General features: G+C 29.4%; 1 long non-coding RNA gene across 1 annotated transcript; it reads left to right on the plus strand.

Annotated features, from left to right (window-relative positions):
• The first annotated feature begins 18,262 nt into the window (after positions 1-18,262).
• On the plus strand, positions 18,263-36,100 carry LOC147814112 (uncharacterized). Its single transcript, XR_015432292.1, has 3 exons — positions 18,263-18,419; positions 22,913-23,048; positions 35,978-36,100. It is a non-coding gene; the product is annotated as an uncharacterized LOC147814112 (long non-coding RNA).
• Positions 36,101-60,948: the final 24,848 nt, after the last annotated feature.

Consider the following 60,948-nt stretch of genomic DNA (forward strand, 5'->3'; position numbering starts at 1 on the left):
TTAGAATTTCAATTTCGGGAGTTCTCCTTGCAAGTTGATCACAAATCATAACCAGAACTACAGACATCCAGATCTGTTTGTATGTAGATGACAGCAGAGCATCTCATCATATAGATAGACTGTCAGGGCGCTTTACATGATGAATGATGCCAAATGTTGAGTAATGAGTACTTTATTTCTAACACCCGAAGCATCTTCTATTCCCTGAGAGATAGTTTGGCATCCCCATTTTGGCGAAATTTCTTCACAAATTATCGTGTGGCGATTTTAGATGAGAAATCATCTGCGGAATCTACGTTACTCGGAATTTTGCTTCAAGGAATAAATTGCGATATGAGAAACTGTTTCTGTTTTACAGTAGAAAGCATTTGGAGTATTTTTATCACGATTTTTCTGATAGAAAATACATCCTAACTCTTGCATGCATAAACCTCACCAGGTACAAGCTCGACGCACTTTCTTTTATTGATGAGGATAAAGAAATGTTAAACTGTATCTTTATCATACGCAGTTTTTGAATATTTTACATTTATCATCCACTTAATAAAAACGTGCATTCCAAACTGCTATCAAGTTCTTACCATAAGAACATGAAACTTGATTTTTCAAAAGTCACATAAAAAATAAAAAGGAAAAAAGGAGACAAAATGGAGTTAAAAGTTTTAAGTTATGTTTTATTCAATATGTTCTCCAGACCTAAAAGCCTTAATGATTATTACTTCTTTAAACAATTGACTCGGAGTTGAGGTCTAATTTCGGCTGACATGTTAATTATGATAAGATGAGGGTTTTTTGATTGTTTCCCTTTTTCTCCTTTTTTTTTATTTATTAAATAAAATGTAAGGTATAATTACTTGCCTCGATACTTCATATAGCTGAGGAAAAATAAATAAAAAAAAGTAGTGCGTGGAGTCCCTCCGCGGGGAAGAAGTTAAACTTCGTAACCTGCGACGTTAATTTTAGAAGAATTAGCAGTTGTAGAAGGATCACTAGTTCTATTCAACGACTCTTATTCCTGCTCCGCTCGCTTCCGTGCTCTGTAATAACGGTAATATCAAATCAAACTAAAAAAATATTTATAGAAAAACAATACTTTTTTTTATTTTTATGCTAGTGAGAACCAAAACAACATGGAAATGAATGAGGGAAAACTGGATCCTGCCACGCGATTTCCCGGCCAATAAAAATGTAGCGTTAAGCGTTTAACGCAACCTTGTTGGAAGTCGCATAAGAAGTATAACTTCAATAAATGATTTATTCTATATGTTAGAGTATGCCTTATTCGACTATTGGTAGAAAAGTAAGTCTGCTCACGAGAACTCAAGTATGGCAGAAAACTCTAAACTTTTACCTTCGTTCAAAATGGGATAACGCTACTTTGATTATTGTTTCGCGGAGTATAATAGTTAACTTGATTTTTCAATATAAAAATTTTGTTTTAATTTATGCTTAAACTTCCGTTCATTAATTGATCAAATACTCATTACTTGGTAAAAACGATGATTTACTATTCACGAATCTGTGAAAAAAAATTAAAACATATTTGAGACTGGCTTTCGTCTAGAATCTTTAGCTTTTTATAATGGTTGGTTGATATTTTCGCTCTGAGTGTCTCTTGAGTAGAACGTGAATTGATTCAGTAATATTAACAAATGGGATTCATCGGTTCAGGGGTAAAATAATCGCCAAATAATTTAATGCATTTTTTGCATGCCATGGTCATACTAGTTCCCTGCCATGTCCTTGAGAAAGCATTGAAACTCTTTTTCTTTCATTGCCGGAGCAAAATTGTTCTAAAATCAGAGTAGTTCGACATATGCCTGTTGTAACAATTATATAATATAATGTGAAACACTGATAAACGACATTTCAGAACAGGAGAAAATGAATGTTTGAGCACAAATACTCATGTTGTCCAACAAATTGTCGTTTTCCTGTCTCAATTCAAAATCATGTAACTCTCGTTTGACTAAACACGAACATTTGGTTGGTAGATGATTCAGCTCTTTGATAACGTCATTGATTAGATTAAACGTTTTCTCAAGGGCAAAGCAGGGAGCTGCTGTGGTAAGGGTGTACGAAAGCTGTGAAAGCGTTTACGAAAGTTCACCCACTAATTTGAATATTATATAAAGAAACGGTATAGAAATTATCGATAAAAATCGATTTTTTCCGATTCTGAAAAATTGCTGTACCTACTTTTGGTATTGCTCTCGTAATGATTAAAAAGAAAAAGATTTTTATTACTGGAGAAACGAAGAATTGATTTCATTATCCGGAATTCAAATACTTAATATTAGAAGAATAATTCGTGTGCCACGTATATCTTGTTTAGCAAATAATTAATTGGATTATTAAACAATGATTTAAAAATTCGGTAATATTAAATATATTTTTTTCCTAAGCTCTGCTTTAAATTTTTAACTCTATCCACCTGAAGTATAGATATGGGTTGTTATCGCTAAAGAGCAAATATTATATAGATAATGTGCAAAATAACTAGACTGATCCGTTAAATTATCAGGATAATTTACAAATTATCAGGATAATTTACAAATTTCCTACTAGGAAGTCGTTTATCCACATATTTCCTATTAGTTTTAAAGAAAAAGTCCACGCCTATGTACTTTTAAGTCAACATGATGATAGTTATTTATTCTTTTGATATATGAAGAATCAATTCAATCAAACAAACAATAAATTGTTGAAAATCAACTATCAATCAATTAAAAACTGTTATACAAAGAATCAAATGGTGTAAATAAGTATTACAACTATGGGTAATAATTTAATAATATTTATTTATTATCTGAAATCTAAAATATCACGTTAATACAATCAAACAATCAACATTAATCAATTATCAATCAATCAAAAATTATAATACAAGGAATCAAAAGGTTTAAAATAAAATTGCATTATGGGTATCAATATAATGTTACTTTTTTTGATATTTAAGGAATCAGTTAAATAACAAATCAAAAAATTAGTTGATGGAATCAAGCACCAATCAAATAAAAACTCTAATACAACAAAATAACCATTTAAACCAATATGACAACTAAGGAACTTTAACGATGCAACGGCCGTTAATGATCAGATTATAAATAAGTAAAATGTAGAAAAGGTTTGGTTCCACAATTACGTCAAATTGGCCTAGTATCCATTGGTGACATCAGTGGATATCTATTAATGACAAGCACTGTTGCGTAATCGTTCGATAACTTAAGGGCATTTAGGGTGTGTTTAGAGCCTTGTCTTGTCAAAATATGTAAAAATGAACAAATAAAAATAAAAAAAACGGAAGAAAATTATAGTCAATGTCGGTCATGCATTTTTTATTTATACTTTTTGAAATATCTACTCTTATTGCATTTTTATTCTTCCAATTCGCGAAAATAATCGGAATTCAATATTCATTGCGAAAATCATTCAATTAAATCGAAAGGTTTACTTATTTCCCTCACTCTTCATTATAAATTTATATACTTCCTTTTACAAAAACGTGCCCATAGTAAAACGTGCCTATTTAATTTCCTTTGACTACTTGTCGTTCCTGCGTGTTAAGAATTTTACACATTCGAAACGAGTTTCTTTCATTGTGCTTTACGAAACCAGCCAATTCTCTCCGGATTGTAAATTCAAAGTAGTAGGGGTTAAAATTATAGCCCAAACCCCCCTTTTCCCCATTGCTAACAATTTCATTACCCAGCATGCATTAGTGAATGCAAAACAGTTCGAAGTCATTTGGAATTTTGCATTTTTCGCGCCAACACTCCTCGCAATTATTGTTCTATTTTAAGTACGGATGTTATTTTTCGAAGTTCAGTAATTTAAATATTTAAAGCTTTTGCAGCCGTGAGATTTCTCCTTTAGTATGCCTTTAAATGAATTTATTGGCCTTGCAGCACGGTCTGTGCATGGATATTTTATAGCACATAAAATCTTCTTAATCTTTATCAAGTACACATTCTGGTTTTGAGAGAAGCTATTTCGAGGTATTTTGGCAATTATAATGGCGAAATCAATGCTAAAAATTATATCAGTAGCCATTTTCTAGAGATTAAATCATTTTTTTTTTTATGTTGGTGTCAATGTATTTGGTTTCCTTTCCCAGATATTATGGAAACATCAAAAAATGGCGAGCAAGTATTTAATGAAAGTTAAAAATAAACTAGTTCAACTAAGTTGGTATTACAGCAATTATATCAGCATTTTGAAAACCATACCGTTTCCAGTAGTATGAGTCTTTTTCAAAATTTGGTGTCATTTGAAAAAAAAAAAATGTTGTATGATAATATGTAGATTTTAAATTTGATCAAGCACGTATAGCTCTCAGTTCTTTTTTTTTCTTTCTAGTCTCTTTTTTGAGCCGTTTCCTTAAAAAAATTGCTTTTAGTTGATACTTTTTCTTTTGTCCAGACTTGATCAATACTGCTACGATAATCTCTATAACTTTAAAACAAAAATTGAAAAAAAGTTCAACTTAGTTTGTATAAATATTATAACAGCTTTTTGAAGTTTTTACTGCTTTTTGTTGTATGGGTTCCAAAATTCCATTTCCAAAATTTTGTGCCATTTGGAAGAAAAAAAATTGTTGCCTGATAATATATAGCTATTAAAAAAATGAAACACGTAATTTACTTCTTTTTTCCAGTTCAAGTTCAAGTTTTTCAAGTTCTTTTTTCCAGTCTAATCTTTTAAAATCCTTCTTTTTAAAAATTATTTTTAGTTGACACTTTTTTTTAACCAGATTTGACGAAAATTTTCGCTTTCCACAATTCTTATTATTTTTACACATTCTGGATGAAATACCTTTATCTTAACTTTAATATTATTATTAATATTATTATTAATATATACTTTTAAATTTTTAAACGAAAACCTTGTGAATGATATTATGACTGTTTGTCATGTAAGATTTACAAAATAAATAAATAAAAAAAACGTAAATAATGTATTATGGTAACAAATGAAGTAAAAAGAAATGAAGAAAACGTTCTTGGTTAATTAACCAAACATAAAAAATTCAAAATTTTGCTGCTTGTTATTCTTTTCTAATCTATTCTTCCTAACAAACAAGCACTGTCAACTGTAGGAATTGCTAGTACGTAATTTAAAAAATGCAAATAAACGTCTTAGTAGACAATTGCATATACATATTAAAAAACTCGTAATTTCATTACTAGTTTAATCTAAACTTTATTGAAGGATATTCAGAATATTTGACACAAGTATCTGAGTATTTGACAGCGGTATTTACTGATGCAAAAACACATAATTTATTAAAAGTTTTATCTTACCCTTATGGAATGTAATTCAGAGAATTTGCCAGAGGTATTTAGTACTTTGTATGTTTGAGTATATGAATATATATATATTTGAGTACAAATATTTGAGCCTCTTAAATTTAAGCAAAAATGTGTCAAAATAGCTCCGAAACAAATATAACCGATTTTGAAAACCCCATGTACTCATTATTGAGTATAGTAACATGCTCAAAATAGCATAAACTCATTTTTGAGATTCTGCCTACTCTCGTTTAAATGACAAATTACTAAAAATGAGTACATGATGTGTCATTTTTGAGGTTATGCATTTTACTTAAACATGAGTATATGCTGTTTTTAAGATGAGTGACTATATACTCAATAATAAGTACATGGGGTTTTAAATTTTGACGATATTTTGGAGCTATTTTGACACATTTACTGTATGAATAATTAAAATTTACTCATACAATTAATGGATTTATTTACTTTTTATTGAATGTAATTTAGAGTATTTAACGCAAGTATTTGACTAATTGACAATGGTATTTAATTATTCAAAACCCATATTTTTATTCCTAGTTTTATCTAACCTTTATAGAATAATATTTAGAGCATGTTTTATTTAATTTTTTTTACAACCGTCGTTGAACAGCAGTTGCAATTTTGAGTTTCCGACTGCCAATGTTCAATTTCGTAGCCTTGTACTTTTGAACCCAATCCAGAAGACTAGGTATGTCCTGGATTAAGTATTGGGAGAAATTTGGTTTCATAGAAGAACTTTTTTTTTGATGGAACTAAACCTCATTTGCGTTACACGAAGAAGAAACCCACGAAAACATCCCTCTGTTAGTCTCGTGGCAAAGAGACTCAAACCCATGATCCACATATTACTGAGGATATTTTATGCCAGCACTATGGTCGGTGTGAGCCGGGTTCGGAATTCGTATCGACTGGTCATCAATGAGATTCGAATCCGGTTCACTGGGAATATTGAAATTTGAAGGGAGTGACATTGAAATCAGTAATTCAAAAAATCAAGCTTGAAGCGTTTAAAAATGGGGTTCTTTTTTCTCATGCAAAATTTGCATCAACCGAAATGAGCGGAGGAAGAAAGTTAAAAGCTCAATTTTTTTTCCTTTTTCAAGACTGCTGTAATTAAAACAAAAAGGATTCTAATAGAAATATTGCAATCTTATTTAAGGATTTCAAAATGGATTGTATTAAAACTAAAAATAAATTATTAATCTCCTCACCGCATTTTTGTCCGTACGAACTTTACATGAGTAAAAATGACACCATTTCTAAAATCTTCAATCAGACTCTTTTAAATTTTGCCCACAGTTTTGCCTTGTAAAAATCTTCCAAAAATTTGCCACTAAAAAAGGTTATTTGCAGAGAGTAAGTATAGAAGTATTTTATTTTTATACAATCTTTGCATCTGCACAATTTTTTTTAATGTGATAAGTTAACGTTTAACGTTCTTTTAAATAGTAAGGAATATTTTCAAGATAAAGTTTCATGTGATACAAACCAACACCTCCTAGAAGAAGGAAGGCCTCAGCACGGATCAATTTAGTAGTCCAATGTAACGTAGTTAATATGTGCAGTAGATGAAAAATAAGGAAGATGTCATTACGTTCGGGGTACAAAGCTGCGCAGTGGTGAAAAATACAAAAAATATCATTACGTTTGGACTACTAAAGGATCAAATTTCTTATTTATGGTAACCCGTGCTGAGGCCTGTTCTCTTCTAGGAGGTGTTGTACAAACCCACCACCTTGGTTTAATAGACAAACCCACCAAATTAGATTTATTTATTAAAGTATAAACTTTAATACAAACAAATACGCATTTCTCAAATCAAATATTAGAAATCAAAACAAATTTCGAATCAGAATTTCTAAGAAATTAAAACAAATTCCAAAATTGAATTTTTTCGAATGAAAATTTTTGAACATACTTTTCAATATTCATTTACTCATGAATGCTAAATGGAAAAAATTATTGAACGCAGGAAAGAATGAACTAATTTTACTTACTTTAAAGATAAGAAGAAGATATTTAATAAATATTTAACAAATATATTTTCAATGTGTTTAATCAATTTTGAAACAGTCGCTTCTTCGATAAAACGCGTGCATTTAAAATTCAATTTGTGTAAAAATATAGAATTTCATGGTTTTATAGATGGTTTTAATGATTTATACCTCGATATTCACGAACTCTTAGATATCATTAATTTCATAATTTTTGTAAGTAAACATCGGATTTAAATTTAGTTTTCATATTTTATGAAAAAGGATACAAAATGGCGCCTCCATGTTTGTCCTGCAAGATCTGCGTGGGTATTAGGATTGTTGCGAAAGAATTATCTTAACTCAAACAGCGAGAGGAATTTTGTGGGAATAGCGCAAATTCGCAAGACCCCCCCCCCTTTCAGGAAAGTGGAATCAATTTTGTTTACTGTCATTTCTCTCATAGAAAATGAATATGACAGAGAGAGAAAGTTAACAAAAGCCTCGCCATTTCGAAAGCTGCATTTGAATTTCGGGGGCCCCACCGGCGAAATATTAATGAAATTGCTAATAATGCCTCGGATCTGAATTCAATGAAGCAATACTAATAATTGATACTCTCTGTACATCGGAATCGTCGAAGTTTTATGATTCTGTGTATTGGACAATAACAATAGCGGAAATTAAACTGGAAACGCAAACAACACGTACCGATTAAATTTGGTTTAGAAATTCATCATAGAAATATAGTTTGTCGTTTTTGAGATTATATTTATGATTTCATTAAAGGCGAGGAGAGTTCCTGGAAATAAACTGATTAGTTAGGGAATTGTTTAAAGGCATAGGAAGAGTAAATACAGTTTAAACTGAACACATGGAAAAAAATAATTGTTTCATGAGTTTATTGCATAAGTTTCCTGTGTATATTAAAGAAACGGTTATAAGAAATTAAAATTTAGATCAGTGATTCTCAACCTTTTTTTTTTGGTGCGGCACACTTTTAACGATTTCGAAATTTGTCGGCACACAATGAAAAAAATTAGATTAAAAGTTGTTTAATTACCAATTTGACACTGTGTTAAATAGCTTGTGATAATAATTTTGAATGCGAAATAAAATAATATGTACTACAAAAACACATTCATTAAGGGATTAATTATTTCTTTCGACCAATTTTTTATTAGTTTGTAACAGTTATTTATTTTTTTGCTAGTTATTAATTGTTAGCTTGTTTTCTATAGTTATTAACTGTTATTTTTTTGTGATTTCCTGTTAACTAGTTTTTTTACTAATTATTAATTGTTAGCTTAATTTTTGTTAGTTATCCTTTGTTAATTTGTTTCTTATATATTTGTTTTTTTAGTTAACCTTTGTTAATTTGTTTATTAATTGCATAGCTTTCTTTAATGATTAGCTCTTGCAACATTTTTTAAAATTGTGCGTCATATACACTTTAAACACTTCCATCTTATTTTAAGATTGTCAGAGACAATTCAATCGCCGACAAAGATATTCACGCCGTTAAAGCATGAAAAAATATAAAAAGTATATATATATATATATATATATATATATATATATATATATATATATATATATATATATATATATATATATATATATATATATATATATATATATATATATATATATATATATATATATATATATATATATATATATATATATATATATATATATATATATATATATATATATATATGTATATATATATATATATATATATATATATATATGAAATAACGGTGTATCCACACCGATATTTTTTAGTTAATTAGAAGTCAAAACAGCATGATTAATGAGTCCAGTTTCGGCATAATCTTTTATTTTACGAAACGATGGTGAAATAGCAGTTTCACCCCTCTCCAGCCGGAGAGGGAGAGTTTCAGTCAGATCTGACTGAGTTTAATTTGTAAGCATGAAATACCAAAAAGCCACGCAAAAACATTGCTCCTGCATTTTATAGGATGATTAAAAGTTGTGAAGAGGCCAGTCATTATTGCCTTTTTTGTATTCTTACGCCTCATCAAATTTATTTATTACTCATAGCAAATCGTTTAATCTTTCCTTATATGGAAGTGAAAGATCTTAAAATAACTTCTCCTTTGAAATATAAATCTAATTATTATTCATTGGCATGTTTTTAGCCTTGAAGTCCCAAAATAGAATTTCTACCCTTATCCTTTACCAAAGATATTTTATGAAAACGAATGAAATTTTAATGCTTTTATTAATACAAAAGTATTTAATTTTTGTATTACACACACATATATATATATGTACACACACTTTTCTTTAATTTAAACTTTAAACTTTACTCATAATAAAAAAAAGCATTATAATTTTTATTGTATCATTTCTAATATTTGGCGGCACATTTTAAGAATTTGACGGCACACAAAAGTGCCGCGGAACAGTGGTTGAGAATCACTGATTTAGATGTTCGTAATGCAGAGTATTATGTAATTTTAGTAGCAAATTCATTAATAATGTAATCAAGACCATGCAATGAAAAATTAAGACTTTTCCCCAATATTTATTGAAAATTAAAGTTTTCTTTATCTTTTAATTTATTATTTAAAAAAAATTAAAATTACATACGCTGAAATTGCTAATAATATCACCGATCTTTTTGAAGGAAGCGATACTAATAATTGATACTCTCTCTGCTCATCGTCGAAATTTTATGATTCTTTGCATTGGACAATATCAATGTTAGGATGAATTAAACTAGAAAAGCAAACACGTACCGAATAATTTTAGTTTAAAAATTCTTCATAAATATATAATTTATAGTTACATTTTTGATAGTTATGTAGATTATATAGTTACATTTATGATTTAATTTAAGACGAGATTTCATCGAAATTACTGATTCGGCGTCGGATAAATAAATGCAGTTTATTAAACTGAATGCAAGTCAATAATTGTGTACCATGGATTCATTGTAAAAATGTCTTCTGTATTTCTAAGAAATAGTTATTAGAGATTGCTTCGTTTATAAAATTGAGATTTATGTAATGTAGTATGGATATTATTAAGTTTTCGAAGTAAAATTTAATAATACATTGAAAATTGAATGAAAATTATGGATTTCTAGAAAATCTTTGCCCTATTTTCATTTTAACTTGTTATTTAAAAATTATTTAAAATACATTTTCAGACAAATATAATGAAATATAGAACAGAGGGGAGCTATTGTAGACATTTTTTAACGAATCTGTCAGAAAGTCATATTAAATATAATTAACTCAATAAGTATTTTTTAAAAATATTTTTTCAACGTTTTGGTGCATTCTGGTTTATATCTGGAATTACAGAGTTGTAATGGTTTTCCATATTAATTTTTAATTTTTTTTTCTTTTGTCCTCACGAGTTCTATGCGGCTAGTATGGACTAGCTTGATAACTTGTTCAGTAGTCACTCGGTACAATTTAGAAAGATATATCCAAAGCCAAAATGACCTAAGCCTTAATTTGAATCTAAGCCTTATTGGTGCCTTAATGTCTGAATTAAAAATGTGTATTAAGATGCATTCCTGACAGTTTAACCAGTTACAGCTAACAGAAGTTTGGTGACTGCTTCTTCTCTTGAGATTTGGGGACAATTTTTTCTGGGAAGAAGGAAGATTCCTGATTCGAAAAACTATGCCCATCTTTTTTTAAGAATTTAAGACCATGATCTTCAAATCCATAAAATATGTTCCACTCTTCCTACCAACCTAATGCACAACACTGTTTCTTCCTTTAAAAAGAAAGAAATCTTGTCTATATAGCAAATAGTTGTTAACTTCTATTGACTCAGAGTTGTCAAGAAATTGTTCATATCGATCTGATATCATTGCGATTTATAAAAAAAAAAAAAACAGACTAAAAATGCCAACTTATAAATGAAAAATTCAGATTAAAACATGCTCACATTAGACCCACGAAGACGCATGTTTGCTTATACCCTAATGCTGATTAATTTAAACTATACAGAGCAAAGGTTTATATTAAAATAGGTAAAAAATAGTATCATTATTAATATATCATTTTTACAGTTGAAATTCTGAAAATAAAATATGTCAATAAATAAGTAAAGAGAAACTTTGAAAGATATTTTTTACATTAAAAACCTTTTTTTTTACAAATTTCTACTAAGTATTCCAAGTGTGATTATGCAACTGTACAGGTAAGTGTATGTATACCCATGTTGTCAATTTACGAACTGAAACCCTTATTAAAAATGACCCCTAAATAAAAATGCTGTTCAAGATGTCCTATTAGTCTCATGTCCTGACTAGCCCCCTCTTTACTAAGTAATTTTTCATGCAATAAACAGTAAAAAAATCAAAATACAATTATTGAAAAAATCCATACTCTTTAATAAAAAAACAGAATAGTAAATTTATAAGGTAAATAAAAAATAAAAAATCAGAGTACATTGATCAAGTATAAAAAAATCTTTAATAAAATACCCTTATAAAAAAATCAAAATACATGCTAAAAATATAAAAACACATTCCTAAAAAAATAACAGGGATACTTTATTTTTAAATTCTTTCTGATACTATTCTGTTGGCGTCGTTAATTACTGTTTAAAGATGTTTTTTGAAACTCTTTCGCCAAGGGAAATAAAAAAAGCCACAGTATAAGTTACTTAAATTCGAAACAATGTTATTTCTTTAAGGGATATGCACCATCTTGTCGCAATAAACTATCTGAGTTCTGGAACGAAAAAATAGCTGAAGTATTTTTGAAAGAAAAAAATTCACTTTCTAAAATAAATACCGATTTGGTGAGATTTCTCGATCTCGAGGAAAATCATTGAAATCAATTAATAATTTTAAATATTTGCAGATTCGATGAGTCCAGGCAATTTAGTTTTTGAATGACTTTTTAAGTATTCGAAAATTACACCACAAATGCTTTTAGTTTTCAAAAAACTTTTGCTTTTCTTCATTTTGACGTTTCGCGCCATTTCATATCTAGTTAACTCTTTTAAATCCCGTTAATCTAACCCAGTTTCATTCCTCTAAATAGCGCTTGAATAACTAACGCACAAATTTCATAAGCGTTTTATTCGTATCTGCTCCGACTGTAAATTACGTTTCATTTGATTAATTTCCTCTAATCCGGTTTCATTCTTTTAAATAACGCTTTTATGACTAACGTAAAAATTTCATAAACGTTTTATTCCTATCTAAGCTACGCTTGATCTAATTAATTTCATATAATCTAGTTTCATTCCTCGAAATAGCGCTTGAATGACTAGCGTGCAAATTTCTATTACGTTTCATTTGTATCTGCTGTGACTGTAAATTACGTTTCATCTGATTAATTTCATCTAATACGGTTTCATTCTTTTAAATAACGCTTTAATGACTAACGTAAAAATTTTATAAACGTTTTATTCCTATCTAAGCTACGCTTGATCTAATTAATTTCATATGATCTAGTTTCATTCCTCGAAATAGCGCTTGAATGACTAGCGTGCAAATTTCTATTACGTTTCATTTGTATCTGCTGTGACTGTAAATTACGTTTCATCTGATTAATTTCATCTAATGCGGTTTCATTCTTTTAAATAACGCTTTAATGACTAACGTAAAAATTTCATAAACGTTTTATTCCTATCTAAGCTACGCTTGATCTAATTAATTTCATATGATCTAGTTTCATTCCTCGAAATAGCGCTTGAATGACTAGCGTGCAAATTTCTATTACGTTTCATTTGTATCTGCTGTGACTGTAAATTACGTTTCATCTGATTAATTTCATCTAATCCGGTTTCATTCTTTTAAATAACGCTTTAATGACTAACGTAAAATTTTTATAAACGTTTTATTCCTATCTAAGCTACGCTTGATCTAATTAATTTCATATGATCTAGTTTCATTCCTCGAAATAGCGCTTGAATGACTAGCGTGCAAATTTCTATTGCGTTTCATTTGTATCTGCTGTGACTGTAAATTACGTTTCATCTGATTAATTTCATCTAATCCGGTTTCATTCTTTTAAATAACGCTTTAATGACTAACGTAAAAATTTCATAAACGTTTTATTCCTATCTAAGCTAAGCTTGATCTAATTAATTTCATATAATCTAGTTTCATTCCTCGAAATAGCGCTTGAATGGCTAGCGTGCAAATTTCTATTACGTTTCATTTGTATCTGCTGTGACTGTAAATTACGTTTCATCTGAATAATTTCATCTAATCCGGTTTCATTCTTTTAAATAACGCTTTAATGACTAACGTAAAAATTTCATAAACGTTTTATTCCTATCTGAACTACGCTTGATCTAATTAATTTCATATGATCTAGTTTCATTCCTCGAAATAGCGCTTGAATGACTAGCGTGCAAATTTCTATTACGTTTCATTTGTATCTGCTGTGACTGTAAATTAAGTTTCATCTGATTAATTTCATCTAATCCGGTTTCATTCTTTTGAATAACGCTTTAATGACTAACGTAAAAATTTCATAAACGCTTTATTCCTATCTAAGCTACTCTTCATCTAATTAATTTCATCTAATCCGGCTTCATTCTTCTTAATAACGCTTGAATGACTAACGTGCAAATTTCTATAACGTTTCATTTGTATCTGCTGTGACTGTAAGTTGCGTTTCATCTGATTAATTTCATCTAATTCAGTTTCATTCTTTTAAATAACGCTTTAATGACTAACTCACAAATTTCATAAACGTTTTATTTCAGTCTAATCTGCGTTTCCTCTAATTAATTTAATCTAATCCAGTTTCATTCCTCTAAATAGTGCTTGAATGATTAACGCACAAATTTCATAAACGTTTAATTTCTATCTAATCAGCGTTTCATCTAATTAATTTCTTCTAATCCAGTTTCATTCCTCTAAATAAAACTTGAATGACTAACGAACAAATTTCATTAACTAATATGTTTCTCGAATGTTAAATTTTAATAACGTGAGAAGATAAACTTCCAAATTTATGTTCTTAGCGTATACCAGCTTTATTATATACCCAGATTATGTCATTGCAACAAAATGATATTTGACCATTTTTTCACTTGCTTAGAAACGTGCTTTATCTCTTTCGATATCAGAAATTAATTTATATTTTTTCGTTATACAACAGAATTAATTAATAATGGATTTAAAGAGACTGGAAATTAATTCTTTTTACCTAAAAATGCATCAATGCAATATGGATTTTCGTTTCTCTTAAATTTATAACGCATTTTCTTTCAAAAAACATGAGACGATTTATTTAATCGTGTTGGGGGAGGCGTTGACAAGTTATTCATCAGAATGATTTATTTAGCGTCAAAATGTTTAGAATTGTTTCTTATGTGGTTAAAACATACCAATTGCTGGTTTTCTAGAATATTTTAATCATGATTTTTCACTTAAAGGAGAACTATAGTTTTACTGCTTTTTTAATATCCTGCTCTTAGGGAAAACATAATTAAAGATGAGATGTAAACGCTGGATACTAGAATAATTTATTTCGCCTTTCGCGAACATAATTTTTTTTAATGAATAATTTATTCTCTATAACAGATAGTAAAAAAATGTTATCGTTGCAAACATTAGTTATGCATCACTATTTTCAATTTTTCGCAAAACCGTCCTTATTTTTATTAAATACTAAAACAGAGGAAGATCATTTATATAAAGTTGGGAAGTATACATTTGTAACCAAACTTTACTTTTTTACTTGAAATCATCGATCTTATTCTTTAAGTTGAAAATGACATTATTTTTGCTTAAAAGAATTAGTTTTAGTTTGTTAGTTTTTATTAGTATAGTTTAAAGTTATACGTGGAAATGTAATAGGTAAGAATGCTTAGCTAACCATTCCTTTTTGCAAAAAAAGTCTACCTAATATCGGATCTGTAAATAATGTTTGAGACCCACCACCAGTCCATGGACCAGCTGTTGAAAAGCAATGATCTAGTAGAAGATTCAAAAATTTGTCAAGAAACTATCAGGGAAATAATACTAAGGAACAGGTTGCTGTAAAAATAGAGCTTTTGAAAAGGCGTGGTTTATCACTGTATTACCTCAAACCATTTATATTTACTGCGTTACACTACTTTTCAATGGTTTAAAAAAATTAAAATATACTTTTCTTTTTTTACAATTTTTTGTGTTTGGAACTTCTTAAATTAAAAGAAAAATTCCTTTAAATTATCTTGTATAGTAATTAAGAACATACGTGAAAAAGTTTAAAAAAATAGTTTTAAATTAATAATTTTAGGAAAACCTTTTATCACACATTAAATGTTTCAAAAGCGCTTGCTGTTCTTTTGGTAAAAAAAAAATAATTTCTATCTTCAAGTTTCTTACGAAAATTTCGAATACACAACAATTTGAATTATTTGTAGGTTAAAATAAGAAAAATAGTTGTTTTGTCGCACGAGATATATTTATTTTCCTTCACTTTTTTTGGTTTAATGGAGTTCTAAGTAAAGGAAAATTAAGGGTGTTTATAATATACATATAAGGGTGGTTATACACCGAAGAGCCATTATATTATGACCAGCCTCCATCTATAACAGGGGTTTCCAACTTACATGAGGCCGGGGGCCGCAATTAAAAACAAAAATCAAATGGCGGGCCGCAACTTTATCAAAATTTTATGTAGGACTCTTTTATGTTTGAAGGAACATTAAATATTACTGTCAGATTTTTACCAAGTTGTACAAAACAAAAGTATTGAATTACAAATTAAAATAAGTAGATTTTTAAAAATATTTAATTGTTATAAATAAGATTTTCAAAAATATTAAATAAATAATAAAAATTCGGACTACAATAACTTTGATGTGCACCTATGTATTAAACAACTAATGTGCAACAGATATCTAATTGTTAAGATACCAAACTTTGAAAAGGTTGGTATTAAAACTTACAAAGTAGCACACACAATATTCAATGAGAAAATTGAGGTTTGTCTGCTGCAACCAAAAGAGAATAGTTATTTAAATTAAAAGTTTACAAATGTGTGTGTAAATACTTTCATCCAAAATTAGTGGTTTCAATAAGTTAAATCGGAGAATTTTTTCGAGAAAATTTCTGATACGCACATGCTACATTATATTCACAAAATACGAAAAAAAATAAAACAAAAAAGAGCAACATACGCGATTATTGAATAAATATTTTCTTGGATGCAAAACCTAAGAAATCAATTTATTTGCACCGTTAGTATGTTAAATTTCACAGAAACGAAGAAATTAGGTTTTTATTAACGAGAAAAGTATTGTAAACCCACATAGATTTTTTACGAAGATTGTCCGCAAAAAAGTGACAACTAATATATTTTAGTTTGCGGGCCACAAAAAAAGGCTTCGTGGGTCGGATGCGGCCCCCGGGCTGCCAGTTGGAAACCCATGATCTATAACAATGAGCTCGCCCAGGATTTCATGGTTTCTAGCCCAGGAACAATGTTTTCATGGGGCACATTAGGACCCATAATTCTCATAGAACAATCCCTGACGTCTGTAAGCTGCTTGAACGTAGTTGCAGACCAGGTTCACTCTTTCATGGCAACAGTTTTTCCTGCGGGGGATTGTGTTTACCAACAGGATAATGCATCATGTCATAAGGGATGAATCGTCATGGATTGGTTCGAGGAACATTCCAGTGACTTTCAAGTCATGTCTTGGCTCCCAAATTCACCTGACCTTTATCCAATAGAGCATTTGTGGTCCTACTTGGAAAACCAAATTCGTGCTGTCACGTTACCACCTCGCAATGTGAGGGAATTGCAGGACCAGTTGGTGAGTGCTTGGTACCAGATACCTCAGACTACCTATCAGCACCTTGTGAAATCAATGCCACGGCGGGTGTTAGCAGTTTTGAGGGCTTAAGGTGGTCCTACATGTTATTAGCAGGGTGGTCATAATGTAATGGCTCTTCGGTGTATATAATATATTTATATATAATTAATGTACTTTTTTTTTCCTTTTCAATTTGAATAAAATGAGTATGTTTAAATAAAATTTATAGTCGCAAATTAATATTTAAGCAAGCAAACAAAATGCTATCGAAATCTTGCAAATCACAATTGAAAAAAACAAGTGTGCAAAATATGTTATGCTTAGAGAAATCAGAAAGAAATACGATTATTAAATTTGATTTAGAGTTAAAACTAACAATCTTTCGCATTTTGATATTTTATTCGTTTTTTTTTATGACTAATTATTTAGATCAAGATAGCGTTCTTGTTTTTTCCTCATTTAAATGTAAATTTGCTATCGAAAAGTGTATAAAAGTGTGTAATCTTCCTTTATGATTAGGATTCTAATTTATTTATATGAAGGGCAACCTTTAAAGAATATCGTGTATATTTAAGAAATTTGGGATAGACGATTTTTCTCTTCAAAGTTCTGAACAATATTTATTTAAAATCGAGAAATGTGTAATTGTTAAGCTTAATATTTGTGCAGAAATATCAAAAATGTATATTTTTGTCTTGAATCATTCTATATGCATAGCCTTTAAAAATTTCGTAAATGAGTCTTTTATGTTTATGTAATTATTTTTAATTTTCCAAAAAGAGGAATATGCACTTTATTTAGTTTGTAAATACTGTAAATTCTTAAATGTAACATCGTTATGACAAGAGCGTTTCGTAGGAAAATATTGTTCTTATTTAATATCCCAGCTTTTATGTTTACAACTATGTTTATTTTATTTGGCATATCTTAACTCTTTGTAATACTGGAGAGATAACATAATGTTTTAAGAAAAATTGTTTGTTTAAAATGTTGCAATAAATCTTTTATTGCGTAAAGAGCTGGTTTTTATCAAAACAAATTTGTCTGAAGAATTGAGTTTGTAATTGTGAAATGTGAATTTCAAATAAAACGGCATTGTTTGTGACGTTTAATCTCAAAAGCGTTTTGAAAAGAAATACTTCAGTCACATATAAATATATTACAACATAATATTGTTTTTATTTAAATGCAATTGGATTGTCTAGAAAATCTAATTATCTGGATTAAACATTGTTTCAGCGTTCTTACATCTCATGAATATGACATTGTTAAATTTATTATATTCTGAAAAAGTCTCTCTAAATTATCTTAAGTTTGTGAAATATTAATGGAAGATAAACAAAGTTAAAGAATTTGCATTGTAAGTTATATTGTACTAATTTATTCTTAAGTCCTTTTAAAATTTTTCGTAAGTTGTTCAGGCAATGTATTTTCTTGATAGAAAAAGAGCTGAAAATTATTGATCAGATGAAAACGCTAGGCAAGGGTTTTTTAAATTAAAATTATCTTATTAATAAAGTACTAAGCACTAAAGAATGAAGAGTCTCTTTTGTGCCGGAGTAAAATAAAGTATAAAATACCTTAGTTAAGCTATTTCATTGAAATAATGAAAATCAAATAAAATAGTACTAAGCTATTTTAAGCTTGATAAAATGTATGCATAATATCTAAATATCTGAAAAACAAACGAATAAACATGAGTTGCGAGAGTGATTAAAAATATGATTGAGTAGTTAAAATTAAAAACTGGGTTTAAAAAATTACTACAAACGTAAATATTTTCGTGAATTATTTTAAAACAAAATAGAATGTCTGTTAGAAAGTAATAGGGAAAATATTCCTTTGGAAATTTCAAATTTTAAGATCATAAAAAGGTGATTCTATGGATCCGCATAGACTACAAGTAATTTGAAAATAATTTAGAAATTTCAAATTTTAAGATGATAAAAAGGTGTTTCAATGAATCCGCGTAGACTACAAGTAATTTAAAAATAATTTGGAAATTTAAAATTTTAAGATCATAAAATGGTGATTCTATGGATCCGCATAGACTACAAGTAATTTGATAATAATTTAGAAATTTCACATTTTAAGATGATAAAAAGGTGATTCTATTGATCCGCATAGACTGCAAGTAATTTGAAAATAATTTGGAAATTTCAAGCTTTAAGATGATAAAAAGGTGATTTTATGGATCCGCATAGACTACAAGTAGTTAGAAAATAATTTGGAAATTTCAAATTTTAAGATGATAAAAAGGTGTTTCAATGAGTAATTTAAAAATAATTTAGAAATTTCGAATTTTAAGATGATAAAAAGGTGTTTCAATGAATCCGCGTAGACTACAAGTAATTAAAAAATAATTTGGAAATTTAAAATTTTAAGATGATAAAAAGGTGATTCTATGGATCCGCATAGACTACAAGTAATTTGAAAATAATTTAGAAATTTCACATTTTAAGATGATAAAAAGGTGATTCTATTGATCCGCATAGACTGCAAGTAATTTGAAAATAATTTGGAAATTTCAAGCTTTAAGATGATAAAAAGGTGATTTTATGGATCCGCATAGACTACAAGTAGTTAGAAAATAATTTGGAAATTTCAAATTTTAAGATGATAAAAAGGTGTTTCAATGAGTAATTTAAAAATAATTTAGAAATTTCGAATTTTAAGATGATAAAAAGGTGTTTCAATGAATCCGCATAGACTACAAGCAATTTAAAAATATTTTTTGGAAATTTAAACTCTTAAGATGATAAAACGGTGCTGTTATGGATTAGACTGCAAATATTTTAAAAATAAAGCGATAAAATCGTTAATTCACCAACAAAATTGTGTTATGGCAAAAATATAGACGAATGATTTTTCTAAAGAAAAGAAGAATAAATATTCCTCTAAATCATGAAAAAAAAGTTCAAAAGAAATTTTTCTGAACAAATCCTGTATTTGTAATTCGATAACAGTAATTTCCTTTAGATACGTTGCATAACCAATTAGAATTATATTAAGTCCAGATAATGTAAGCATTAAGCAACAAGAGAGATTATGTAAGGATGAGACAAACTACCATAAAATACAATCTGTATTTCATGGTAATTTGTTCTTTGACGGATCACGTGAAAAAATTATTTCCTCCGCTTTGTGTGAATGAAAGAAATTAAATGATAGCAAGATGCATATTATTATACAACTAGTTTTGCAGAAAATATGCTTTCTCGAAATTGTAACAATACAATACAACAACGTGATAATAACATAATTTTGCTTCGGATTTATCCTTGTATTTCTGCTCTAGTCTAAGCAGTTATCAAAAATTAGACGTAATCTATTAACCCAGAACCAATCAACCCATAAATTAAAATCAACCCTAACCTACAACTTTATTCAAAGACGATAAAACAACATCTACATTTTTCATCTTCTCTAACATTCATTACTCAATTAATCCTATTCAACAAAATGAATCTCGATTCGAATTTGCATTTTATGAAATAATTAAATTTATTTTAATTTTATTTTGATTGTAAATTCGTGTTTGGATTTGAAGTTTTCTATAGGAAAAAATCAATCATAAAAAATCAAATAAAAAATTAATCAATCATAAAAATAAAAAATTGTTATGATCTGTCTTTGGATGAGAATTTTGAAAATTGGCTAATACTTTTGATATTTGGTTAATTTACTGGATAATAATTAAAAGTTTATAAAGGAAAGAAATATATAGGAAGCATAAATTTTACTACCGCTTTAAATATAGAAATAAAATTATATAAATAAAAGTTAAATATATAAATAAAAGTTGGCAGGTATGCGGCATTTTCTGAACCAGACGATGGACATCCAACATCATTTTAAAGTGAGCTCTATTTTTCAGTTGCTAAATTCCGTATAGAAATTAAGTATAATTTTTTTTAGATTATTTAAAGCACTTACAGTGTTAGGAATTTGAGATTTAAAACTGTTAAAATTTTGAAGAATCACCTATATATGGGGAACGAATATACAAAAAAAAAGTTTTTACTAGATAAAAGTTTTGTTTATTTCTAAATATAAAGTACAAATAATATCATTTGGTTAAAAGCTGTCTCTATGGTCCTGAATAAACCACAAAGATCTCTAGTGTTTAAACAAAATAGAACAACCCTTTTTTAAAATAAAAAATCATATCTTTCATTTTCAAAAATGGACATATAGTCTTATCAAAATTACGGGTTGCCATCCATTGACATTTTTAAATGAAAACTTCGTTTGTATGAAATAACGCGTGACGTTGAGATATATTTATTAACTTTCAGTTATAAAATCTCTTTAGAAAAACTCATTTCGGGGATCTTTTCTTAAATGATGCATTCAAGAAACCATTATCGAAAGTGGTTGTATAATTTAGTTTATTTTTTTATCAGAAGACATTCATTTAAAGTGAAAATTCTTACAGGCGATTTTTCACTTCTCCTTTTTTACTTTCAACCGAATTTTATACTAGATTACAAAATCGAAACCAAAAGTAAAAAGGAATTATTTAATTCAGTCTCTTGGGGGGGGATGGAATGAATGAATGATATTAGGAAAACGATCGAATTTATGAATGGAATGTGATAACGATTGTTGAAACAGATCATTTATGTTTCTGCGGTCGCGAAGAAAGAGAAAGAATTTTTAAATGTACAATTAAAAAAAGAAAAAAAGAAACTCACATCTTTAAAATTTTGTTTCATTGCATTAGAATACAGCTCGAATTTTCAAGCATATTATGTGGTAACTATTGTTGTAATAGTAAACGCGCCATATATTGCCGCGCAATGACAATCAACAACAGCTACCAAAAATTCAAAATCGAGATTTTAATGTATTTGGTATTTTTATGTATACCACATATTGCAAATGAAAAAGCTTTTTCAAGAATAAATTCTTTTTAATTTAAATTTTCTGAAAAGTTCTATTTTAGAGTTGATAGTATTACGACAGGGGAACGAAAATAATTGTCATGCATTTTTTGGGTAGACTATATTTGAGGGTGCCTCTTCTTTCTCGCCAAGTTGTGATAACGGTTGATCACCAAGCTGGGTGATGTTGAAACCCAATCGTGATTCTGATTGGTTTAGATTTCAGCGTTAGTTTTAAATGTTCAATGGTATATGTAATTTCAGAGGTCCGTTAGTTCCACGTTAGATACCGGCTGGTAAGGTTACTTTTGCTTCTGATCAATAAGATCGAAGGTATGTGGGCAGTCATAAAAAGGAACTTTAGAAAAAATTGTCACCGCCAATCTGGTGCCACAGACGCCTTTTTCGATTCGTATTTCGTTGAATTTATGTGGCGATGGAGGTACACATGATAAATGTCTATTCCATTCATGATAAATTAAGACAGTATCTAACTGCCATTAGAGAATTCTGTGCACCTAAATCTAAGGATATTCAAGCTTAATGAAGAAGTGAGTTGTTTTTTTCCTTTTCTTTCTGTGCTCACTCCATAAAAATTTGGTTTCGATTCAAAATGCATTTTTATTGGGTGTATTAATTTTGCTTATATTGGGTTCATTGCTGTTTTATAAAGTTTTGGCCGATGTTTTGTTCAAATTTTCCAATGTTTTATTGAAATTACATTATGTTTTGGCAGTTATTCCTGTTACCACGGTGTTCCACGCAAACAGGAATGGCGCCAAACATAAGTCGCCAATTTCACCAAGGGTAATTTCGCCAAGGGTTTTTTTTAATTTAAATTTTCTGAAATTCTATTTTAATGTATTTGATAGTATATTAGGGCAGGGGAAAGAAAATAATTGTCAAGCATTTTTTCTCGGAAACGGTCGTGAAGCACTCAAAATATTATTTTCTTTTTCATTGCAAGGCACTATAGGCTTTTCAAACTTTCACAAGTTGTAAGGGGTGAAATATTTTCAAAGAGAATGGCAGATTTTAACCGGCTGGTACAACTGATGAGCCAGAAGAGCAAGTTTTATCATTCTAAGCGCCGTAAGTAAAAGGTAAGACTTTAGGTTAAGTTAAAAACATGCTAATAGTTTGGTGGTTTTTTAGCGGAAAAATATACGTATTATACATTTATAAATCAACAGATGTTTCTTAATTGATAAAATGCATGTATTATGTTTAATATGTAATTTTTTAATTAGAAAATGCATTCATAAAACAAAACGATTTTTTCACTGAAAAAATGTATTAATACACTCTTTAATAAGTCAGCGAGTGTTTACATTAGTAAATCCTCCAGTAACTTTTAATGTGAAAATATAAATAATACACTGTCATAAATCAACAAATGTTTCTTTAAAGAGATAAAGAGAAAATACATGAAATATACTTTCATAAATCAGTTGTTTTTTTCAAAAAATGCTTAATTACATTCCTAAGTGTTTACTTTTGGTTGTTTTATTAATGAAAAAAATTATCTAAGACACTTTCACAATTTTAATTAAGCAGCGTAAACTAAATTTTTAATACGCACATTCAACGTACTAAACCGTAACACAACAAAATTTAATAAACATAAAGCCAGGAATTAGAAATATATCAACATAAAACAAAAAGTTAGAAGAAAAAAAATTAGAAAAACTAGAAAGTATTTTTTTAAAAGCAAATTTGAATAATTGTACAAATTAAAGCAAAAAAAGAAAAAAAAAGAGAAAAAACAACTTGAAATAAAGCACAAAAAAGTAGTGCAGAATGTCCATTTCTGCATTTTTATCTGTGCTTTATTTTTGCTTTAGTCTCCGTAGCGCAAAGTATACCTTATCCTTCTTTTGAATTTACAAACTATGATAATTTTGATAAAGTAAGGATGCCACTTTCTTTTTAGGCTACTATTTTTACTCCAAGGTACAAAAAAAAAAGAAAAAGAGAAAAAAAAGAGACTTTTGTTATGGTTTTTACAGCATCTTTTAGAACAACTAAAACGCATTAAAAGTTTTAATACTGGTGTTAATTTATGAAAGATAAGTGAAATTTTGTTTCTAAATATCACAAACAGCAAAACGGAACGAAATCTGAAGTCAATCCAATTATTTTTTTCCTCCAAGATTGAAGCCAAGAAGAAACGGCTTTTCAGTGAGAGTTTTTCACAAATCTTTTAAAAAAATTGAAACACATTGAAGCACTTAACATTGATGTTAATCTATTAAAGATCATTGTAGTTTTGTTTTTAAATACCATCAACACGACGTAGGCTTCAGGGTAATTGAAAATATTTTGTACTTAACCCAATTGGCGATTTTGTTCTCCGAGTTTGGTGCCAAAAAATATAAAAAAGTAAAACAAATGTCATGTCAATAATCACACGCTTACACTGTTTGAATATCATTATGATAAACATCATCTTGATATTTATAAGAGGTGTTTAATTTGAAGATTTGAGAAATCTCGAATTTTAAATGGTCACTTCAAAAGCTTACTGGGTATAAAACTAACTTTAGAACATTATGTTTGTGTGACTCGAAATGTTTTCTATGAACCATATAAGCTTTTATTATTATGAGAGTAATTACAATTCAATTTGTGGTTATTATACTGTCATTTGGGAAACGAGTTGAGAGAATTCCTTTAAGGCACATTTTCAAATATTTCAAACAAATGACCGCAATTAAATTAATATGAAGCTCGGCACATTTACATATTCTCTTGAAATAAAATTATCTCCCACCGCAAACTAAATCGTGAACACATCAGATTTAACAGTTATTTCAGCAGTGTTTATCACTTGCTCAGCGAGGTTAGTTTTAATACTATTTAGCATAACATAAATCATCAAAACATAAAACAATTTTTGGATTTCGAAAATATTTATTGCAAAAAATTAACTTTAATACATAAAACACTAATGTATGTACTGTTAAAAGCAATGAAACTTAATTTTTCACATAGGAAAACTCTCAGAAATAAAACTCTCACTCCAGTTTACATTTCTTATACAATAGTGAATGGAAATTTAATAATTGTAGCTTTAGTTACGCTTCATAACTACCCTAGCTGAAATCGGAAGTGTGAGGTAAAAGAATAAGAAAGTTGGGGAAAAAGTTAAGAATACGGAAACATGAGATAAAGGTTGAATGAATAAAAATATTTTATAATCTTAATGATCTTATGACGAATTGCAGAATTTAGAGGGAATCGGGAGACAATGTTAATTTAGGAACATAGACTATAGAAAATGTGACAACAGCAATAAGCTTCCTTTGTCAATTTTTTTTTCCATGAATGCTTTATTTAATTTCCCGAGAGAAAAAAAAATTAGTTCTCTACACACAACTGACATTCTTAAAAGTACATTTTTAGAATGTCACTTGATACCATCATGCACCAAGTACTTCAGTTAAATTGCATTTCAACTTTTCTACTCATAGCTACACATAACGTGTTCTTAAACCCTACATATTCCAAGATATTTTAAAAAAAGTACGAATTTCTAGTGCTTGCAAATTTTGCCACGATAAACTGTATTGATGGCGCTGGCATTGAAACACAAATAAGTACAAACAGTAGTTTCGTATACTAACGTGTTACTAAATTTTTCAGTTAAGTCCCACTTTGAATTTTTTGCACACATGGCGCCATACAAGGGCGCCGGCAGAATAATATAAAAGGGGGTACAACCCTCTTACAAACTACCCCCCCCCCCAAAAAAAAAAATTAAAATATTCTGTTATTACATTTTTGTTTTGTTATTGCATATACTTCCATCTGTTATTTTTCAAGATACATTTCTTCATTGTTAACAAGATATTTTAAAAAAAGTACGAATTTCTAGTGCTTGTAAATTTTGCCACGATAAACTGTATTGATGGCGCTGGCATTGAAACACAAATAAGTACTAACAGTAGTTTCGTATACTAACGTGTTACTAAATTTTTCAGTTAAGTCCCACTTTGAATTTTTTGCGCACACATGGCGCCATACAAGGGCGCCGGCAGAATAATATAAAAGGGGGTACAACCCTCTTACAAACTACCCCCCCCTCAAAAAAAAAAATTAAAATATTCTGTTATTACATTTTGTTTTGTTATTGCATATACTTCCATCTGTTATTTTTCAAGATACATTTCTTCATTGTTAACAAGATATTTTAAAAAAAGTACGAATTTCTAGTGCTTGTAAATTTTGCCACGATAAACTGTATTGACGGCGCTGGCATTGAAACACAAATGACTAAAAACAGTGGTTTCGTATACTAACGTATTTGTGCACGCTTAATATTGATATTTATTGTGTTGATGAAGTTTTACAGTTGTGAGAAGTCAGTTCGTGTTATACACCTTTGTTAAACTGAATAACTAATAGAAAATGTAATATTATTTATATTTTATTAAAGGAAATTTAAAAATATAGCTTAGATATCTGCCAAGTTCGTGCATGCTCAGTGTGCATAAGAAAATAATTAAAGATGACTCAGAATTCATTGAAAAAGTTATAAACAGATTTGGACAGCAAACAAGACGATTACAATTCCTGTTTGATTAAACAATTTTTTAATTGTTATGTATCAATAATTACTTAATTATTTATTTTTGAATAAAAATATTTTTAATAAAAAAACATTTTATAACAAAATTGCTTTTCTGTATCTCTTTAATTTTTTTATTTATTTTTTTATAAAAAAAGCCAGGGGGTGCACCCTGCTGCCGGCGCCCTTGGGGCCATAACATGGTCTTTAACTCTAAATACCCTGCTGTTTCAGAAAGTCAATTGATATCATCCACTTCGATCTTCAGCTAAGTCTCAATCCAACATTTCTACACATAGCTGACCATAACATGTTGCTAACTCTAAAAATCCCGTCTTTTTAGAATCTCTTGAAACCATCATCCAGTTAGTTATTCAGTTAAGTTCATATCAGTTTTTCGTAGCAATATTAAGAGCGAAAGATACCGGTTTTATAAAACGAATTTATTTACAAACAGAATACGGAATCAATTAGTGTAATTGTCGCATGATCTAATTAATGCAGTTCTAGATTTTATTGTTCGCACTAGTGATTTTTTTTCGGCGGTGTTTTTTAAAAATTAAACATCGTGTAACATTAAACATCGCCAAATTTAATATCCTGAAGTCCAAAAATGGCGGTGAATATCTTGACTTAGCATAAAAGTGTAGCTCAGAAAGCTTTATTAGCGAGTGCAAACAAACCGTGGTGGTTTTAGCCTGAAAGACAGAAGAGAGTGAATATACTGGCCCCATATTAGCTCGCAAAGTCAATAATCCCTCTTTCCCCTGGCCTTTTCCTCGCCTACTCCATGATATTATGAAAATTTTCCTCTCTCTTTCAAAGTTTTCCCCTACAAATGAAATGAAAATGAATGGGCGCCCTGTTACCAAAGCATTATTTTAGTTTTCTACACTTTAAGCGAAAGGGAATCTTCAAGCAAATTCACCATAAGCTCCAGAATCTAAAAAGGGGAAAATGGTTTGAAGGCTGCTTGAAAATTCAAGAAAAAGAAAAATATGTTAAAATGTAATGGCGGAAGGGTCATTTTTTTCATTTTTCTTAACAAAAAATAATGCCCTGGAATATGTTTCTTGGATGAAACTTCTCCCTCCCCCCCCCCTCCTCAACCTGCAAAAGACAATATTTCCAATACAAAAACTTTTCCTTTCATTTACAGATTGCATTTTCTTAGATGATTTTTTTTTAAAAATCTTGAGGAAAGAAAGAAAATAGGAAATGATAGGCTGAAAACTAAATTTTTTTTTTCTGACGTAATTTAAATCGATGTTGTGGGTGATTAGGTATTATGAAATTACTGCAAAATTTATAATCATCTAATTTCGAATGGCACGACAAATATACCCAATTTTTTTCACCTGTTTTCTGAAGTCGAATCTTTTTAATTGATGGATCGATCTACTTTTAGAAATTGTAAAAAAGATGAAAGACAATATTGAAATATTTTAATTTCTATAATTTTTTTTTAACTTTAAATTTATTTTTTTGTAATTAAATCATATTAACTGATGGATCTACTTAAAGAAGTTATAAAAAGGTGAAAAAAAATCGATAATTCAAAATTTTTTTTAAAAAAACTTTCATAATTATATTTTTGTAATTTCGATTTTTTTTTTTTTGAAGTTGGATCTTTTTTAATTGTTTGATCTACTTCTAGAAATTTTACCCAAGGTAAAGGGCATATCTTACCAAAACACTAAATTAATTTTCTTAATAGTTATTTTTGTAATTTTTAAAATTCATTTTTTGAAGTTGACTCTTTTTTCTTTAGATCAGCAGCAGTTGCAAATTTTAAACTTTTGACTGGGCATGGTTTGCCTGCTTAGTTGCTCCGTTTTAAATTTATAGAGTTTACCTTGAGTAGTTTATGCGACTTAGGACAAGTTTTCGGCAGATCACCTGAACAATTGAGAAGAACTCAGAAATAGTAAAGAACTGCTAAAAAATATTCTATTCGTGAGCTAATGGCGATGTTTGACAGGCTCAAAGTTTGACATTTGTCAACAGCATCAACAGTCGATTTTTTTAATAGTCTGATCCAGTTTTGGAAATTTTGTAAAGGATAAAAAATATATCTCATCAAAATATTTAAATTTTTAAAATTTTATAATTAATTTTGTAATTATAAACTAATTTTCTAAGTGGAATCTTTTATAATTGATGGATCCACTTTTAGATATCGTATGAAGGGATCATACAAACACTTTATCTCTCTTTATTTGTAGTTACCTTTCGAAGTCAAACTTTTTTCATTTGATTGATCCATTTCGATTTGATCCATTGACATTTTATTATTTTAATTTTTGTAAATAATTTTGTAATTTTAAACTGATTTTTTTTGTAGTGACGTACTTTAAATATATTTATTCTTTTTCAGAAATTGTACAGAAGATAAAGGACATCTCTCATCCAAGCAATTTATTTTCCTTTTTAAAATTATTTTTGTAACTTTAAATTCATCTTTTGTGAAGGAATTTTTTAACATATCTCTTCCCAGGTTAAAGAATATCTCTCATTTCAACATTGAATATTTTTACATTAAATTTCCTATTTTCTTTGTTATCTTAAATTTATCTTTTAAAGTCGAATTCTTTAATTCATTCATAAATTTTTAGAAATATTATAGAAAATAAAAGAAAAACATCTCGTATTCCATATTTCTTTCTTTCAATTTTTATGACTGTTCTTGAAATTAAATATTTTCAGGAAAAAAAAATGAACTCCTAGCTTTTTTTCGATACAGAAAAAAATATCCAGACTTCTAATACCCACTAGGTCGAATAAACACGTTTTATTTCTGCAATCGTGCAAACGGTTTTCTTTTATGATGAACGAAAGATATTTTTAGAAAATTAATATGTGCAAAATATTTATTTTTGTGTACGCTCAACATAAATCACTTTCATACGCTTTATATAAAGCTATTTCAATCATTATATATTTATTTTAAATTTCATATATTTTCTCTATATTAATTTTATATGCAATCGTTATTAACTAAAATTTGCAAAACATACCTTTCCTGTATAATCGGTCTAAAAATGGCCGTTTTAAAATATGGGATGTTGTTTACAAGGCATTCATGGACGAGTGATAAGCATACAAGAATTCGAACAGGGTAGACAGGAAACTCTTTTTATTTACACATTACGGTTAAAAAAGCAAACAAACAAGCATCGCTTTAAAAATTCGAAATTTTAAAGGGAACATCTTATAGGTAATCCCTCTCCCGTTTGTTACAAGGGATAATTCAATAATTATAATAGGCTTGAATACTTAATGAGAAGTTTCCCATAGGTCTTCATGTTTTTCTAAGGAAAAAAAACTTATTGTGATTATTATTGCATTTTATGATCTAAAACTAAAACTAAAATTCCGGATGTGAATATCTAACATTGGATTTGAATATCAACAGGCTTTGTTATGATTAACGAATTAAAAAAGTGATTTTAGACAAAGAGATAGCTCAAATTTTGTTAAAGCTTTTAATTTTTTTTTTAAATTTTCATGTTAAGTTCTTTTTTAGTTTCGTGATAATAAATGGTGTAACGAAAAGTGTAGATATAAGTATTATAAAAGATAAAAACATTTATTTTTCCTGTTTTATTTATACTAAATCATAAATTTTCATAAAATAACATATATTTTGAATACTATGCCACTAAGGAATTGAGCACAATGTTTCTGAAAAAAAAACTCAGAAAATAATTCCCTCATTTTTATTCTTCTCTGCATGTATGCAATTGCATTACGCATAAATTTGATTTTATGTATTTTGAATATGAGTATTGAAAAGCTGAAGAGAAAAGAAGAAAGAAAGAACAATAAAAACGATAACAGACATCAATAAAACGTGACGCTTTTCTAAATAAGATTTAATTGATATTTATTCATGAAATACTCGAGAAATTAAAAGAAAAACTGTAAGGAAATTATATCTATAACTGAATAAAATAAAATAATAAATATTAATGAAATATAGTTAATTTTATAAGCATGCTCTCACTTGTTGAGGAAGAAGGTTTTGTAAAAAGGATGTATATTAATTATATCTGGTACCTTTTTAATTTAATTATTCTGAAATAATTCAATTAATAGCATTCAAAAAATGCAAACATCTGTATCGTTTTTAAGAATTGTTCGCGATGAAATTTCTTTCAGTTTCGATTTCTATTGCATTATTCGCCTTAAATAAAAAACTCGAATATATTTTATATATTTTAGAAAAATGATAATAAACTCATTAATTATTGTGTTTTTATTTTCGGATTTCTATGAACTAGGTAGGTATATACCATGCATTTTTCCGTGCTCAAGTGCTATTTTGCAATAAAAATTGCTATTTAGCAATATTTTGCAATATAAAATTGAATTCTTCGTAAGGATGTAAAAATTCGAAATATTACAATTACGACTGTAATTAAGTAAAATTATGTATATATTAAAAAAAAACAATTAGTAGGTATTATTACTTTTTGTTTTTTCATGACATTACCTTTGGATTAATCAAATTTTGCAATTCAATAGGCTTAAAAATTTCTCAAGAAGATATTGCAATTAGAACAAAAAGTAAAATAAATATTAAGGGCCGAAACTTTTGACAAACCATACCGCTAAACAGTCGGAACTCCATTTCTCAGATTTCAGATTCTCCCTGTATTTTGAGGGTCAGGAATCTAAACCTGGTAAAAAAAGTTGTTTATTCGGAGAACACACGTTTTTGAGTCTGATTTAAAAACTTAAAATATCGTCAAAGCTGGTTAATTAGCATAATTAAGGTAAGGTCTTCGAATTATACTGAGTGTTCATACAGGTAAATCCGATAATTAGGTAAAACGGTATTTAAGCTTTTTTCTTCTTTTTTTGCGCATTGTGTTTTAAAAATTATTCATGAAGCCATCAATGTAAATTGTAACGACCTGTAACCTTTATTAAATATGCAATTCCAATTTTTGGAAAATGATTGTTTAAGGTAAAAATATCTATAATTTAATCTAAATGGGAAAATATCTTTCGTCTTCTTCCTTTTTCCTTCAATTGGATGGTGTACCCGTAGTGTATTTCTAAAATTTGCAATTTAAAGTAGTAAGGAAGTTAAAAATAATTTTTCTTTTATCTTTAATGAAAGTCTTTTTCGGTAATAAAATGACGTTAAAAAGAATCATTGCAAACTCGGAATAAAATTCGAAAGATGGTTTAATAGAACATCTTTTTCGATAAAGCAATAATTTTCTTTTCATCAGAGTTGTTTGTTCTTCGTTAATTAAATTCGTTCTAGATAGGTTCTTTTGAATTATATATAAAAAAAAATGAGTATTGATATGCGTGTGTAAAGAGAATGAAACTTTCATTTCTAATTCCTTTTTTAAAAATAAATGAAATCGTTGTCAATTATCGACGCAAAACTCCCTAAATTTTTGAAATACTAAAACAAAGGTAATAAGACATGGATAACAAGCATCAATCAAAAATCATAAAACGTCTGTTAAACTTTCAACATTTAACATTTGACTTATTAATGCTCTGAAATTGCCCAATACGACAGGAAGTATTTAAGGAAATTTTTTTAAATAGATTTATTTAGTCTGAAATACGCGAAATCCATTGTATATATCGAAAAACAACAATTTGCAAATATCGACAATTTGCGAATTTTTGAAAAATATTTGAAATGAAGGATTCTTTTAAAACTGGAGAGATAATAAAATGTGGACATCATATTATTCGAAACTACCAATTTATGAAAAAAAAATATTTAAAAATATTTTAAAAATCTTATTTATTGCAAGCCACGCAAATTCCAGTGTATGAAACAAACAACAATTAAAAAAACAAGATATTGATCGTTTAAAAAAAATTCTTGAAAAAATGGGATTTCCTGAAGGTTGATTTATAATTGAAATATGGATTCCATATGTTTTTTTTTAAATAAGAATACACGACAAGAGGTATTTAAGGAAATTTTTAAATGGTTTTTTTTTATGTGTAAAACACGTAATTTTTTAGAAAATTAGGATTCTTGGTTTCATCTTAAAATGTGGGTATCTTATTCTCTGAAAATACCCTTGTATGACTGAAAATAATTATAGAGTATTTAAAAAAATTGTATGTTATTGTCCAAAACATGCAAAAAAATATGAGCACAAATCGAACAAATGTTAGAAAGAACATTTTTCGATTTAAAAAAAAAAAAGAATTGGAAAAGTGAGTTTCTTGTAACTTGATTCATATTGAAATATTAGCGTGATACTCTCTTAAAATACCTATATAAGGCTAAAAAAATATTTTAGAATATTTTTAAAATTGTTTTTATTTTATCTTAACTCTCAAGTTCAAGTGCATAATTCGAATAAAATTAGAACAGATGTTTTGAAAAATTTGTGAAATGTTTTGAAAAGCGCGATTCCTTTAAAACTGGTTTCAAATTAAAATATGAGCTTCATATTCTCTGAAAATATACATATAACAAAAAACCTTTTAAAGCAAACATTACTTTAATTACATTGAAATACTTTAATTAAGTTTTGTCCAGTTGGTATGATGAGTAGATTTTTCGTTGTTTATGACTTGGGCCAGGGTTCAATTCCTTGTCGTGCCTGATCAAATGACAATTTCTTCTATTTTGTATTAGTGTTGTAGTTTCCCCGATGGTTTCAGTGCTGTAAAAGTTCAGGCACAATTGGGCGGTTTGGAAGCGCGCTGCTTAGTTCGGGTGATTGTTAGGATCTTCTACTTTTCTATCTAAATCGCGGTAGTGTGCATCTATTGGTATTGTCTTCTGGTTATCATCAAGCGTAAATCTTAGACTATCGCCAACAGACCATTATTGGGATATTCACTTACAAAAATAGACAAGAATTAGTACATTTGTATGTATTTAAATTAGTTCTATTTTAAGAAACGAAATAAGTGCTTCTTTACGCATTCTATTCGAAAAGTGGAAAAAATTTGTGCTTTTTTTCAAACGACTTTGCGTATGGCCCGTCATTTTTTTTTATGAATTCACATTTTTCTTGAAATAGATAAGTGTCGGCAAATTTATAAATTCTTCAAGAAACCTCCTACTACCAGACTGCTGGCCAATTTTCATCTGAATCAATTTTCAAGAGGCCATGGGGTGTTTGGCGAATATTAAAACAAACTCTTCAACAAATCAGACAAATGCAAATACTGTAATGAAAAACAAGACATTCTTCATCTGGTCAGAGACTGTAACAGATTCCAAGAACTCCGTGGCAACCATTTTGACAATATTAACACCGAACATCAAATCTATGCTATATTAGCCTGCAGGAACGTTACTAAGAACATTAATCAAACTTTTATCAAAGAAGTGCTGGCCCAGATTGACACCAACTAAAATTTTTCTCATTTGCTTCTCGAAGCTGTCCCTGTTTTAACTTACTCTTTTTACCTTAACAATGTTTTAAAATTGTACTTTTACTTCTCGTTATATGCACTACCTCTTTTAACCCGACTAAGTGATTTTAGCTTTCAACATTTACTCATTACTTCATTTTAAGCCACTTTAAACTACTCTTAGGGTCTTAACAACTTTTATAGTTTCAGCGCAGACTTTTAAACTTTATCTTTTATTATTTACCCCTACGCTTTTAATCTTTTTAATTCTTTTAACCACGCTTTAGGCCATCTTAATATGTTTGGTTTTAAAGATTTTATTTCTATCTTAAGGTCTACTCTAATTTTAAATTTTAATTCTTTTTTGACAGTATTTGGTCTTTTAAATTTTAACACCTTTTATAGCTTCTGCTACCTAATAATTGTTTTACCTTTTCCTAAATTTTATCTTTCGACTGTTCGATTTTTAATCTATTGTTGTTTTTTCAATATTCATTGCTTCATTATCTCAATCCTCTAGTTCATATATCATCTAGTTGCACTAGTGTATTCGTGGTTTTTATGTTTTAGTATTATAAGGGCCTTTGATGTTACCACCAGTTACTACCAGTTCTAACACTAATATTTTGTAAATTTTGAAAATGGTATACTGTAAGCCCACGAGATGTTGCCATACCTTGTAATTTCAAACTTGATTTTAAATAAATGACACGGAAGAGCCTCGACGTGCCGCTCGACCGCGACCTGTGCCTCCTCTCTTGGGGGAGGGGGGGGGGCTGTAATTGCAACTCTATACCGTAAATAGAAATTTTCATTCAAAACTGATTCTTGACATTATTGCTGAATAGGTAGTTAACAACTTAACAATGTTCCGAAAATTCTACTGTATAATAGCAAAATACACATAGCAAACTTGTTGTTGAATTATAAATCAGAATGTTTAACCCTCATAAAACTTTTCTGTTCAATTTAAAAATATGGCTTACCATTAAATGGCCATAATTCCTTTAATTTTAAATGACAAATTAGCAATAGGTGTAAAAAATATCGCATTTTTAAAGTTATTTTAACTGAGCATGACGAGTCTACGGAATAAAAGCCTATTTATTTATCATCTTTGAAATCATCATTACACCAAATAATATATTTACTTAATTTTTTTTGGATATCTAAGTATATTACAAAAAGAAACTATGAAGCATATTCTTTCGTATTCTTCCTTTGTCAAAGAAACCCATATCTTTAGATAGTTTGGAAAAACAAATGATAGATGACAACAGCTTTTGTGGAAACACTATCACCTTTCAGAGTTGCAGAATCTGTCAAAAAATTTCACTCCAAAAATAATTTTGATGGAATCTCTAGCTGTTACATGTCAAGAAGGAGGGGGCATCCCCCCTTTAACCATTAATGTGTCCCCTTCTTTCAGTCCTGGTCATAAATCGGCGAATTCTTCCTAAAGGTAAAGACCTAATCCTCCCGATTAACGGTGGCATAAAAATAAGGTTCGCTTAATTGGTCTGGAATCCTAATTTATATCATTCCGTGACCAGGAATGCAAATTTATGGGAGATGGGGAACGACCTTAATCGTGGAAAAGAAAGATTAAGGCAGTATAAGTACTTCGGAAGGACGCTTCTGATAGAGGGTATGTGTTTCAGAATTTTAGATTATGCCCCGTCCTTGTTTAGAAGGGGATGGGTATTGCAGCCTGTGCGAGTTTTATAGATCGGGATGGGGGCTTTTTATTATGGCTGACTTATGTGTTATTAATTGGAGAGTGCTTGGGAAATGACTACATTGGGAATTGGAATTTATGGGAAGAAAATGGCTTATTAAAAGGTTGCATTGAAATATTCATTCTTTTTAATACTGCAGCAGTCACAATTTAGCAACTTCATTTATTTCTAAAATCATTAGGGATATTTCGCAATTTTACGTTAGCTTGCGTATGCTGCCGTGCGTAAAATTCGAAGCAACTGGGCATCGTCGCGTTTATTTTAGATTTTATGTATCTTTATGTTAAGTTAGCATAGTTAACATTACAATGACAAAGCTAGAAGCAAGCTGTACATTGCTGTTAAATTATGTTTTCTATTTTAGCCTGCTTTTGAACTAAAAACGTGGACATGGAATGCCAATTTGAAGAAATGTATGGATGAAATCTAGAAATGAATAATGTAATATTACAACAATCGGTTGATTCAATAAAAAAAATATTGGTTTTTGTTTAACATTATATTTTGATTTTACATTTTACATTAGAAGAATTTAACTTCATTAACTTTTTTCGTTCGCTTATAAGTACAGAATTTGTCTAATTTCATTTTGAAGACAAAATATATTTTGCTTTTTCCCTTTAAATTGCTTGAAGCAAGAAACCTTACTCGGGTACAAAAGTACCAATACCTGTAGCGTTTGAATTATTATTATTAAAATCAATTTTATATCAATTTTAAAATCTAATAATTACAGAGTTGGTTGAGCATAAGAAATACAAATAGTATTTGCAATATAGAATTACTGTTCTCAAAATTTTAGCGTAGTTTATTTACATCAAAAATGTATTACACTGAAATTATAATTTTAAATTGTGAAAAAGTCGTCACAAAAAAATGAAAGAAATAGTTTACCTTCTATTATTTAGAAAGGTGGTAATCGAAACAAGTTTCTAAACATTACATTGTGAATATTTTTTATTTATTTAGGGAGATTTTGAAAATGTAAGGGGAGAAGAAATTTCAAAAATACAAGCCTTCCAGCAGAAAAAATACTCAGGGCATCTAAAAGCGGCGAACCTTTGTGGCTAAGATTGGTGCTTCCGAGCCTTAGTCAAATAGAGAAACTTTTTGAGAACTTCATTACCAAGAAACTTCGTGATTATGGTCTTGAAATATCAATTTGCTTCGATGAATTCATATTTTCTTCCTCAAAACACATATGCAAGAGCCCTTACCAGCTCGTTAGGATTTCATTTCCAAATCACTACTACAATTCTTAGTAGTTTATGCTATCTTCTAAAAATCTGATCATCTAGTTTTTTTTATCATCCTATATACTTAGGGTGGTGGAAATTGAATACTAATTTGCGTTGCAAAATTACACCATTTTTACTTGCTAGTTTGAAGATAACATTGATTTTTTTAAGAATCACGTGACTTGAATAGAAATCCAATTTTCAAATTTCACAGGCAACAAAAAATACTCTGAATAAATAGTAATTGGAAAAAAAGGACTTTTTTGACTACAATTTAAGGATAATCATTAGTCAGATACACAATGATTTAAATATATCAGAGAGAAAAAAGAATATTAATTTGTATTAAACATTAAAAAAATAAATCAGTGTGACACATATTCGGCAAGCATGGGAGTAACAACAATTATATAGACATGTATATCAGTTGGATAATAAAGTAGTACAGGTGTACAGTGCGCAAAAATAGCTGTTCACCCTGAATAACTTTTGATCTAATGATAGGATCTTCACGTTCTAAGACTCAATCTTAATGGTTCGAGGGGGTGACCTCAAATATGATAATTAATTAGTGCAGACGGTATTTCAATTACGAAATCGTGCACAGAAACGTACTTTCTTTGAATAAACATACATTTTTTTTACCACGTATTCAGATCTCTGACACCCAAAATGTAGGGGGGAGCCGCAATCTTGAAAATATGGTACCAATAGTTTGGTCAGGAGAACGGTTCAACGTTTGGACTCCTTAATGTTAATTTTACTTTTTGCGTCGTTCCCCATATCTCGAGAGCTGTTACACTATCACACATTATATTAGTTGAAGATTTGTCGGTAACAAGACAAATTCAAATATTACGCGTAAATTTCCGTAGGAAAAAAAAGTACTTTTTTTTCACTTTTCAAAAGAAAACTCTTTCTGCAAGAGCTCAGTAACTGGCAGTAGTTTGGGTATTTGAAAAGATGTAGACATAATTTAAAAAGCAATTACGGATCGATAATATATTGAGTAACTGGCAGTGGTTTGGGTAAAAGCGTCTGGGTATTTGGAAAGATGTAGATATAATTTCAAAAACAATTACGGATCTGTAATATATTGAGTAACTGGTAGTGGTTTGGGTGAATTCGTCCATTTTTTTTTTAGTGAGAACTTAATAAATTTGTCTTCATAATATTATGTGCAGTTGAATTATGTTATATAATTCCCACTCCAAACTGAAAAGCTATAATAAATATATTAGTGTAGCCATGAATAAAATAAAGTATGAAGGAATTTACTATTTACTTTAAATTTTAAACCATAGAGTCTGCTCATGATTTGCAGGGTAAAAAAATAATGAAGCCGAGAGAAAAGAGTTATTTTTCGCAACTTTAATAAATTCTTATTCCGTTTGGATTTTACAATTTTGTAGCAAACTGGCATCGCACTTTAATAGAAAAGACTACCCTCCTCTGAATCTCACATATCCACTTTTCCAAGTCTCTCTGGTTTTCGCATTGAAATTCAAGTATTTCGAATGGAACGTGATTCCATTCCAGATGAGGCATGAATTTGTTGAGTATTGTTACGATAGCGTTTTGTGCAGGAGGAATTCTATAATTCTCTAGCAGAAGATACATGGCCATTGATTTCATAAATGTTAATCCTTCTGAATCAAAACACAGATTAAAGAAACAAGCGAATAAGAAAATAAGCGAAACCAAATTTGAATTCATGAAAATATCTGAAACAAAAAAATAACAAGCTGCACTGTTGCATTAACATTTATTTTAAAGTTATTATTTGTGTTTTGGATACAGTGTTTCATGTAAGGGTTTCTGTGTTAATGTAATAATTTAAATTATTACGCAATAAATTTTGGTGTTTTCATATCAAGCTAAAATGTTGCACTCAGCCATTCAAATTCTTCCTATCATAAAAAATTTAATTATTTTCTGAGATTATTAACCAATGATAAAATAAAATATTTTCGTTTATAAATTACGTTTTTAATAAGAAAAAAAAACATTTTACTCTGTTTAAATTTAGAATGAAGAACTTTTGAAAATGGAAACAGAACCTCTAGAAGGAATTTTCAATAGTGAATGTAGTTTTTGTAATAAAATGATGATTACTACATTATTCCATTTATTTTTGACAAATATTAAAACTATTTTCTACGTTTTGAAAAACGCCGTTTTTTAAAAAATTATTTTATTATCAACTTCTATTTAATTTTGTGTTTTAGTATGGTTATGTTAGAACGTGACAATTTTCGTTTTATTTCTTTTAAATTTTACAAAAAGTAGTTTTGCAAATCTTGATGTTTTCAAATTCAAGCTTTCCAACCGATATCTGAAGGTATTTAATTATTAGTCTGCTTGATTTATTTTCATTTAAAAGAATATGTATCGAAACAAAATGATTATCAAGAAAAAATATTTGTAGAATATTGCTTTTTAAGGAAAAAAAATGGCATAATGAAATTCTTGATTGCTTACAATAGTTAAAAGTTACTGCTTTGCAAAAATTAATAAATTATGCACCCCACCCCGGGTTGAAAGCCTCTAACTTTATTTCTTTTCATATTAATTTTCTCACTTTCTGTATTCTTGTTTTTATAATTTACCCGAATACTCATAGGAAAAAAAATTGCTTTGCAATTTCTTTCTCTTTTCATATACCAGTGGCAACAGCTGGGTATAATCATTTTTCCTGGCAAAAAAATAAATAAATGCTATTTCTAAAAGCCTTGCAAATGCTTACGGTTTTTGGAGAAAACATTTCGCAATTAGTTAATTTTACATACTATTGAGAAGAAGAAAAAAGAATAAAATAATTAAAAAAAGTTAATAATAACACTGCGTTAACAGTTATTTTGCTTAACACTAATTCATCATTAATTTTTTTTCTTGGCACGGCCGATTACGCGCGGATGAATGACGATTAATAATGTTTAATGGTCTGGGCTTGTGTAAGCGTTGGTATACCATTATGAAAGCATCTAATTGAAGCTGAAATTTGAAGTTTTCCTTAATTTAGCTTGGTAATTGGCGTTAAGATTCGCAGCAGGTCCTCGCCAAGCTTCAAATCCCGTTAGCTGATTTTTCTTATTTTTAATTGCATTCATAATGTTTTTGATACGTTCGCAAAATTGGATAGGGGAAAAAAATCCTGTTGGCATCGCAACTCAAATGGAATTGGATAAAAAATAGCAATTTTTATTTTAGAAAAAGTTTTTTTTTCTTTAATTTTGTAATTTAAACTTTCAATATCGGACATTTTTATAGAAAGGTGGTATTTACTTTTAAAAAAAAAATAATCAATGACAAAATGAATCGCGTTAAACAAAATTAGAATCGAAATTTAATTTAAATAATTTTTCTTAAATTGTTTTTGGATTTTTTGTTATTGAATATTCTATTTATGCGTATAAAGTTAATGGTGAGCATTTCTCCGTATTGATTAGAATAAGAAACGAAAATTTCTTGCAAAAATAAAAAAAATAAGCATAGTAAATAATCGAAGAAATTATCTTGCGTAAAATAAAGATTTTTTTTAATTCATTACTTTAAAAAATAATTGGGAAAGCAAAACAAAACTTTAAAATCGGTTTGTATTTAAGTGTAGTTAATAACGTATAAATTCGATTAATTCTAAATTCAATTAATTCGGTTCGTAATTATTCATTGTTTGTTTCATTCGTAACTATTGAACCTTGCTTTAGGATTATCTTTAAGTAACTTATTATATGATACTGGGAAATTATTTATAGATAATGATCAAAAATGACTTTGATTAATCTTTACTAGACAAATAATTATTTATCAATTTAATAAAAAAAATGTGTAGCAACAGACTCATTCGTATTGCATTTGCAGCTAGATATCTAGATAATAGCTTATGAAAACTTTTTAATATGATCTAATAATTACGAATAATGCTTGATATATTTTGGTCGTAATGTTTTATTCATTTAGAAGAAAGCGGGATAGATCAAGATATCTAGTTTCAAATGTCTTTTAAAAGTACAAAACAGTAAATTAAAAGAGCTGCATATATTTCTTTTTATACGTTTATGCATCATGTTATTAAAAAAAATAATATTTCTTGTATAAAAATAGTTTTACTCTGCAACAAAAAACTATTTAGGCTAAGAAATTTAAACTTGCGATGATGTGTAGAAAAATGTACAAGGATGAATTAAAGAAAATAACTATCGATAATTATTTCGTGAATTATTAACAGTTAAACTTGTAGGGAGGAACCAATAAGGCCGTTTTACAAATGGCACAAATGCAATTATTCAGTTAAAACTTGATTTGCTGGTAAGACCATATTTGTTCATGAATTAAGCATAATTTTTTTTCAAAATTCAAATTTGTTCGGAAGTAATTGTAATTTTAAGTCTCTTTCCGAAAAAAATTTTCTCACTTTTTTTTTTTCGAGTTACATTTTGTTTTGTTGTGCAAAAATTATAAAATTTAAAAGCTTGAAGTTACGATGGAGAGCAGTAAAATGTACAAGTATTATGACGAATTTAAAAAATATAACATTCACTCATTAGTTCAAGAGTTTATTAACTGTTGAACTTGTAGTAAAAAATATCATGAGGTCTGATCTGCTGTCTGTTGAAATACGACTACGGAATTGAAATTTGACACAATGAAAGAGCTCTTTTTATTTGTTAACTCAATGTAAGTTGTTTCGTAATTCCAATTTGTTTGAATTTTAAGCTAACTTCGATATTAGCTACATCTCGAGAATTTGTTATAAGCGAATCAAAGTTTTTTTTTGTAAAATAACGCTTATCCAGATATAATTTTATGTAAAACTTACTTTTTATAGTTATTTATAGCTTTAAAAAAAATTTTTTTTTTAATTATGAATAGTCAAAAACATTTCGAATTTTCAGATCTGCGAATTTTTACATAATTTTAAAAAAATATCAATTTAAATTAAAAAATTGGAAATTTGTACAAAATCGAACGAATAATTCCTATTGCCCAATTTTAAAAAATGACATATATTTAAAATTTGATTTCTCAAGAATTATACGACCGATTTCGTTCAATTTTGTATTTTTTTTTTAAATTTAAAATTAGCGACTTTAAATTGATGTAAAATTTATTTACCATGAAATTCAATATATTTTTGGACCATTATTTAATTAATTAATATTTAATAATTATTAATAATTATAACAACAAATAAATATTTAATAATTATTAAACATTGTTTTTTACATGGGATTATCTTTGGGTAATAAAATATTATAATTGTGCTCAAAAATGTTTCGTGTTTCTTAAAAAGTGTTCGAGTTATAGGGATATATGCAGAAAGTAAAATTAATATTAAGGGATCCAAACTTTTCTTTACCTTCCTGAACTAGTCGGACCATAATTTCTATATTTAGGATCCTTACTCATATTTTGGGGCCAAGAATTCGGTAAGTTACAAAAAATACACATTATATCAACGTGATGAATACAAGACAAAGGACAATACTACTACTACTACAAAAATGTGTCGATATCTTTTTTCAAGCATTTTTTATGAAGGTTACGATTACAACTGACTGTTAATAAAGCACCGAGGGTGTGCGGTATTGGTTCTCGTTAAACTGCTCTACCGTAAAGTGCTCGGCTTCGCGTGCAGGTCGTAGGGCTACCGAATCGGAGGTGCCATCACCTCTGCAGAGGATCAAAATTGTGATTGCATGCCTTCGGATCATCCTCAGGGATGTTTCCCATTGTGCCCATTATGCAGCTCTAGTGCGACGTAAATGAACTACAACAACAACAGCAACACATTAATGATGCCATCTAGTGGTGGTTTCTGATTTTTCCACAACACCCGACTAAGATCTACTGTTTGACAATGAGTCCGTGACACAGTAGAAATCAAGGTTTATTTTCTGGTTAGCTTCCTCACGATATGAGAATTGGATGGATTCAAGGACTCATGAACCCAAGTTGACTTCTCAACTTGGAATTCAATTCGCTGTAAATCCTAAATCCAAAGTATATCGTTATTCACATACATATGCAGGCTTGTGAGATCAATATAAAAAATGGCTTACGAACTCTTCTCAAGTTGATGCTGTTGTTGTTACTTTACGTCGCACTAGAGCTGCACAATGGGCTATTGGCGACGGTCTGGGAAACATCCCGGAGGATGATCCGAAGACATGCCATCACAATTTTGATCCTCTGCGGAAGGGATGGCACCCCCGCTTCGGTAGCCCGACGACTTGCGCGCGAAGTCGAGCACTTTACGGTAGCACAGTTTAACGAGGACCAATACCGCACACCCTCGGTCCCTACGCAGACTGATCCAAGTGGTCACCCACCCGCACACTGACCGTAGCCAGTGATGCTTGACTTCGGTGATCTGCTGGGAACCGTGTCTTAACGATCAGTCCACTGCGGGACCTTCTCAAGTTGAACTCATAGCACAAACAGGAGAAAGACAGTAAAGATATAGCGTTACATGGGGATTTGAACTCACTATCTCCACGCATCAATTCATATGGCAAGGGTGAAACTCTTCAACCGCCCCCCTCAAGATATATTTCCTTTTGAACTTGAGAATCTCGAGACAGAATTTTTCATTTACAGAAAAATATCCGAAAACAAGCATCACTGGCTGCAGTCAGTGTGCTAGTGGGTGACCACTTAGGTCGGTCTGTAAAGGGACGAAGGGCGCGTGGTATTGGTCCTCGTTTTAGCCGTAGATTGTAGATTTTGATCATTATGACATTTTAAAAATTCAGAGATGTAAACATGATAAGCATGATATGTATTCCTGATAAGCATATATGCATGATAATCATGTTGTGATGTTAAGTCATATGCCTACTTAACATTTGCCTACTTAATTGCTTTTTCGCTTTAATCAGTATGTAGAGGTTCTGGTTTGGTAGGTTTGAAATTTATTTAAAATGAGTAAAATCTAATTATTTTAATCCTATTATTTTTCTGAAAATTTAGAATACATAACTGGAGCGTGACGAATAAATAAATCTCTCTCATTATTCATATTTTTTATTTCAAAATTACTAAAATTTAATGAAATTTTTCCGGTATAAATCAAGAACAAAAGGATTGACAAACGGATCTCAACGTGACTAAAACAAAATAAGGTTCCTAAAATGGGTTTCCATTTATTCTAGCCTGTGTACCTTTCTTTTTGTACTCAGTTTTGGTCCCATTTTTCAGATTTTGGTCCCCTTAAGTTCACTCTTGGTTTAATCATTTTGAGTCTCTAATCTAATATTTTTCTTCAATTGAAAAATTAAACTGAGCGAATTTTTTGAAAATCCAAATGAAAAATTCCCTAATTATTTTCCTTCAATCATTTTGAATTATTTAAGTTCAATGTAGGGAACGAAAGAAAATTATTCCCAACCCAAGGATAACAACCTTACATTTTTTCAGCATGTTTTTAATATTTCACAATTGTATGTTAAATAAAAGATTCCTAATGTTTTTTTAACAGAGTTCGTTCTGAAAAAAATGCAAAGTAATTATGTTATTTCACACTCTATTTACAGATCGTAATGGAGCATTTTAATGAGTTGATTAAGAACTCTTAATTGATATTTTGTAATGAAAGTAATCACTGAACTTAGAGGGGGTCGTCACCTAATATAGTTTTTCAACAAATGCTTACGAATTTCACTTATACGCAATACATCTTAGTCGCTTTGGAATGTTGATATACACTTTATTCATTTCTATAAATGATAAAACCTTATCATTTGCGAATCTACGAATTTTGAACGTAGGGGACTGTCCACTAATATACATAAACGTTTTAAACATTTCAACAGTATTAGTTTCAGAATAATTTGTGATTTTTATATTGTAAGTAAATAAAAAATGGATTAATTAATTGGTAATCACGAATTTTTTTCAGTGATGAATTTAGGAATCATTTCCTTATTTACTATATGACAAACTAGTGGTGTAGGGCAAACTTAATTTAGAAATTTTTTATTTTTCTCTTTCATTTGATTGTAAAATGTTTGATTCAAGGAATTCAACATTTAAACAATTCGGAATTTTTAATAATGAACAGAGTACCATTCCATAAAATTACTTTTATGCGAAAAATTAAACAGCATAAATTTTAAAAATTTTTGGAACTCCACTTGACTACTTGCTAAAAAAGTTTTGAACAAATTTACAATTTTTAAAGAAAGGGCAATTATTAACTAATCAAGGCTTATTTAAATAGTTATAATAGTTTTTTTAAAATAATTATAACAATTATTTCTATAATTAAAATAATTTTAATACTTATCTATGTTTATAATTATCTTATAATTATTCGTGTTTATAAATAATTTAAAAATTATTCATGTTTATAATTAATTTAATAATGATTATGTTTATAATTATTTTAATAATTATTATGTTTATAATTATTTTAATAATTATTATGTTGATAACTAAATTAACAATTATTCACGCTTATAACTTTTCTGATAAATATTCATGCTTACAATTTTCTAAATAATTATTTTAATAATTCATGTTTATTATTATTAAAAAAAATAAATATATAAGTTTGAACCAAATTAAAAATCAAAGAAACTTCGAAACACTTATTTGCAACAGTGTTTTTTCTTCGTTCTCTTTAATTCCATAATTTAACTTTTTCAATTAAGTGTAGTAGTAATATTTTGTATCTATACACATACTGATTTATTCTCAAAACACAAAGCTGAAGCAACACCTCCTAGAAGAGCGAATGAGTTCACACGGATCATTTTAGTTGTACGGAAGGACGGACATAAACTGCGCAGGGGGGGAAGTGGGTTAGAATAAGAAAAATGTCACAACATTCGGATTACTAAATGATTGGTTTTGTCGTTTATGGTAATCTGCACACAAGGCTTTCATTCTCTTCTAGAAGGTGTATCTTGAACACTGCCTATCTTCAGATGGATGAGTACCTTCTTATCCGGAGATATATAGGTGGTCTGAGCGCGATGCTGACCTCATTAGCACCATCACGTTGATAGTTATAAAATTGAGGAGCCTTAATCTCCATGACACTTCTGCTTTTAAAAAGGCTGTGACCACGATGATGACTAACTACTTGTTAACAACTAAAAATTTTTAATTTTAAAAAAAAGAAGAAAATTATATAGCGCTATGTGATTTTTATTTACAAATGTAAAACTAACATTGAAAAAATAACCCGAAAACGCCCTGTTAGGGAAGAAATACCTAAATTTGAAAAATAAAATCGGCATGCCGAGGATACTTTCGAAAAATGATGTAAAATTTTTTAAAGAACATTAAAACTCGATTGAAGAGTAGTTAAAAATCGAAAAATCTCTCATACGTATCTAAAACTCTGCTCACGCACAAAAAAAAGCTCTTTAATTTTGTTATGAGATACAACCGTAATAATGAGTAAAGATAAATTTATACGACAAACATGATACTGTTTATGAAGAAAAAAAAAAGCTAAAGAAAAAATAATCTATAAAATCTTATTTTGTTGACTTAATAGTAGAAAATGAATAAAATTTGCGTGCAAAACGGTAAAAAAACGTAAATTTTACACCAGGCGATGAAGAGATGGAGAAAATTATTCTTATGTATCTAAAAATCTGCACCCACACAAAAAAGAATACAAAAAGATGAAAAACGTGAGCATTATCGTACTATTTTATCGTTTATATTCCACTTATTCACTTTATTCTTGTTGCTGGTATCCGTAATTTCCGGACGTTGCGGAAATTAATGCACTTAAAAGCGGCCCACTGGAGCGACCATCTAGCCGGAAGGGCGGGAGAGAAAAAAAAAAAATGTCTGTACTAGACAATATAGCCCCAGCGCTTTTTTCTTTTCCTTTTTCTGCGCTATCTAACTAAAGCAGGATAACTCTAGTTATGGAGCGATTAATTTTTATGAAACTATTTTTTATTTTATTTCTCGGTTCGGTAGCAGAAAATTAATCACACAAAAATCATCGAAGCTCTTCATTTTTTTTGTTGCTTTTTTCTTTCTTTTTGGCTTATGGCAAGGCTGTGTAAGAAAAAGTTTTGAAGGAAAGCTTTTTGAAACCGCTAATTATTTCATTTCTGGGTCTCCAGTTAGAAAAATACTTGATTCTTTTTTTATTTTTATTTTGCGGATTCTGAAGTGTTAGCTGCTTGTGGTATTAATTGCGATTTTTCACAGAGATTTGCTTCCCCCCCCCGCTGTGTTCGAAACTTGATAAATTATTGATGAACCGTAATAACTTCTCCAAATGAAAAAAAACTGAAGTGATAGTTAAAACATGTTTTGGGGGAATTCTGCAAAAATCATTTGTATGTTTAAATTATTTTCGTAATTAATGAATCGATGCATGCATTAATTTTTATGTAATGCATTTTGTAAACGCATTGAAAAAAAAATCCGTAAAATATGCGAAAATTAGCGGGTTTGTTCTTTCCAATAATATTGTTAAATTGTATGCATTGTTAATATATTTTTAAATATTCTATAAAAATAAACCAGAATGTTTACATGTTTGTGTGTATATGTATGCAATACAAATCTGCAATTCTGTATTGCTGGTATGCTTACGTTGGAAGACACGATGGTCGTATCTAATTTAAAACTCCTTCCGACAGTACAAATCTGAAGTTCTGTATTGCTGGTATGCTTACGTTGGAAGACACGATGGTCGTATCTAATTTAAAACTCCTTCCGACAGTACAAATCTGAAGTTCTGTATTGCTGGTATGCTTACGTTGGAAGACACGATGGTCGTATCTAATTTAAAACTCCTTCCGACAGTACGAATCTGCAATTCTGCATTCTGTATTGCTGGTATGCTTACGTTGGAAGACACGATGGTCGTATCTAATTTAAAACTCCTTCCGACAGTACGAATCTGCAATTCTGCATTCTGTATTGCTGGTATGCTTACGTTGGAAGACACGATTGTCGTATCTAATTTAAAACTCCTTCCGACAGTACAAATCTGCAATTCTGCATTCTGTATTGCTGGTATGCTTACGTTGGAAGACACGATGGTCGTATCTAATTTAAAACTCCTTCCGACAGTACAAATCTGCAATTCTGCATTCTGTATTGCTGGTATGCTTACGTTGGAAGACACGATGGTCGTATCTAATTTAAAACTCCTTCCGACAGTACGAATCTGCAATTCTGCATTCTGTATTGCTGGTATGCTTACGTTGGAAGACACGATTGTCGTATCTAATTTAAAACTCCTTCCGACAGTGCAAATCTGCAATTCTGCATTCTGTATTGCTGGTATGCTTACGTTGGAAGACACGATGGTCGTATCTAATTTAAAACTCCTTCCGACAGTACAAATCTGCAATTCTGCATTCTGTATTGCTGGTATGCTTACGTTGGAAGACACGATGGTCGTATCCAATTTAAAACTCCTTCCGACAGAACGAATCTGCAATTCTGCATTCTGTATTGCTGGTATGCTTACGTTGGAAGACACGATTGTCGTATCTAATTTAAAACTCCTTCCGACAGTACAAATCTGCAATTCTGCATTCTGTATTGCTGGTATGTTTACGTTGGAAAACACGATGGTCGTATCTAATTTAAAACTCCTTCCGACGACCAGTTCACGTGCTATATCCCATAGAGTTTTTCATAGGATTCCGAAATTTTAGAGATTTGCTGGCTTCTAACTTTAATTAATCAAAGATTATTTTCACCGGACCCGTAATTATTAATTATTTATCGATGGTTTTACTTATCTTAGGTGAACTCAAGTAACTCCTGCGTAACATCGGCGAATTATAATCATGAAATATCTATCAAATCTCGTGCTTTTTTTGAAATTAAAATGCATTTTTGAAAACATAAATTATTTAATGTGAATAAGGATGAAATTAAATAAATAAAATTTAAATAATTTACTAATTATCAATTTATGGGAAAAGTTCTGACTGAAGTTATTTTCACAATCAGGAGTTAATATGTTGGTATACGTGATGTTGTTTTGCGTTTTATGTGTTGTTGGTATATATGTAGTTGTTGTAGCTCCTTTACATCACATTGGAGCTGCATAATGGACTATTGGCGATGGTCTTTAAAACATCTCTTAGGATGGCCGAAGACATGCCATCACAATTTTGATCCTTTGCGGAGGGGATGGCACCTCCGCTTTTGTAGCCCGACGACCTGTGCGCAAAGTTGAGCACTTTACGGTAGAACAGTTTAACGAGGACCAATACCGCACACGCTCGGACCCTTCGTAGACTGATCCAAGTGGTCATCCACCCTCGCGCTGACCGTAGCCAGTGATGCTTGACTTTGGTAATCTGCTGGGAACCGTGTTAAGGTATATATGTTTGAGTACAATTGCGTTAAGTGTTGTTCATTTAATTAATTTTATTATTTCTTTACAAATTTAGTTTATTTTATTATTTTTTCATTATGAAAAACTTAACAATGTTATTAAGTTGAGAAGGAAACAGAAAGGGACAAAAGATAACAAAAAATATAAGTTTTGCAATACTTACCAACTCAGCAAGAAAATTTGCAACTAGGCTAGAAAATAATTGCAGTGTTATGATAATAGTTCGAAAAAAAATGATTGTAAAAATTTTGGTGCCATTACCCATGCAGCACAAATCGTCCACAAGATGCAGAACTTTTTTCCACTGAGTTCACTAGACATCATGGATCACGCATGGATAATCATTAGACATTTTTACGCAGCTCATTCGTGGATGATCCATCGCGGTTAAGATATAGTTAGTTATCTTATAGACGATTATGGTAGATATAATGTGGATAAGACACACCATGTATAAGGCAGGACGTTTATAAAACGACAATTAAAAAAAAAACATTTAATGGAATATCTCCTTGTGGTTGAAAATCAGAAATATCCTCAAAAAACAATTTTCGTTGGTTTTAAAATATTCTGAAATTATTTAAATTACTAATAATTTAAATAACTTTTTCCAATATAATTATAATTATACCAAATATTTCTTTTTACAGTGGTTTGTAAATCGTCAGAATAAAACTTTTATAATAAAAAAACTTTCATTTTTCTTACTTTTAAAATGATTTTATAACATAAAACAGAAATAAAAAAATGCTTTATTCTCTTTAATCATTAAACAAATTTATAAGTAAAAATCAATTTATTAATATTTAACAGAAAATTATCGAATATAAAATTCAATTATTGAAATTTTCAACTCTTGAAACTGAAAAATGAAATAACTATAAAAATTTTTAACTTTTTTCATGAAGTTTACTATTCCATTTAAGTAATTGAAAGCTTAAGAGAACGATTATTAAAAATTACAAACATAACTTCAAAATCACGATTTCCTGTAATTTAAAATGCGTATGAAGAATGCGTATCTACGTGATGACCACTATGGTTGACAACGAGACTTTTAGATCAGTGGTTCAGCTACGAAATCGGTCAAAAAGTTCTTGTAAAATCGAATTTTAAAAATACTTCTTTTTTGTCTATTTTCGTAACTTAAAATATAGTCTGCACTAATTAATTAGCATATTTGAAGTTAAACCCTCGAATTATTACGATTGCGTCCTTTTTGTATACATATTTATTCAAATATAAAAGTTATTTTTTATTTATTCAAATATGAAAGTATTTATATATCTTTTCATTTAAGAAAGCATATTTAAAATAAAAATAAAAAGTAGTAAATTAAATTTTACTTTATTTTGTTAAATTAGAACTATAAAGAATTATCTTATTGTATTAATATATACTAGGAGGCTCCGCCCCCTATTCGCTAACGTTCGCCAACCCCCGAGAATTGCTACGCAATCCTATGTGGTTCACGCCGTGAACCATGGCTCGCTGCGCTCGCTCGCCAATGAGCACAATGTTCTAGCACAAAGACATAGTATATTATCATCAAAGACATAGTATTTTATCTTCAAAGACATAGTATTGTACTTATGTAGATGAATTCTACTAATGTTCTTATAGGCTTTTAAAAAAGTATATTAGCTATTTAGATTGTACATGGGGAAAAAATCAAAACATTAGCTAAATAAGAAACATATTAGCAAAATAAATTATCAAATATTGCTTCACTAATATTCTGCATTTTAAAGCGTGAAAATTCAATGCATAAATAAACGCGAAATATAAAAAAATTCAATGCATTCAATACAAACACTTAAACGTTTTTTAGACGTTTAGGTAGCTCCCAGTAGAAAAATATCAATTCAACAGCGGCCTTTTAAAGCATTCTCACTTCAATTAATTAATTAATTCCTAATTGAATTTAAATTAAATATTGTCATGTTTTTAGTGCATGAATCTGAATTGAACATCCTGATAATGCTCACTCTGGTTATTGTTATCTGGTTGCTCACTACGTGCTCTTGCGCGCCGAATCCAATCAATTAAAAATGAAAACTGTTGCCAGCGCGAGAAAAGAAATATCATCGGTTTTATTGATACATACATACATACATACGTACGTATTAGCGTTTTATATAATATAGATTTGAAATTGATTTTTTTTAAAAAATAATTGTTTTTCTTAATTTTTTGAAATTTATTATCAGAAATTTTTTTAATTGGGCCCCTAATCATTTGGGGCCCCAGGCCTTGGCCAAATGGGTAATCCAGCCCTGATTACAACAGAACAATGTGATAATCTCGTGTACGTAAGTAATCTAAATGTTACGTGCACTTAAAAGAGTTTTTTATTATTAGTTTGCAAATTTTTGTGCTACTGTCCTCATTTAATTCCAATTACAACTATTGTTCATTTAAAGCAATTTAATTTGAGACTGTTTGTATATATTTATAACAATGCGTTTAATTAATGAATTTCCGAGTTTTCCTATAAGTCCCTCAAAGTTCTTGGCGATTTTTTTTTTAATTCCTCTTCAAAAAAAAAAAAAAAGAAAGAAAGTTTGATCATCAGCCATTCTTGGCGGTTGTTTCCCTGTAGAGCAGAAAAAAAGAGAGCCAATTTCATTTGAGTTAAAAGATTCCACTAACTCTCCTCTATCAACATCATTAGACTCCAGAAATCAAATTTCTCCGCCACGTCCCTGTTACTGATGGCCGGGACACCAGGCCCTCTCTATTAGAGATGCTGGAGATTTAAACGAATTAGAATCCTCTTCTGAACATACAGGCCATCGCATACTTATGATCTAGGACTGCTTATCCTTCGGTAATTGAATTTAGTCTCATTTGGTTGCTATTTTCCTTTTTTTTTCTACTTATAAATTAGAATGTTGCAGCGGAAGTTTCTGGATTTAGATTCCACAAGTTGGCGGTATCGCAGACATGGCTCGTTTAATAGGAAATGTAGTTAATTAGTTTTCTAAGAAAAGTGCTTTTTTTTAAAGCCTTTCAGGGACGCTTCAATAAAATTTTTGTATCTAATATGTCATAAATTCCTAAATTTAAGCAATATGTATCTTTTACTTGTGTATAAAGTACTTTTAATTAAAAACGCTTGACAACTAATGTGTATTTTATAAAGGTTGAAATAGTTAAAGCTTTATAAAATACATGCAAGTTCTCAACTGATAGTTCAATAAGGTGCTTCAATAAGATGCCTGTAGTTCTCATGGCATGAACTTAAGCAATAGTACACATTTACTTGTGTGACAAGAATGTTTTGTTAAAAATATTAGAGAACTTGTACAGCTTACTATACATAAAAATCTAATGATGATGTCACAGTTTTTCATTGTTGTCAATACTAAGGCTCCTATACTATGAGATCTGACCTGTTAAGCAATATTGGAGCAAACAAGTTCGCAAGTTAACGTTATGTTAGTATTGTTAGTTAGTATGTTATGTTATGTGTTTATGTTAGCTCTTCATTATTGGAGGAAAAGCTTTTGATCCAAAAATAAATGGTAAGTCGGCCTGTCTAATTCAGGGACTCTAGTCAATACTAGAGTCCATGATATTATAGGAGCCTTAGTCAATACATTTTTAATGACTGAAAAATCGCATGGTAGGATTCAATCTTCCCGCATTAATTTTCATATTGGTTTAGTTGTCATCAGCATCAAACTGATATGAGTAATAAGGTCATTGTTTTCCAATAAATATTTTTGTTTCCCTAATTTAAAGGTTAAAATTACCTGTACTGTTATTATTACTATTTGATTTTGTTTCATTTCTAAATCTAAGAGTTTAAGAGGATTGTTTTTATTATTATTAGAATAATGTAATTCTGTGTTACATTTTAAGATAAAGTTATTTAAATCGGTCTCTGATCTTATAAACCGTTTTACAATTATTAATTTTTGGTGCAAACTACATTAATATACTATTATGAATTACGGTTAAAGGGATTCGTAAAATGATTTAGAACTTAAATTTCAGCTTCATGTACAAAGTGATGAATTCGAAAATTGTACTTAAAATACATCCGTCCGTTTGGTGAACAAAAATAAGTTGCGAACTCACCAAATTTGTGAAAACAATATAATTTTAATTTGAAATGTTATTTTAAAAAATGATTTATGTTCACTAAGACTATCACAAGAGAAATATTTGGACGTGGGAAGTGGAGGCATTAGTGTTCTTTTTAGTATATGTATTTTTAGTTGAATAATTTCAACTGTTTTATGTCAAAAAAACAGCAATTATTGCGAAGCAATCATCGGGGTTGTGAGCATCAGCGAACAGGGGCTTAGCTCCTTTGTATTTTATAAGGGTTCAACTATTTCAATAATATTTCCACATGTTGCTTCAATAAAATGCTTGTAGTTATGACATAAATTTAAGCAGTATTTATCATTTACTTATGTACCCAAGTTTGTAGAGTTAAAAAAACGTCAGAGAACGAACAGAGAGAACGTTTTGGAATCATTTTACACTATTGCGGCTTTTTAAAGCTTTAAAAAAAAATTTCGACAGTTGTCTTATTTTTATTTTTTACCCTATATTGATAAGCGTTCATTGTAGTTACATTGTTCATGAACATTCGTCTAACATGATCTAGAAAGTTAAATCTTTCTATCTCTATTGCTTCAAGAGTTACAGGTGCTTACGTAATTTCCGCAGTCTGTCAAACTAATGTTTATGAAGTTAGTGTTCAGGTTTTTATACTTATTTTTTTAGAGGAATAACTATTTTAAGAACTATCTGAAGAACATTAGAAATCAATTCTGATATAGAAGAAACACTTTTATTAAAATGAATAAAATAATTCAAAAAAAAAAACTATATTAAAAAGGTATTTGAAAATAAGGCAAACTTTTCTATCTTTTTAGTTCCACTGGAAGTAAGGTTGATACGTTTCAAGCGTTTGAACACGGTGGTTCTCATTATATGTTGTCACCCTGACGTTGTCACCAGAACAGGTTTTCAACATGGCGAAGAGCCTCCTTTTCGAACAATCGAGGCATGTCAACCTTACTTCTACTCTAACTATGACAGAATATATTTTTGTCGTATTGTAAATTTTTTTCTCACGTCTATGTTAGCCTATTAGAATGAATTCATTGGAGAACATTGATGGGTCTAATGATGAATCGAGTGGGGAAAATTATAAGTCTTAATTTCCCAATAAAACTTTAAATTATAGGGGGTGTTAGGATCTACCGATTTTAATACAAATGTTTGAAATTTTGATCGTAAATGGAGTAAAATATATTCGATAATGAGGCATTATTAATAAACTGAAAAAAATCTCAATCTGACGAATCGTTATTGGGTAAAACATAATGAATGTACGATTATAAACATCAGAACTAGTTCGACTATCTGCAAAAAGAAAAAGATGTTTCTAATAATTACCATTCACATATTTTCATGGCTTTTCTGTTTTATCCAACAGTAAATCGTTTATTTTTATTTCTACATGTTTTGAACTCAATTTAAAATTGTTAATTAATAAATATGAGATACAGATTTAGCGTATTTTACTCACTTACAAACATAAGATACAAATTATTACATAAGATTCGAATTGACGTATTTTCAAGCATACGCACTTCAATGTAAAATGTAATTTTTGATTGTTTTGTGGAGGATTCTCTGAATAATTTATTAAGAAATTGAATATTGAAGCTTTTAAGGAAATCGGTCGAAAATTGAAGTTATTGTTTCCGAAAGTGGGAGAAACATGACAAGGATAAAACGCTATTTAAAGTTTACGAAAGCTTTCTTCACGCACATACCCTTCAATGTAAAGTATAATTTTACATTGATTTGGCGAGAATTCTGAACAATATATTGAGATTTGTAATTATGAATCACCCTGATGGATATTGTAATCTAAACGCTTCTGAAATAACTGAAAATGATTATCCGATTCATACCAATACTGTAACTATGTCCCTATACCAATTTTTTTTATTGGAATGTAAAATTCACTATAATACAATTTAAAATAGAGTTGGAGTGACATTTTTAGCATGACAAATGACAACGCTAGGCAGAGATGAACAAAACAACAGAAAGATAATTTCTACACCCATATCACTGTGCTTTCATCTCCCTTCCTGTTGTTATCTGAGCGTATTTATAGACCTGAAAACAAGCACGTTGAAAATTTGTAAAATACTATTTTCTTTATATGTGCATAGAGCTGTTATTTTTTTCGCTGTAACATGGTTACTTTGTCTGCGAGGACCAAGTTAAAAAAATGTGTGTTAACATTTGAAATTTTTGAAATTATACCACTGCGCCGGGACAGCCTGGTTGGTAGGGCACTGGGCCTATGTCCAATTGACTGGGCCATGTGTTAATCCAATTACAAAATCTGGATAATCTTTTTTACCCCTTTTCTCTTTTTAGCCTTATTTTGAGAACATGCTTTATAATACATAGCTGCACCAAATTTTCAACCTTAGCCGAAAGATTTTTTCCCAGTGCAAGCAAAATATGATAAATGTTCAATGTTATGTATGCGATTTTAAAAATTTTGATCACCTCTATATATCAATAACCTAAATACATGAGCACTTGATTAGTCATAATTGTTGTAGTTTCTTTTGCCACTTGCTAATGCCACCAAGTCAGCTTTAAGGCAGAGGGTCCGTTTCTTGCTTTTAAGTGGCGCCATCTATGGTCAAGAATCTAATTTTATCCTCATACACAAGCCAGTACCGTTCTTAAGGACGGACTCATTCTTAAATATATTCACAGGTCGTAGTTTTGACCTGACCCGTAGAACGATTAATATCTGATTCAGTACCCCGAGAGGTCTGGATTTGTTATGAGAACTTGGATGACTTTGTGACCCCGACAGATTTAACGCGCACCAATCACCATTTAATACATAGGGTTTCTTCGTCAAATGGAATTCGATCTCCCGTACTTACGTACTTTAGTTCTACGTCCTACAAATTAGGCTATGTGTTAAGCGCTAACTAATATTGTTTTAAGCGCTAACTAAATTTATTAAAAACACTTTGCAATTATTAACTACCACTTTAATTATTGTTGAAAACTATTCGTATTTATGAAAGTATTTAGCAGCTTTGGTAAGAAAACATCTGTTTATTAATCGCAAAAATTCTGTTTAAAACTCAAAACGCGATTTTTATAAAATGCAATTTCCCACTTCTTTTTTTAATAGTTTCAGAAAATAACAACAGATTTCATGCAAATGAAAAAAAGAAACTTGTGCGTACGTTTATTAAATATTTAATCCTTTCAAAAGCGCTTTTAGTGGTTGTAAAAAAAATTTCATCTTTACGCACTTTATTTTGGGATTTTCGGGAAGTTTTGGAGATTTTATATTAACAATTCCAAACCTTTTAACAGTAACTACTAGTCCCAAAGGGATTTGTAAAGTACTTTTTAATTACCGAATAATGCTTTGATTGCTTTTGCAAAACTAGTGAAATTTTTAAAACGTCGAAATTTTTATAAAACTTAAGTTCGGCAATTTATAACAGACTGAATGTGAAACAGATGTAGTAGTAATTTCAACATATTTAAAATTGTTTTACTACTCTTTAGAGACTGTTTACTAAATATGAATTTCATATTTCAATATTATATTGTAGTTTAAAAATGCTAAAAATTTCAACTAACATTTTTGTTATGATTAATCTTTATATCATTATCGCATTATCAATTCAATATTGAATACAAATTATCCACTTTATATCATTCTTTTAATCAATATTAATTGTTCAATAAATTGTATTTATTGATAAAGTTTGATAACACAATGAGTTGTAATTTTCCAAATGGAAACTTTATATATCCATAAATATGAGTCCTACAGTTGAATAAATCATAATTTCATAAAATTTTAATTTTTATAATTTAATAAAATGGCATGATTTAATAAATAGAAATTTTGTAATTCATTAAAAATAAATTTTGTAATTGAATAAACATAAAGTTTAAAATTTTATGTATTTTACAAAATTCAATTGTAACTGAACTATTTTAGTTAAAATGAGAAATGTTTTTTCAGAATTTTTGCCAACTAAAATTCCGAACCTCTGCCTCCATGTTTCTAATGAGTTTCTTGATTTATAAAATAAAGGAATAACTTTAACTTCATAATCAATAAATATAAATTTTGAAATACGATAATATTTTACGAAACTCAATTCAAATTAAACTATTACAGTTTGAAAGAAATTTTTCTCTAATTTTTGCCAATTTAAAACCCTGACTGCGTTCTCACTATATGTTTTTTAATTCTCAGAATGAAGGAATTATTTTTATTTCGCCTATAATCCTTTAAATGTAAATGTCCTTTAAACACTGTGCTAACATGTATATTAAAATTTAATCAAATATGTAAATTCTAGTATATATATTCATACTTTCAATTTATACTATGTCGTTGTAACAATTATAAATCATTTATGCATTATGGAAAGAAGGAAAAACAAATTAGGCATATAAATAGTTTAATTTAAAATAAAACGTCGTAATCAACTCTAAACCATAGCAACATATCTTCATTTATAGATGGAGTTTATTATTCCTTCATTTCGAGTGGTTAATTAAACTAGCACGAATTCATATTCATGTTAGGGGAATTCTCAATAGAATCAACCATTTAGAATATGAGAGGCATAAATCAATGAATTATCTGCCATATTGTTCTAAGAACCATAATTAGAACCTTAATTATTCAAACACAGTCAGATATAATACGTTTCCTGGTCGATGAAGTGCAAGAGCGAATGGAGGAAGACCATTGTTAGCGAAACATTTCCTGATTCGATCATTGATAGGGTCAAAATTTAATTTGAATTGCTTCTTGCAACGCTTTACGGGAACAGTTGTGGATTCACAAAGAAAAGGTATTTAAAACAACTGCCGTTGAATATTAAAAGTCAAACATCACCTTTTAAATAAAATTTCATTAAAAGTTGGTTAATTAATTTTTAAAAGTTCTAGCTATGCTTTGTCGTGTGATTGTAAATAAAAATCAGGGACAATCATTTTCAAACAATTACGATGATGATTTAATAGAATTTGTTTAATCATCATCAATTAGTATTATTACAATAGTATAGTTTGCTGTAGTTTTACTTATTAGTATCCGGTAAAAGCTTGGCCGTTGAAAATTTTAGTTGCGCTTGTTGTTTTAATGATTTCCTATTTTAAATATACTATACATCAGTGCTTCCTTACTTTTTTTCCGTTTTGGCTGCGGAACCCTAAATGACCCACCTTCTTTTGGCGGATCCCGGCACTTAATGAATAATTTCATCAGCAATGGTGGATATATTAACTAATGGAAGACTTATTATTTTGAAAAAATGCAATGATCAAAAGAGAGAGGCCTTGAATGCCAATGATGTAACCTGGGTTCATATCCCAGCGATGGCTAGACGATACGAATTCCCCACTCGACTCGCACCGACCACAGTGTTGACGTAAAATATCCTCAGAGGTAGAATCCTCTTCCAGCAAAAGCTAGCCTTGAGAAAATTTCGTGGTTTAACTTTCTATGTAATGAAAATGCTAAAATAATGCAAAAGTTAGTTGCAGCTAAAAGACTTGCACGAAGGTAAATTTCAGTCAATACTTGATTGCTGGTCTTTTGGATTTGGCTCAAAAGTTACGGAGTTGAACATTTTTAGTTTTATAGTCAGAATTTGGTCGGCTGTTCTATGACGGTTACAACATGAAAATAAAATGATCTAAATTTTTATGACTATTTTGAAAATATTTAGTAAATATTTGAAGAATAGAATTTTTTCTTCATATCACTTTATCGATATTAATCTTAAAATAAGGTTTCATATCAGTCACTTTAATTCACAGGTCTGGAGCGCCACCTAGTTAAGTTCTTAATTAAATTTTAGTGCATGCAATAAACTGAAAATGAATGATCTGAAACATGGTTTCCATTAAAATAAAAACCGAAAAAAGAAGAAACTAAACGTTAAGAATTCGTTTTTGGTGCGAAATACAAATAAATTTTTCGCGAACACATATCCTTTACATAATTCATTATTTAAATTGCTATTAGGCAAAACATCGCTTTGTAATTTCTTTCATTACAAGCATTTAAATTAAATAATTTAATAAAAATAACGTAAATATTCATAAAAATGATGAATTATTAATTATATATTTAAAAAATTTAATTACAGGCTTCGAAAATTATAACAAGTTAAAAAAATTTCCTAAATCTCGGAACCTTTCACGGAACCCCAAGCTTCCGCGTAACACCATTTGGAAACCGCTGCTATGCATTATTTAAAAATAAACCATTTTAAAACCATCATTGCAGTATTCGTAAACAGAACCAGAAGAATAACAATTGACGATTAGCCAACAGTTTTAAGATAACCCCCTTCAAAACTTTTGATTCAGGCTCGCATCACAAACACAAAACCGGCCAAGAGACAGTTTTGAACGTAAGGTGGTGTAAAAGGTGAAAAAAAAATGATTTCGACATAAACGCATTTAAAGTCTTAAACTCATTAGTCTATCCACTGTTATCGCTTTGCACAAAAACTGCAAAAAACGTTGTAAATTATTTGAGTACAAACAAAAGCAAAGTATTTTTAGAAATCTGGAAGTAAAGGGGTTCTAAATCTATACATCTATACATAATAATAAACGCGGCTGTGTGTGTGTGTGTGTCTGTAATCACAATATATCGCCCCAGAAGCCTCGCTCGGGCACGAAACTCGGCCCATAATTGTGTTTTGACATAATGAAGAAGTATTTTTTTTCTTTTTCAAAAATTTTGATTAGTTATTTAGTTATCAGTCATTTTGTAAGTCTATGCTTTTCGTCTGCTTTTTCGTCTTCAAAGAGCCATATTCAAAAAACTATTCGCGATCGCAACGAACTATAGGGGGCGTTGTTGTATGAGACGCATACCTGCGATTTCTACATGAACCGCCATTCAGTTACTCTAGAGACGTCGTTAATGTAGCATGTAGCATTGCAACGTTCCTTCTTTATTGTGACTAATTAAATTTAAAAAAGAAAAATGCTTGATATTCTTTCTTATGCAAACGAAAACAAAATGGTATCTCTTTTTATTAGAGAAGGAATATCCAAAACACATCGGAAAAATATTTGTACATTAACAGAAAAAAATATGCATATTCTTATAAGAGTTAAAACCTAATGCCCGAGAAATAGTTTTACTAAATTTAATGATATAACATGAAAGGCCCATTTAAACTTTACATTCTATAGTTTTAAGAATCATATTACTTCAAAAATTAAAATGAACAAAAAGTATACATAAGCCTCATAATTTTATGAAATTTAATTTTGTAAACAAAGTTTTTTGACAACAATTTTTATCAAAAAATTTCAAGTTTCAATAAAAATCATTATTTAGAAACTAAGAAACGTAAAATAAAGAATGCTGACGAAACAAAAACAAATGAACAATTCTTTTTTGTCGCCATTTTTAGTGCTACAAAAATTCGTCTTTGGGATTTGCCAAAAACAAAACAAGATGCAATTGTATTTTTTTAGGAGGGAAATATTTTACCGAAAAAACGAAAATGTACCAATTCCCACAACATAAAACTTTATCTTGGTAAACGTTCGTTTTGGAAATGTTATTTCATTTGGAATCTTATTTATCAGAGTTCATATGGCGATATGATTGTTTTGAATCTTTGCTAAACTCTGTATCGACTCATTTTCCACCGAAATCCGATTGACTATTTTGAT

This window comes from Parasteatoda tepidariorum, chromosome 3, assembly GCF_982258835.1.
Source record: "Parasteatoda tepidariorum strain Cologne lab strain chromosome 3, Ptep-v5.0, whole genome shotgun sequence".
NCBI classification, from domain to species: domain Eukaryota; kingdom Metazoa; phylum Arthropoda; class Arachnida; order Araneae; family Theridiidae; genus Parasteatoda; species Parasteatoda tepidariorum.